This window comes from Podarcis melisellensis (genome assembly GCF_964234715.1).
Source record: "Podarcis melisellensis genome assembly, chromosome: W".
In the NCBI taxonomy this organism is placed as follows: domain Eukaryota; kingdom Metazoa; phylum Chordata; class Lepidosauria; order Squamata; family Lacertidae; genus Podarcis; species Podarcis melisellensis.
In genome coordinates this window covers 2,546,536-2,618,624 of record NC_138535.1, presented here as the reverse complement: position 1 = coordinate 2,618,624, position 72,089 = coordinate 2,546,536, and the positions used below count along the sequence as shown (strand labels likewise).

Sequence of the window (72,089 nt, the reverse complement as noted above, 5' to 3'; positions counted from 1 at the left end):
AGAGGTAGAAGAGATGCTATTGGATATTGATAAAATTTTCAGGATCAAATCAGAAAGATCGGACACTTATAAAGGGCCAGGAGATTGCTTAATTTTTTTCAACTCAAGACTTTTAAAGGACAAAATATTATATCAAAAAGGACAAGTGAAGTTAGTAATAGACGATAGGCCTATCAAAATATTCAAGGAAATTCCAAAAAGAATTCTGAAGAAAAGGCAGAACTATAAGACGGTAACAGAAGCACTCAGGAAGAATTCGATTAGATTCCGGTGGGAATTTCCTGAGGGTATCACTTTCACATATAAGGACAGAAGAAAAACTCTTAGATCAGTAGATGAGCTGGGAAAATTCTGGAGGAAGTACAAAAAAGAATTAACTGGAGAGCCAACATTGGAGCGAGAGGAAACAACGCAGACATCACAAGAAGCATAGAGAGATAAGCGCGTATTAAGGAGGGGGGGGGGAGAGATTGGTGAAGCAGATTATCAAAATCCTAAAATTTCTGAGTTTTTCTCTTTTTTTTCCTTTTTTTTTTACCTACTCAACGAAATTACTGTAGATAACAAATAAAAATTAATGAATTTAAAAATTATATCTTGGAATGTTAACGGTCTAAATGATAAAAGGAAGAGAAACAAAATAGAACATGTATTGAGGAAAGAACAATGGGATATTATATGCTTGCAGGAGACCCATGTGACTAGAAACCATAGAAGGGTTTTAGAAAATAAGAGATTGGGTCAAGAATTTATATCCTCAGATGTAAAAAAGAAAAGGGGATTTGTGATCTATGTGAACCCTAAACTAGACGCAAAAAAAATCTTTAAGGATGATGAGGGTAGAATACTAGGGGTAAAAATAACAAAAGGTAAAGAGCATTTAATTATAGTAGGAGTTTACGCACCGAATGGTAACAAAACAGAATTTTTCAGAAAAGTAGAAGCTAATTTACTGGAATTTATAGAAGAGGAAATTATTTTGATGGGAGACCTAAATGGTGTCACATCAATAGAATTAGACAGGACAGAGAGAGAAAGAAAATCTAAAAAAGGCAGACTCCCAGACACCTTCTTTCAGATGGTAGAAAACTTAAATTTGATTGATACATGGAGATATAAAAATCCAGGAGAAAGACAGTATACACATTTTTCGGAAGTTAAAAAATCAGCGGGCAGAATTGACAGCATATGGGTATCAAACAATTTAACAACTAAAATTAAAAAAGCAGAAATACAGATCAAAATTATTACAGATCATAACCCAGTCACATTAGAATTAAAGGAATACAAGAAAACTAATAAAAGATGGAGACTTAATGAAAGATTATTAAATGACGAAAAGATTGTAAAAAAAGCGCAAGAACTATTGAAAGAATTTTTCGAATTAAATAAAGAACAGGATACAGACCTCAGGATAATATGGGATGCAAGTAAAGCTTTCATAAGAGGCTTTTACATACAACAAAGCGCAATAAGGAAAAGAAACAGAGAGCAAAAACTGGAACAAATAAGGAAGGAAATAGGAATAAACGAAAAATTATTAGCAAAACAACCAAAAAATGAATCAATAAACCAAAAATTAAAAATATTACAAACTCAGGCTTCAGCAATATTAAATAGTGAAATTGAGGATAACATTAAATGGATGAAACAAAGGTCGTTCGAATTTGCAAATAAACCCGGAAAGATGCTAGCCTGGCAACTGAAGAAGAGACAAAAGGAAAAACTGATTGACAAAATAGTGGAAGAGGGGAGAACTTTAGACAACCCTGAGGAAATTAAAAAGTGTTTTACAAAATATTATAATAAGTTATATAAAGCAGGAAACGAGACAGAGGGTGAAATAAAAGACTATTTATGTGGAAAGGATATACCTAAAATTAAGAAAGAAAAGATTCAAGAGCTAAACTCCCCAATAACCACGACAGAGTTATCAAGCGATAATTAAGATGAAACTGGGAAAATCCCCAGGACCAGACGGTCTTACCGCAATACACTACAAAAAATTAGAGGAACCATTATTATCACCTATGAAGACACTCTTAAACAGAATATTAGAAGACGGGAAGATTCCCAACACCTGGAAACAGGCGCACATAGTAGTAATCCCAAAACAAGGACGAAACAAAGAGTTTGTAACCAATTATAGACCAATATCATTACTAAACAATGATTACAAGATCTATGCACAAATATTGGCAACAAGATTAAAGACAGTTTTGCAGGATTGTATAAATAAAGAGCAGGCAGGGTTCTTGCCGGGCAGGAAAATGAGTGACAATGTAAGAACAGTGATTGATATGATCGAGTATTTAGACATGAAACCAAGTAAGAAGGTAGCCTTTGTCTTTGTGGACGCGGAAAAGGCGTTTGACAAAGTATCATGGAAATTTCTAAAAATATTACTAGACCAGATGGACATGGGAGACCAAATCACAAGAGGGTTAAAAGCAATTTATGAACAACAAGAAGCAAATATAATAATAAATAACGACACAACTGATTATTTTAAAATACAGAAGGGCACCAGGCAAGGGTGCCCACTTTCACCTTTGCTATTCATTTTGGTTTTGGAAATATTAAATCAAGAAATCAGATTGGATCAAGAAATAAATGGAATATCCCTAGGAGAGAAAATATATAAAATAAGGGCATTTGCGGATGATTTAGTTTTAATGGTGGAAAATCCAAAGGAAAGCATAGCAAAGGCTCTAGAAAAAATGGAAAACTTTGGATGGGTATCAGGTTTTGCTTTGAATAAAGAAAAAACGAAACTAATGGTAAAAAATATGGGAGATCAAGAGAAAAAGGAACTGGTAGAAAAATTTGGATTACAAATTGTAAAAAAAGTGAAATATTTAGGCATACAAATAACAATGAAAAATATAAATTTGTTTGAAGATAATTATAAAAAAATTGGGAAGAAACAAAAAGAGAAATGGAAACTTGGACAAGACTGAAATTAACACTCTGGGGTAGAATTTCGGCTATTAAAATGAATATCTTACCAAAACTTTTGTTCCTTTTTCAAATGATTCCCATAATAGGTAAAGATGATTGTTTTAAGAAATGGAAAATGGACCTAACAAAGTTTATATGGCAAGGCAAAAAGCCACGGATCAAATATAAATTACTAACTGACATAAAAGAGCGGGGAGGTTTTGGACTCCCAGACCTGAGACTATATTACGATGCAGCATGCTTTACTTGGATCAAATTGGATAACAGTGACATTCTGGTTTTGGAGGGATGGAACAACAGATATGGTTGGCATGCCTATCTAATTTATAACAAGGTGGCAGTCCATAAAGAATTTCTAAGCCATGTAATTAGAAATGCACTATACAAGGTCTGGATGAGACATAGAAGGTTGTTAGAACCAAAAACCCCATGGTGGGTCTCACCGCTAGAAGTAATATCAGTTAAAAAGAAAAATACTATAGGAAGAATGGCAACTTACCAGCAGCTCCTAAAGGAAGAACAGGGCCAATTAAAACTAAGACCATATGACGAGGTGACCCAATACTGTACCACATGGTTTCAATATCATCAAATTGCACAAATATTCAACCAGGATAAAGTAATAGGATTTGAAAAAGAAGAATCAAAACTACAAAAAGTATTATTACAAAACTCAAAAAAATATATATCCAGACTGTATAATTTATTATTAGAATGGGAATTAAAGGATGAAGAAATAACAGAAGTTATGATCAAATGGGCATGTGATATAGGATATGTAATTCGGCTGGATCAATGGGAGAAATTATGGAAATATGACATCAAATTCACGGCATGTTATACAATAAGAGAAAATTTTATGAAAATGGTGTACCAATGGTACTTAACTCCAGTAAAATTGGCTAAAATTTACAAATTAAAGTCGAATACCTGTTGGAGATGTAAAAAAGAAATAGGAACAATGTTCCACATGTGGTGGGAATGCCGACCTATTAAACAATTCTGGAATGAAATCTATGAAGAACTCAAAAAGATGTTTAAAATATCTTTTAGTAAAAAACCGGAGGCATTCCTTTTAGGTTTAATTACAAACGATATCCCCGAAAATCAAAGGAAAATATTCCTTTATGCAACAACAGCTGCCAGGATGCTTATAGCTAAAAACTGGAAAGGCAGAAAAATTCCATCAGTGAAGGATTGGCAAATTAAATTTTGTGAATACATAAATCTGGCAAGACTTACAGCTTACATAAGGGGACAATCGGACCAGAAACTATTAAAAGAATGGGGTTGTGCTAAAGAGTATATGAAAAAACATTGTTCTGGAGTCAGTATATTGGTATGTAATGAATGATGCTTTACAGGGTTAAAGAACAAGAAAAATGATGTAAAAAAGCATAAAGATGGAAGTAATCTAATTAGACACAACAATACAGTAAGAGTAATTATTTTTGGAGGTCTTAGAACAAAGGAAGGAAGTCAATTTGTGTTTATGTATGTTATGATATGGTTTTGCTTTGTAGATGTGTGTTTTTTCGTTTTTGTTTAGTTTTGTTTCCTTTGCCCCCCTTTTTTTCCTTTTTCTGTTTTTTTTTGTTTTTTGTTGCTGTTTTTTGTTTTGTTTTGTTTTTTTTTTTTATGTGCCGGGGATTTTTGTCTGTATAGCACTATCTTGGATTCAATGTTTGTAATTTTTGTTATGCTTTTGCATTGAAAATAAAAGCTTAATTAAAAAAAAAAAAAGAAGTGTTTCCTCTGCCAGCAGCCGGGACATTTTGCCAGAGTCTGCCCTCAGAAAAAGGCGTGGCAAGGAATGGTGGGGGCAGTTGGGAGTGAGGAGGAAAGAGATAAGGAGCAGGGAAACGGCAATGCTTGGCTGCAGGAAAGCGGGCACAGCAGCCAGGCGAGCAACCAGTAGAAGTGCCCAAACGAGACCCTCCCCGAGCAGCCATAGCCATAGAGGTGGTGCTAGAACTCCCCAACGGACACCCAATCAAGGTGAAGGCGCTGCTGGATTCAGGCAGCTCTTGCAACTTCTTTAGCAAGGACTTTGCGCTGGAACACCAGCTCCATGTGGTGCCTCTAGAACATCCCTTGCAAGTAACAACTATTGATGGGAGAGAACTCTTGGGGGGGGGGAAGTTACCCACCAGACCCCGCCCATGAAAATGACGGTCTCCAGACACACAGAGACAATTGCCTTTCACGTAGCCACATTAGCAGGACCACCTATCATACTGGGAATGAGTTGGTTAGCACTGCACGACCCAGTAGTAGGGTGGCACCAGCGGACAGTCACCTTTGGGTCGGCCCACTGCGTAGAGCACTGCCACGGGGGGGGAAACCTGAGGATGGCAGTAGCCAGGGTGGCAGGGATGGCGGTAGGGGAAAAGGGGAAGGTACCACCTCAGTATGCCGACTTGGAAGAAGTCTTTAGCGAGAAGGAGGCGGATAGGCTACCCCCTCACAGGCCCTTTGACTGTCAGATCAACCTACTCCCAGAGGCTCAGCTGCCAGTGGGTAAGCTGTACACCATGTCAGATAGGGAGATGCAGGAATTGCGGAAGTTTATTGACAAGAACCTGAAGAGAGATTTCATACGGGAATCTAGGGCGGTGGGGGGTAGCCCAGTGTTCTTTGTGGACAAGAGAGACTCCAAGGAGCCCAGGCTCGTAGTAGATTACCGGGCCTTGAGCCGGGTGTCGGAACCAGTGACCTTCCCAATGCCCAGAATTGATGACATTTTGACCAGGGTAAGGAAGGGGAAGATTTTTACCAAACTGGACCTTCAGGGGGCGTACAACCTGATAAGGATGAGGGAGGGGGATGAATGGAAAACCACCATGTTCACTCCTCTGGGGGCCTTTGAGTACTTAGTTATGCCCTTCGGATTACAATCCGGCTCAAGCACGTTTCAAGCTTTCATGCACCACGTGCTAGGGTCCCTGCTGTACAAGAATTGCGTGGCTTTCTTGGACGACGTGCTAATCTACTCGGAGAACGAAGAGCAGCATGTAAAAGACGTCAGGGAAGTGCTGAAAAGACTGCAGGAGCACCAGCCGTGGGTCAAACTGGAGAAGTGCCAATTCCACGCTCGAGAGGTGGAGTTCCTGGGTTACAGGTTGTCGGACAAAGGCTTAGCCATGGACCCAGGCAAGGTGCAGGCAGTGCTAGAATGGAAGCCTCCCAAGAACCGGAAAGACGTACAGAGGTTCCTGGGGTTTGGAAACTTCTATAGGAAGTTCATCAAGAACTTCGCCCATTTAACGGCACCCATAACTGATTGTCTCAGCAGTAAGAAGAAGTTTGAATGGACGGAAGAGGCCCAGCGGTCCTTTGAAAAGCTAAAGAGGGCGTTCGCATCGGAAGAGCAACTCCTACACGTGGATCTGCAGAAGCCGATGAGGCTGGAGACGGACGCGTCAGACAAAGCGGTGTGGGCCATATTGCTCCAGCCGGGAGATCGGGGAGTGTGGAAGCCGTGCGCCTTTTTCTCAAGGAAGCTGAACAAGTCAGAACAAAACTACACGGTGTATGATCGGGAGCTGCTGGCAATTCACGAGGCTTTTTGACGCTGGAGACATTTTCTAATAGGGGCACAGCACAAGATCCATGTGTGTACGGACCATAAGAACCTGGAATATTGGAGAACTGCGCGAGTCCTGAACCAAAGACAGGTGCGGTGGGCACAGGAGTTTTCCAAGTTTTATTTTGAGATTAGGTACGTGCCTGGGAAGGAAAACGTCAGAGCAGATGCTCTCTCCCACAAACCCGAGTACTTGGAAGGGGAGGGAGTGCCGGAAGTACGTCATGTCATACCCGAGGACCGATGGGTGTGTGGGGGAGTGTTGGTAGGGAGACAAGAACTAGCCGGGTTGACGAGGGAGGACCAGTACGCCCAAACCAAGATCAGGGAGATCCGAAATGCAGAAGGAAATCAGGGGGGTTTTGAGGTAAAGGAGGGGGCTTTGTACTATAAGGGTGCGTTGTACATACCCGAGGGGGACTTGAGGAGAAGAATACTGAAACAACTTCATGACAACCCCACAGCGGGACATTTTGGCCAACACAAAACAATGCTACTTGTCACCAGGCAGTTCTGGTGGCCAAGGGTGAGGGATGATGTGAAGGAATACGTACGGGGGTGCGAGCGCTGCCAGCGAGCTAAGGGGGAGAGGGCAGCACCCGCGGGGTTACTGGAGCCTTTACCCACACCAGAGAAACCATGGGAGGTGGTATCAATTGATTTTATGACCGATTTACCCAAGGCCAGGGGGAAAACGGCAGTAATGGTGGTAGCTGACTTGATGACCAAAATGTGCCATTTTATTGCTTGCTCGCATGCTGTGATAGCAGAAGAAACAGCTAAGCTGTTTGTAGAGCATGTTTTCAGGTTGCATGGCGCCCCCTTGAGGGTTTTATCCGACAGAGGCAGGCAATTTACTTCCAGATTCTGGAGAAAGCTGATGAGCCTGCTGGATGTCGAGGTGAGCTTCTCGACGGCCAGACACCCAGAGACCAACAGACAAGCAGAAAGAGCTAATAGCATACTTCAACAGTACCTACGCTGCTACGTCAACGAGAGGGAGAACGATTGGGTGGACAAATTAGTGCTGGCTGAGTTTGCATACAATAACGCGGAACATGTGTCCATGGGGATGAGTCCATTCATGGCCAATTACGGGTGTCATCCCAGGGCCTTCCCCGGGGAGGGGGAGGGAAGGTGGAGTGTGCCGGCGGCCAAACAATTTGTGGAAGAAATGGAGGCTTTACACCAACAGCTTAAGATTAACCTGGAAAGGGCAAAGGAAGAGTACAAAAGGCAGGCTGACAAGCACCGCAGAGAAGGGGAAACTATAAGAGTGGGGGACCAGGTGTGGTTGTCTACCCAAGGGTTACCGTTCAAAGGGGGGTGTAAGAAATTACGGCCAAGGCGATTGGGACCTTTCGAGGTAACACAACAGGTGAATCCTGTGACCTTTAGGCTCAAATTGCCCTCCAACATGAAACTGCACCCGGTGTTCCACAGGTCCTTACTCTCACCGTTCAGGGAGGGGAGGGAATTTCTGGGTCAACAAAGAGAAACACCCCTGCATCCACAGATGGAGGAAAGGGAACTCAGTGGTCATGCAGCTGAAATTCTCGATTCAAGGTGGAGGGGGAGGCGAGTGGAATATTTGGTGGCTTGTGAGGGGGAGTCAGAATCGGAAAACACATGGGTCCCAGCAGAAGAGATTAGGGATGAGTATCTGCAGGAGGAGTTTCATCGCAGGTTCCCTAGGAAGCCCAAACCACTAGAGAGGTTCTGGGGGGAGCAATTTGGTACCACGGATGATGAAGAAGAGTTTGTGGGATTTCCCGCCTCCGAAGAGGAGGAAGGGGAGTTATCCGAAGGAGAGGAATCCGACTGGGGAGATTGGGGAGCGGGAAGAGACAGCAGCAGGTGGAGAGCGGTGTTTGAATCATCAGAGGGAGGGGATAGCTCCTTCCAGGGGTTCCCTGTGTCACCATCCAAGGAACGGACGGGGGAGGGGGAGGGCCCTGGGAGGGAGGTGGATGTCAGGGAACTGACATCGGAGCCAAGTGGAGAGGTAAAGCTCCCTAATGATGCCGGAGAGGGAACCAGCAAGGAGAGAGAGAGAGAGAGCTTCCGCTGGGGAAGGAAACCAAGGTGACACCAGGAAGAAAGGAGAGGCTGAGAGTACTTCGGAGGGGAGGATCCGAGACTCTTCAAGTGAGGTCAGTGAGGAGAGTGCAGGACCACCGCTTGGCACACCCACTCTGTGCAGAAGGCTTCCGCGCAGAGAAGCGAGGAGGAGGTTGGCTGTTAAGGAATTCTTATGTTGGAGGAAGTTTAGGAAACGCCCACTGACGGATTCTGCCAGTGACTGAGACAGTCGCGTTTTTAGGGCTGTCAAACCGGGAAAAGGTCCAGCTATACAACCAGCTCGGAGCAGTTTGGAATTTACGCACAAGCAACCCCAGTTCCCATTACAGTAAATATGAAATTCACGGCGTGTACGGCACTAAGGGAGAACCTCTGGAAGATGATTTATAGGTGGTATCTCACACCAGTGAAATTGGCTAAGATTTATAAACTGAAGATTAAGAAATGCTGGAAATGTGGAGAGGGGAATGGTGAGTTCTATCATATGTGGTGGACATGCAGTTAAAGGCTTTTGGGAACTGATTTACAACAAACTTAAAAAAAAAAAAAATAATAAAGTATACTTTCCCCCAAAAGCCTGAAGCTTTCCTGCTAGGAATAGTTGGCAAGGAAATCAAAAAAGAGGATAAAAATCTGTTTCTGTATGCCACAACGGCCGCTAGAACTATGTTAGCCCAAAGCTGGAAAATGGAATTAATACCTAATATAAATGACTGGCAGATCAAGATGATAAATTATGCTGAACTAGCTAGAATAACCACGGGACGCAGGTGGCGCTGTGGGTTAAAGCCTCAGCGCCTAGGACTTGCCGATCGAAAGGTCGGCGGTTCGAATCCCTGCGGCGGGGTGCGCTCCCGCTGCTCGGTCCCAGCGCCTGCCAACCTAGCAGTTCGAAAGCACCTCTGGGTGCAAGTAGATAAATAGGTACCGCTTTATAGTGGGAAGGTAAACGGCGTTTCCGTGTGCTGCGCTGGTGCTGGCTCGCCAGATGCAGCTTTGTCACGCTGGCCATGTGACCCGGAAGTGTCTCCGGACAGCGCTGGCCCCTGGCCTCTTAAGTGAGATGGGCGCACAACCCCAGAGTCTGTCAAGACTGGCCCGTACGGGCAGGGGTACCTTTACCTTTACCTTTAGCTAGAATAACAGGAAGACTAAGAGACCAGGATGACCAGAAGTTTCATGAAAATTGGAACAAATATCTGATGTATATAAGAGATGAGTATAGAACTTCGATGACTCTGGCAGGGTTGGAACAACTCTAACAGTGTTTGGCAAATATGTAAAGGAGATAAAACACATAACTTTAGAAATTATCTGATACTTACCGATGAAGTGAATGGAAGTCCGAGGCTCGGCGGAGCCCAAAATAACTGTGTACTATATATATGATCCTTGTAACAGCTATGTTATATGCAACTTATGTAATCTAGACAGTATATATGTACAACAACAACAACAACAATCTTTATTACGGTCCAGAGACCAACAAAACATTACAAATCAATACAGAGTTCATACAGCCTACCTTCAGGTTAATCAAGCACTTTGTTTGGAATATAGGGCTCATTTGTTCTTGCAACCACCGATAAAAACCTTGCCACTGCCAAAGTTCTAGCTTTTGTCCGGTCTTCCAGTAGGAACCTGACATAGTGAGCCTCTGACTTTCCCGGGAAAGGCACCAGCAAGGGTAGTATCAATTCAGCCCTGGCCTGCTCATACTTTGCACAATGTAACAAAATATGATTTATGGAATCGATGTCTTGAGCACACGAGCAAAGTCTGTCCTGGTAGGGAACTCCTCTCAACCTACCATCCAGCACTGCAGAGGGGAAGACATTCAGTCTGGCCTTGGTAAAAAGCCTTCGATAGTTAGGTACTGTCAGGTTTTTGATGTAAGATGTTAACTCGAAGACATACCCATATTGAACTCCTGCTGCCAGTGGACTACAGACTGCATGTGATCGAGATCGCAAGTCACTGTGTGCATTGTCCCATAATCTTTGCTTTAAAGCCTTTTGGGCGCCTTCATAGCCCAGGTAATACAGTTGGGGGGGAGACAGACCAATAGAGGTGGCTTTTTTAGCCATGGTTTTCTGCCATTTGCTGACAAATTCCTCATTGGTCAAATGTTGGTACAGACCCTTCCCTAGATTAAACACTGAAATCCTGAGCCAATGTCTTAGGGCAGCCCACCACGCTCTAGCTGAAATTGGGCATTCACCAGCTTCCAACAAAAGTGCGGAGTTGGGGACGCAGTTAGGTACCTGCAGCAGAGATCGTATAAATTTTGCCTGAAAGCCATCTAGCTTTGGCAGGTCCCCATTATGCCAGTCATTTGCTGCATACAGGAGTTGGGAAACGGGCTTTGCGTTGAAAACCCTTAAGGCTGCTGGAACATATTTGCCGCCCTTTGTGAAGAAGAATCTATGTATGGCTAGCTTTGTAATCTCCGCCTTTTGAAGGGAGGTTTGCCAATGGTGCTTCCAAGATCTTGTATGATGGAATGTGAGCCCTAGGTAACTGAAGTATTTTACCTGTTCAAGGTTATGGCCATCCAGCACCCATTTAGACTGGGAGAATCTTCTTTCGAAGACTAAGATTTTAGATTTTTCATAATTAATGGATAAACCATTTCCAGAACAGTAATCAGAAAATTTCCTCAACAGATAATTCAAGCCCGGCCTGGAACGCGAGATGATGGCTGCATCATCAGCATACAACAACAAAGGGGTCCTTCTCATTCCTATTTTTGGAATGTGTCCATCTGGGTCCATTAAGTTCTCTTCTAGGTCATTTAAGAATAGACAAAACAATGAGGAACATTCTTTCACCTCTGGTGGACCTGCCCTAAAGTGAAGGCCTTCTGGGAAATGATATATAATGAGTTGAAAAAGGTATTTAAGTATACCTTCACCAAGAAACCAGAGGCCTTTCTTCTGGGCATTGTCGACCAGAAGGTGCTAAAGAAGGATAGAACATTTTTCATGTATGCAACAACAGCAGCAAGGATACTACTCGCTAAGAACTGGAAAACTCAAGAATTCAAAACTTTATTAGCAAAGCCAACAGGCCACAGCTATACAAGAGTTAAAAGTGAAAATAGGGATAAAAGGAAGAAAAGAACAAGCAAAAGGAGGTCCGTCAGATGAACAAGTCTGTCACTCAGATGGTGGCCCTCAATTTCGCAGCTCTCTCGATGTACCTCGCGACCTTCTCTGTTATCTGACTATCCGTATCAGATAATAGAAAATACAGTGTAATGTCTGGTGAACGGCCGGGGTTGGAGAGAATGAGTGGAGTAATAATCTCGTTCCTTAGGTCTTTGTAAAGGGGGCAAGATAGAAGGACGTGGGACACTGTTTCCGTGTTACCATCTCCACATGGGCAAAGTCGTTTTTCAAATGGAGTCTTTTGGTAACGACCTTCGAGTACAGCAGAGGGAAGAACATCCCATCTAGCCAATGTAAAGGCACGTCTGTATTTTGGGATGGTTAGTTTAAACAAATATGAAGCTGGAGAGTCAAAATGAGAAGGGGGAAAGTAGGTATACCATGGGCACAGTTTCTTTAAGATAATCAGGTTGTTTTGTCGTTCAATGTCTTTCAGGCGCTGGCCTATTAGACTCTTTGCTTTAATGAGGCCCATTGATAGTAGGGACTGTGAATGCAGACCGCATGTAAGGAGTTTTTGATGCACAGTTTTGAACCACTTGCTTTTGTGAGGGTCTTGCATTACTAGAGGCAGTAGACCAGGTGGGTTTAGATTAAGACGAAGCCAATAGTTGAATGTTCTCTGCCAGGTCTGAGTTTCTACAGATGGAAGGCAGGCCTCGAGTCGTAATGCTGCGTTTGGAACACAGGAGGGGACGCCGAATATCTGCCTTAGAAATTTAGACTGAACAGTTTCAAGACTGGAGCAGTGGTTCCCCGTCCAGATTTGTGCCCCATACAGTAACTGCGCCAGAGGTTTTGCTTGAAAAACTTCAAGGGCTGCTGGGATGTATCTGCCCCCTTCGTGTAAAAGAAGCGGGACAACATCTTGATACTTTGAGCTGCTTTTTCTTTGGCACATTTTTGATGGACATCCCAGGACCCGGTCGACTGGAAAACGATACCCAGATATTTGAAGGCTTTAACCTGTTCAATTGTCTGGTTATCCATCCTCCAGCTGTACTGTCTGTGTTTCCTTGCAAAAACCATAATTTTGGTTTTCTGATAGTTTATTGCAAGTTGCTCTCTCCTACAGTATGCTGAAAATTCACCTATGAGCCTATTTAAGCCTATTCTTGTTCGAGATAGGAGTATCGCATCATCAGCATACAAAAGCACTGATATTGATTTGTCAGCCAGTTTGGGGGCGTGGAAGTCCGGAGATGACAAACAGTTAACCATATCATTGATGTAGATGTTGAATAGAACTGGGGCCAGGATGCAACCTTGCTTGACCCCCTTACTGACAGGAACTGGTCCTATAAGATGGCCATTTAACGAAGTTCTTACATGCAGCACCGTGTCTTTATATAAACAGCTGATCAGAAATAATAGTCTTTTGTCAATACTTGATGTGCTCAATTTATCCCAGAGTCTTACACGTGGAATTGAATCGAAAGCAGCCTTTAGATCGATAAAGGCTGCATATAACACCCCACGGGATTTTTTGGCATATTTGTCAATTAAATAGGCTAGGGTGAAGCAATGGTCTATGGTGGATCTGCCTTGCCTGAAACCCGCTTGCTCTTCCGCTAGAATAGCTTCAGTTTCCAGCCAGCTAGTTAGCTTGATATAAAGATGTTTGGCATATAGTTTGCTGGGTATAGGCAGAAGGCTGATTGGTCTATAACTCGCCGGGTCTGTCATGGGTCCTTTTTTATAGATTGGGATAATTATTGCCTCAGTCCAACCATCTGGGAGTAAACCCGTTGAGTCGATCCAAGAAAATAAAGACGCCAGCAGGGGGGCCCACCAGCCAATGTTGGACTTCAGAAGTTCGGCAGGGATGTAATCATTCCCTGGGGCCTTGTTGTTCTTTAATTGTGCGATTAAATTCTCAACTTCCTTTGCGGTTACTGGTGGCCAATGAGGTAGGTCCTCCAATTGAATGCATAGTTTGTAATGTTGGGCTTCCTGGTCATAGAACAAAGATTGAAAATGGCGCAACCACTCCATTGGTTCCACTGTACAGATGGAATTAGTACGCTCCTGGTCCAGTAGACCAGATATGGTTCGCCAAAAGCAAGTAGTATCTTTCTCGTGCGATGCCTTAACCAAACTGTGCCATGCGGCTCTTTCAGCTTCCAGTTTCTTTCTCCTTAGTAATTGTTTGTAAGACCGTCTCAGATAAATATAAGCATTAAGTAGGAGGGCAGTCCCTGATTTCCTGTATCTCTGGTAGGCTGTTCTCGTTTGTCTCCTTGTTTGCCTGCACTCCAGGTCAAACCAGCTAGCTCCGTCCTTTGCCCTCTTTGTAGCGGAGCTATGTATCACTGTTGTTAAATGGGGTTTCAATCTTTCCAAAAGTAATTTAAAGCGTTCCATAATCGCATCTACTGAATTGCCTGATACAATAGCGGAGCGAATAAGCTTTAACTCCACTGACTGAAGAAGGAGGGTTAGATTTTCATTCAGTATTGGGGACCATTTGAGTCTTTTGGGGGCAGGTATATCCAAATTTACAGAAGGTATATATTGTGGCTCGGCAATAGAATAGTCAAAAGGCCGACCTGCAAGCTCTAAAATTAGAGGTAGGTGATCACTCAGAGTATTGTGGCCCACTTGGAACTTCCTTACAAAGCTGTGAGCAAATCTTGAGATTAAGATATAATCTATAACGCTTCCCCCAGCCTTGGAGAAATGAGTATATTCCCCGGGGCGGTCCCCCTCTATATTGCCGTTTAATATCAGCAGTTCCCTCCGTCTGGCAGCCTGCACTAAGCAGAGACCTGGGAAATTACTTCTACTATCTTTGGACAGTCGTGTCGCACCAATATCCGTCTGTTCTTCAGGGTCCATAAATAGGTTGAAATGAGTGTATAGACTGTTGTCATCTGTTCCTATACGAGCGTTGAAGTCTCCACACACAATAGTCAGGGCAGACGGGTAAGTAGATTCGAGAGGCTCTAAAAACGCCTCTAGCTCAGCCCATGTAGCCTTGACAACGGGGTTTTTTTGGCCTGGGGGAATATAGACATTGACCAGCAAGAGAGTAGTTCTCTTGAAGCTAAGTAGAGCGGCTGTTGCTAAAGAATTGCAGCTGGGTAGGGCTGTTAGAGAATGCGCCAGCTCCGTAGAAATGAAGCAAGCTAGGCCACCACTAGATCTGCCGCCCCTTAGAGATGGAGAGGCAGGCAGGTAGTGGCAGTTATACCCATTAAGAAATATAGGGTCATTCTGCCATGTCTCCTGAAAGAAGATGATGTCAAATTGCTTAAGGTAGCACAAAAATTGTTGATTATTTTTCTTGGCGTGCCAACCCGCGATATTCCAAGACAGCACTTTTAGGCCCCGGGCCCTTCGGGGAGCTGGATCTATGTCACCACCACGTCCAGCGATTCTTTGGTGTCTAAAAAAACACACCCGTTGGCTCTTTTCGAGGATGACTGCTTGGAGAGAGTGTAGTGATCCTCTTTTCTTGGTGATTTGGGGCTAGATTTTGGAGTTGGGGGGGAAGCTAATTCATTCGGAGACAATTTAAGATAGCTGTGCCAGGAGCTTTGAGGTTTCACACCTTGATTTGGTCTTACTTTATTGTACATCACAGGGGGCTCAGATTGTAATTCCACGTCTACACATTTAAAAGTGCCTCCCACTGTCTTCTTATCCACCAGACATTTGGGAGATATGGGCTGCACATAAGGGTCCTTCATTGTCTCACCTTGATCATCCTTTTTTTCTAGTCTGCTTCGAAGTAAATCAAGTCTTTTCAGGATCTCAGTTTGAGCTGGAGAATGCAGTGACCAGAATCGCTTTATCAGCGAGAGTTCTTCCTCCAAAGCGGAGTCCTCACTATCACACGTGAGAGGCCAGACGCCAGTTGGATGTGGGGCTTCCTTTTTTTCATTTGGTACTGTTTGATGGAGATGATCCTGCTGGAACTTATGCTTTCTATTTCGATGGTTTTGGTGGTTGGTTTTTTCCCTTTTGTGAACTTCCATTCCTATGCCCTTGGGCCCCATCAGAGAGGTTGCAGGTGCTCTATTTTCAGATATTCTTAATAGGACTATTCTTTCTTTTTTGAATAGGTTTTTAGCTCTAAGAATGAAACTGGCCAGATTATGATCTAAAAAAGTAATCAATGCTCGTACCGAGCAATCATCTTGATGTAGATACTCAATAGCGGCTATGTCAGTTGCTTTTACTACCCCCGGTAAAATGCCACTTATAATGGACAAAAAGTGGTCTATACGGTCCAACCCTGCATAAAATCTAGGCGGTTTAGGGTAATTAGCAAAGACAAGCTTTTGTGGGATTAGGACTAAACTCCATTCTCTTTTGGGACACAACATCTGTCGAGCTTGGGAGGAGTGGTTCCCCTCAATAGTTTGGGTCGCCTGCTCACCTCTGTCTACAGATTCTGCGCTGGCCATAAGAGGACTCTGGGGCGGTATGACTGTAGATGGATTAGTTCCTTTGTCCCAGCTCGGTGTTGATTCTTCAAAACTTGATTTAGATTCTTTTATGGGTGTATCTACTTTACGTGTCTCTTTGATGGCACTCGAGTTGGATTTGTTTGTTCCACTTGTAGAAGGGGATGGAAGAAGGTTAAAGAGCTTCTGCCAATATTTTTTACAGGTACGGTGAGTTGTCTTAAGCCGCCTTAGGTTTTTCATATTTTTGCTTTTCTTCATCTTAGGCTCAGCTTTTTTCCTCCGGGGTTTGCTGGGGAGTGGTGGATCCGGGCTGGCTAGGGGATTTGTATTCTGGTCTGAAGCGCTCACATGTTGTTTGAAATTATCCACTAGGGTCAGGAGCAGCCCGTTTGTTATCGCTAAAAAAATTTTAACGTTAAGGAGATCCTTAGAAATCTGGTATATCTGCTCCTGAAGATAATCACCCCACATTTCTGTTCCGCTGTCATTGGCTTTCAACCAATGGGTTGAAAGATTACCTCCAAGTTCCAGCGGTGACAAATGAGGATTGGCATCAGGTGTGTTGGCTGTATTAGCCTTTGTAGCATTCTCTGCTATGGCAAGTTCTTGGGCCAAATTTGTTGGATGGTTTGTCCTCTTGTTGTTTGTTTGCAAGTCCTTTAGCTGTGTTGACCAATCCAACACTGTGAGTGGCAAAGGCATAGCTACATCTAGGATACTCTCATTCTGAGTTCTCTTGCTCGAGTCTTTTTGAGGAAAGTAGCTGGTAATTTTACTTTGTCTCCTTCGGCGCTCCATCGGGCTCTGTGGTGAATTAGGCAAAATTCCTTGGTCCTTGTATTTTTTCCTGGTGAGGACCATAGTGGGTATATGGGTATATATGGATATATGGTAGGGGGTGCTTGCTTAACGGCGGCTTATCTTTTGTTCTAAGCTGGAGTAAACAATAGCAGAAATGCCGATTTGTGGAAGTTGCCTCCTAAACCTCTCCAACCTCTCCAACTTGTTAGTTTCTCCAGCAATTTACATCGGGGCTTGTGAGGTATCAGTCATTTAAAATGTTAGAAAATATTACTGGTCTTGAGCTTTCATACTATGCCTTGTTTCGTTTAAAATTCAACTAGGTCTTTCTCCCTCATTCAACAGCCTCACGACGTAACCAGTAAAGTAGCTAGGCAGTATAACAAAGCAGAAAAAAAAAAGTCCCTTGGAATAATTATCGGGTTGAACTTGCCTTGTGTTTCTTGGGGTTATAGCTGCTTCAATTCCTTCCTTTTTTTTATAGATAAAAAGCTCGGCGTCCTTCCAAAGGAGTAGCTGGCCTCCCCGTCTGCTAATTACCAGCTTCGTGAAGATAGGGCGGCTTGCTGAGCCTCTTTTGGATAAAAATAGGCCTTTGGCAGTTAATAAAAAAAGAGTGATAGTTTAAAACTGCTAAGCTCGGTTAAAAAAAGAAAAAGGAAAAAAAAAGCTTTAAAAGTGCTGATAAATACTGATAAATCTATATTATCAACGCGGAGCACAAAATAGAGCTACCACTAACGACGCCATCTTGCCGGGGAAAACTCAAGATCTACCCACACTGGAAGAATGGCAGATGCAACTGATGGACTATATGCAACTGGCGGAGATGACTGGCAGAATCCGAGACCTGGGAGAAGAAAGGATCGAAGAAGATTGGAAGAAATTCAAGATTTATCTACAGAAACATTGTGATTTAGTGGAATGTTAAGAAGGATGCTTGGTTATAAATAATTGGCCATCACTAAAATGGATCAGAATTTGATGATAAGAGAGATTAAGAGAAACAAAATTTGTAGGAGAATTATTTTATTGTATTTAAATAAGTGGTTATAAAATTGAAAATAAGATGATAATTTGCTTGACAAAAACTTATTAATGATGTAAGTGGGAGCGGGGGATGTGAGGAAGTCTAAAGATGTTATGAAATTTTGCAAAAACAAAGTAACGCTGTTTATTATTTTTGTATTTCTTTTATTAAAAACTCCAATAAATATTTATTAAAAAAAAAGAATAGACAAAACAATGTGGGGGCCAAAATACAACCCTGTCTCACCCCCCTAGTCATCTCGATGCTGTTCGATAGCTGTCCCTGTCGACCGCATCGGACCTGCAGTTTGGTTCCATTGTACAGGGCTTTTATAAGAAAGAGAAGTCGTTTGTCCTGCAGGATCAGACTCAATTTGGACCATAGCTGGGATCTGGGGATGGAGTCAAATGCTGATTTCAGGTCCATAAAGGCCACGAAGAGTTTACCCTGTAGGTGTCTGGTATACTTCTCAGCTAGGAAGGACAGCATTAGACAATGGTCTGTTGTTGAATGATTCTCACGGAAAGCTGCCTGGGCTTCAGATAGTATATTATGTTCATTTAGAAAAGTTGTCAATTTGCTACTGAGGAAATGGGCATACAGTTTCCCAATTATTGAGAGCAGGCTAATAGGCCTATAATTGGAAGGTACATTTGGGTGGCCTCTCTTAAAGATTGGAACTACTATAGCATGTTTCCAGCTATATGGTACCTTACCAGAGTTATTTACTACCGTAAAGAGTGCTGCCAGAAGCGGAGCCCACCAGTGCTGGTTTGATGTAATCAACTCAGCTGGGATAAAGTCTTTCCCCGGAGCCTTTCCACTCTTCAGATTCCCAATTAATGTATGGACTTCCTCCACAGTAACCGGCCTCCAATTAGGGAGCAGTGACAATTGTGCCCTGTCATCCTCCTGTAAACTGGAAGGGAGGTTTGGATTTTCCATAAATATATTTCTGAAGTGGTTCTCCCAAACCTGAGCTGGAATGACACAGCTGGGGGCTGAGGAGCTATTTCTCATTGAGTCGGAGACCAGTTGCCAAAAGAGTTTAGTTTCATTGTTTAGTGAGGCATTCAATAGTAGGGACCAGGAATTTTGTTCGGACTGCCTTTTTTTTGAGGCCAAAAGGGCTTTGTACTCTTTTTTGATTTTGAAATAAGATTGAGGTAAGTAGCTTAATCCAGCGTTTCTATAGGCCAAATAGGCGTTCCTTAAGGCTTCCTTCTTTGTGTGGCACTCTTGGTCAAACCAACTGCGCCCTTTAGCAGTGCGTGGCTTGCCGGCTGAGTTTATATTAACCGAGACCACATCCTGCAAGGACTCAATGAGATTTTCATAAGCTGTCAGGGAGGAGTCTATTGATAAATTGTTTATTATAATTGATCTTAACTCAATTGCAGTTTGTGAATTCAATCTATTCTCAACTGCAATTGCTATCTCAGGTGTCCATTTTTTCCTACGCAATGCTGGATCATTTGCTTTGACTATATCCTCATGTTCTATGTGAGAGTGCTGAATTGAATTTTGGCCAGTAGTGGAGATGATAAGAGGTAAATGGTCACTTTCAGTCCTATTATCTATTGTGAATTTTTTAATTGATTCGAAGGCCTGTCTGTTAGTGAGACAGTAGTCTACTGTGCTGGCCCCATTTGAATTTATGAATGTGTACTCGCCTTCTCTGTCCCCGGGGAATGCCCCATTAGCAATGATCAAATCAAGACTTATTTGTAAAAAAGCCAGACAGAATCCAGCATAGTTGATTTGGCAATCTTTCGAATGTCTACGTGGGGGTGGGTTTAGCAAGAGGGCGCTATTTTCCTTTAGATCTCTTAATATTGGGAATTTTATTTCCAGGCTATCATCATTTGAGCCTATTCTGGCGTTCATATCTCCCATTAGGTAAAATGGCGAGCCAGGGTACCTAATTTGTAGGGAATGAAGGAAACTATGGATTTTACGCCACGTGCTCTCTATCTGTGTTTGCACTGTATGTGGTGGAATATACACTGAAACAAGAATAATACTCTTGGATTCCATATGCAAGGTGATCCCCAGTGCCAGCTGCTCGAAAACTGAGCACTCAATGACTTGTGACGCCAGTTGAGTGGAAACCAGAGTTACTAGGCCCCCCCTCGGTCGTCCCCTTCCAAGCAGTTTAGAGGCCTTGATTTCATAGACATCGTAACCGTCGAGAGCTATGTTATCAGTTGCCCAAGTTTCCTGCAGCATTATTATGTCAAAACCCGTTATATATTCACGAAATGGCTTGTCCCCAAGTTTGTTAGCCCAACCCGCTATGTTCCATGAGATAATGTTAAAGCTGCTCGTTCCATAACTGGCTTGGCTTCATTGTGGTGGGGAAATTGTTATCAGCTCTCCCACTGGTTCGGTAATGATGCAACCGTTCTTAGGATATGCACGGTGTTGTTGTTCTCGGGGTTGATTTGCAGCATTTTCCCGATTTTCCGGCATCGACGGTGTTATTTGGATTGCTGGTGCCATCGGGGGGTCTTCGTCAAAGATAATTAAATCTGTCTCTGGCTTTCTATATGTCCCATTTCCCTTGGGAGGGTCGTCACTTGGCATTGGTTGATCAGATTCCAGTTGGGGTAAAGGGTGGTGAAATTCTGGATCTGCCAAAGGCGTAATAGAGAGTCCTATCTTTGAATTATCTAGATTGGGCTGGCGTTCTTTGTGTGTTTGACCTTTTTGGTCTGATGTTTTCCTCTCCAAGTGAGTGTTGCAGCTGGGTTCACCGCACATAATTATCTTTGACGGCCCTTCCGAATGAATCATGGCCCTGTGGCGAAAGCCCTTCGGCAGAGAGGGTGCTGATTGCTTGGGGTTGGTCCGGCTATATGACAAGTTTGGCAGTAGTTGTTTTCGTTCTGTGTCTTTAAAAACACGCCTCAAAACAATATTATAGTCCTGTAAAATGGCCCTATATTTCAGTAGCATTTTAGGGGTAGCTGAGTCAGAAAATGTCAGCGTGAGTCTAGTGTGCTGGGGGTCCGTGCAAAGCAAGTTTATCGCGATCAGAGTGTTGCAATGGATATTTAGTAAAAGCCTAAAGTTTCTCTTCACACTGTCGATTGATTTCCAGTAAGGCAGCATACCATTAAAAGGATATATATCCAGAGCTACTTGAGTACTTTGTAGGATCAGGTCCCTACTTTCGCTTTTGTTGTTTTTAATATTTGTAGTCTCTCGGTTATCAAGTCCAGGCCAGTTGCACCCCTGTACATGATGGTCTAGAGGGAGGCCAATGCTATGGTCGGTCTCTTTAGTACTGAGTTGGCTATTTTTGGCTGTCAGGAGCACCAACTCCGTCAGGAGAGACGTTACCTTTTCTAATTTGATATTAATTTCCTCCACTGTTCTTGCAGTCAGCAGACAGTGGTCCGCGAGTATTTCTGCATAGAGCGGTGCCCCCTCAGATGGTAGTTCATGGGATAATTCATGAGCGCTCATCTCAGCATTCTCCCCTGGGTGATCTCCGCCCATTAAAGCATTCCCACCTACCTGGGAATGAGTTCTGTTTGGTGTGGTAGGTTCTGAGTTCTGTGCTTTTACAAAATCGTCCATTTTGCTCTGCTTGCTCTTCTGTGGGCTCCCTTCTGGAGATGAGGCCGGTCGTTTCTTTTTCCTAGGCATTTTCCAGGGATAGAGCCGCTGTAAATCAAAGCAGCTTCTGCTGTAAATCAGGAAGCTCGGCGTCTACCCACGATAGGACGTCTAATCTCCACTCCTGCTGAGCTGGAGCTAATTAGGGCCTTCTCCGGAGCTTTCCAGACTTTCTGTAACTCAGGCCCTTGACCTAAGCTTTGTAAATTAATAGCTGCCAACTAACAAAAATAAAGTACTGAGGCTGATAAAAGCTAATAAAAACTGATAAAAAGCTAGTAGAAACTGATAAAAATAATAAAAACAGCATCAACTGATGCTTAGTTCAAGTCGACGCTACTACTAACAACGACGCCATCTTGAAAATATATGTATAATCAATGGAAAACCAATAAAAATTTGTATGGAAAAAAAAGTAATATGTTGAACATGTGAACAAGTCCAAGTTGGCCTGCCTGTTTCCAAACAGCGAACTGCTTTCTTACTGCAATTCACAATCTGAGCACAAGAGGTGTCTGGCGGTGCTGCAACTCTAGGTGTGTATATTGCATCCAGAGGTAACATTTTTGTCACCTTTTCCCAATCATGAAGATTGGTATAACCAATGATACCTTCAGAAATCCATTTAGCAAACCACTTTCCCATGTGTGTGGCATGTGCCATATGAAAGGGTTGTGTACAAACAGGGAGTATCATATGTTTCACTCAGACAAAAATGAGAGATGTTAGCCACTTTAGCTAAATGCATCCACAAATTATAGCTATGACTAGAAGAAGTGTCAGGGGAAAAATAGATACATTGCGTACTAGGTATCAAGAAAACAAATAATATATATGTTAAAATCAGCATAGAGTTCATATTTAGCTGAGTAATTAGCTACTAAAAAAGTCTCTGGTTCCGCTGGAACATCAAGATGCTGAAGTTGTGTCCTGGCATCAAAGGTCAAGGTCTTCAACATTCCCCATGTCACCTTCGGGCATCCCTCAGCCTTTCGAGGATGAGGACGGGTGCGATGGACTTTTGCATGGGGCTGCTGAGCCTGTAGAGGCGGAGTCAGGGTCATGGTCCTTGCGAAGTCTGGAATGGGATTCTGCAGGCCTTGGTGCCAGCACATGTCTTGGCCTATAGGGATGGATACAGCGACTTGGAATCCACAAAGGACCTGAGGAAGTAAGAACAGTAGGGCACCCTGCCCCAGGTAATCAAAGGAACAGGGCCCTCTCACTGTGGGTTGGGGAGCTGCTGGTACATCACTAGAGGGCGTTCTAGAGGTACCTCTTCCCTACAATGGTGTTCCATAGGAGAAAATTTATTAGGAAAGGAAACAGTTAATTGATTTAAGGTAAAGTTAACAGGAGTTAAAGCGCAGGAAGAACATCCACCAACGATATCCTTAGCTTATGTCAGAGGAATGGAATAATTGTTTTATGCAGCTGCTTAGTTCCCTGGTGAAAAATGCATGGCTGTCAATTGCATTAGAAAATAATTGACAGAAAGATTTCAGAACAGAATCAGCATGTTGATTTCCTTCTGAAATTATATCTTGAATCCTATATGGGAGCAAATTGTGAGCAGCATAGAAAGGCGCAATTCTATTTGTCAAGAGATATTTCAGTGTCAAGAACAAAGAGAGTAGTTTAAAATCTAGCATAGGAGAAAGATGGGAATTAGCAAAATGCGATAAAAAGATATCCCACTTGACACAAAAATCACAAAATGCAGTGGAAGTGTAGGCTGGTCTCTGTCAGTTTTCTGCTTAGCTGCAAAGAAATATGGCAGTTATTTTCAGAGTCCTTATACGTTAAAACACTCTAGAGGTGTTGAATAGGAACCTGTTTTTGGACAGAAACCAATTTTCAGGGTACCTGTTGTTAACAGAGAAATCTGAGGGCTCCCTTGGACAAAAAAAAAAATAAGGACACCAGCCAGGAATACCATAGCAAAACAGCAGCCAGTAGGCTTGGTCTTTATTGAAGACTGTTGTGACAGGACTCCCACCTGCCACAAGGTGGAACAAGATGGAAGCCCCAAACAAAAGAAGACCACAACTTTTATTAGCTACTAATCCCCCATGCTACACCCCTAAGATTACATCATGACTACATCATTGACACATCACAAAGACGAGGGGTTGAGGGAGGAGTTGTGGTGGTAACCTGAGTGTCTGGTCACCTGGCTGGTTCCTCCTTTCCCCCTCCCCATAAGTACTTGCCAGAGGACAAAGGGGAGTTCGCAGTTTCCTGCACCCAGAGGGAAGGGCTGATCACTGTCCTTTGTTTCAGTTCGTACTGAATCCACTTCCATATGCAGGTCCTTTGTGAGTGTAATGATCTTCTGTCCAGGACCATCAAGGTTGGCATGCTAACTGGGTAGGTGTGATGGCCTGGGAATCCGACTCAGAGGCTGAACCGGAGGAATCCCAGCCTGCACAGGAGTCCCCGCCTCCAGGGACGGCTGAACTGGGGCAGGGCCTTGGATCTGAAGAGCCTGCACCTGTGCCGGAGCCTCAGGAGCAGGCACCAGGTGATTCCACTCTAGCTCCAGAGGTGATTAAGGACACAGTGCCTACAGGTGCGCCTCTCCCGGCCCTGCCAGAGGAAGGAGAGTCTCCCCCTGGGTCCAGTAACTCCCCAACCTCTCCTGAACTGCAGAGAGGCGGAGGGAACTGGTTTCTCCCAGGAGGAGTGCTCGCCTTAAGGCCAAGAGAGGCGGGTCTCCTGGGGGCCGGGACCGCCCCTGGCCTCAGAGAAGATAAAGGCCAGTCAGCCCGGTCCCAGGTTGTGGGAGCAATGTCGCTGAGTACCTGCTCCCGCCCGGACCCAGACCTGACCCTCCAATGTTCCTGTCCCCGCCTGGCTCCCTGCTTCGGACCTCACCCCGCTCCTTGTGAACTGTTTCCAGGCTAGTGACCCAGGACCGGACTTTGACTACGCCAACGGTAACCTTCCCCCTGGGACCAGCACAGTAGGGCTCGCTGCGGGCTTGGGGAATTATGGCTGCCTTCTGTCAAGTCTCCCCCCTTTGATAGCATTTTTTCAGTTGATTTAGGACGAATCTGATGCGCTGAATCCAAAAATCACATTGGTTTTGCTCAATCACGTCAAGTTTTTGAGCTATGGCCACATGTCATTTTTTTACGTTTTTGCTCACATGTACGCTTGTGTGGAGCATTTTAGAAGAAGTTGGTGGGGGTAAAATGCCATGTCGAATAATTGTTTTGATTGGAAATGATTATTTTAATGACAAGAAGTATTCAGGACCGATAGTTCTGGGTGATTATGTCGAAAAGGGTGAGGAGATTTCACCCCTCCCATATCCAATAATCTGCTGATGTTCTCTGCTGATTCTCCAGAGAGGAGGGGCGGTTTCTGTTCTTTACTTATTCCGCTCCAGCCTCACATCAGAGAGAGAGAGAGAGAGAGAGACTGAGTGTTAGAGAGAGAGATCATGTGTATAGATAAGGTTGCTGCTAAGAGCAGCTGCAGACACTCAATGCAGTTCAGCATTTTCGTTTAGACCTCATTTAGCTCTGTACATAGTTGTGTATTATAGTTGTAGATAGAATAAAGAAGTTATTCTACAGAGCTGCTCTCCAAGTCGTTTATACTCTGCTAGACTCTGCTATACTCTGCTGTGCGACGACTGTCTTCTTGTTGGAGTGAATCCGGTGCTCACAACACTAAGCTGTGAGTCCACAGCACTTTGACCTGTTCCTGTGCAGAAGGTGGTCTCTGGAAGTGCTACCCAGCTCGCCTAGCCCAGTCGGGGCTGAGGTGTATGAGTCCAGTTGGTGGCACTGGCTCAAGGGCGATGCTGACAAACGATCAGTTTGAAGTCATAAAACCTCGAAATCTTCCATAAATTGGTGCGGCAAAGCATAAAGTTATTTTGGTATTAAACTTAGTGACCAGGATAAAGCTTGGGCACCACACATGGTGTGCAAAGCATGCACCGAGACTCTACGTGGGTGGACCAATGGCAAGAGGAGTCTGAACGTTGGAATTCCCATGGTTTGGAGAGAGCCGACAAACCATGTCACTGACTGCTACTTCTGCGCTGTTGATGTGACTGGGATCAACAGAAAGAACCGTAGCAGCCTCAAGTATCCTGATCTTCAATCAGCATGTCGTCCTGTAGCTCATTGTGATGAAATTCCAGTGCCTATCTTTGGAGAACTTCCTGACATTAGTGACGAAGATGCCTCCAGTGTTGAAGGACATGAAGAAGAAGTGGTTCTTGAAGATGATGCTCCACATCCATTTTGCAAAAGGGAGTTGAATGTTCTAGTTCGCGACCTCAGCTTGTCAAAGGACTCTGCCGAACTGTTGGCATCCAGATTGAAGGAAAAAACCTCCTCTCTGAAAGTGCTCGCATCAGCTTCTTCCGCAACAGGCATCAAGAGTACCTCAGTTTTTTTCTCAGAAGAGAAGGACTTGGTGTACTGTGCAGATATTGCACAGCTTCTGCTCAAGCTTGGAGTGCCACAGTACGAACCCAACGATTGGAGACTGTTCATTGACAGCAGCAAACGATCACTGAAATGTGTTCTGCTACAGAACAGCAACCAGTTTGCCTCTATACCCCTGGCTCACTCGAGTACACTGAAGGAGAACTATGAAGCGGTGAAGTATGTGCTGGAGAAAATTGGTTATGATCAGCATAAGTGGTTTATTTGTGTTGACCTGAAGATGGTGAACTTTTTGTTGGGACAACAGTCTGGCTTCACCAAGTACCTATGTTTTCTGTGCATATGGGATAGTAGGGACCGTGCTCAGCATTACACGAAGAAGGACTGGTCTGTGTGGGAGGAATTGGTGCCTTGCAAAGAAAGGAACGTCATCAACGACCCTCTGGTGGACAGAGACAGAATACTCTTCCCACCGCTGCACATCAAGCTCGGCTTAATCAAGCAATTCACCAAGGCTCTGGACAAGGATGGTGACTGCTTCACTTACTTGTGCCAGGCTTTTCCTTTTTTTATAATAATTTTTATTAAGGATTTTACATTACAAAAAATAAAAAAACAGAAAAAAAGAAAAAATATCCAACAAAAATTGTTAAAAACAATCCTTCTTTCCATCTCCTTAATTTTCATTTACTTGTTTCTCGGACCACCTCATACCCTCCTTTTTTGTATTCCAAATCAAATTAATAATTCAACAATTCCTTTCCCTCTTTTTGTTACCCAAATCTTATTCTTAAATTATTACAATTTTAGATTTTTACTTATATAAACCCATTTATTTCATATTCTTTTAACCCATCACAGCTAGAAACCACTTAGTTCCAATCCAACATTATTCTAAAATTCCTTAATTTTACAATATTTCTGTAAATAGTCTTTAAATTTCTTCCAATCTTCCTCCACTGACTCTTCTCCCTGGTCTCGAATCCTGCCGGTCATTTCCGCCAATTCCATATAGTCCATCACTTTCATCTGCCATTCTTCCAAAGTGGGTAGATCTTGTGTCTTCCAATATTCTGTGATAAGTATTCTTGCTGCTGTTGTGGCATACATAAAGAAAGTTCTATCCTTCTTTAACACCGATTGGTCAACTATGCCCAGGAGAAAGGCCTCTGGTTTCTTCAAAAGGGTATATTTAAATACCTTCTTCAGTTCATTATATATCATCTCCCAGAAAGCCTTGATCCTTGGGCACGTCCACCAAAGGTGAAAGAATGTGCCTTCATTTTCCTTACATTTCCAACATTTATTATCAGACACATGGTAGATTTTTGCTAGCTTGACTGGTGTCATGTACCACCTGTAAATCATTTTCATAATATTCTCTCTTAGGGCATTACATGCCGTAAATTTCATACCGGTGTTCCACAACTGTTCCCAGTCTGCGAACATAATATTTTTTAAAAAAAAATATTTATTAAGATTTTCCAATGAAAAAGAAAGATAGAAAGAAAAGATAGATATAATTTACGTTTAGCTTCAATAACATCTTTCCCGAGCTTCCCCCCCTCCCCTTGTTGTATCCCACTTCCCTTAATTAATTCCACAAATTCTTCCCCAACTTTAAAAACCTTATTTGTAATTTTAAATAACACATTTGTTCCAAATTAGTTTGTCTTGTTATCCTTAGTTAACCATTTCTCCTTATATTTTGAATAATTCCCTAAGATCGACCCCATATCCCTTGTACGAATTCCCTTATTTTCAAACAGCAAACAGTAAAAAGAAGAAAAAGAGAAAAAAAGAAATATAAAATTTTACAGCCTTTGGTTTCCAAATCTCTCCCCCCCCCCTTCCCCGGTTCCAATCTCCAAAGTTAATCCAGTTGTCTCCAGCCAGCCTGGTGTATCCATGTCTATATCTCTGCTCCACTTTGCCGTCTTTAATTGTTTTTAGCTTCAAAAAGTCCAATCTCAAAGAAACTCTCCCAAATGCTCCACCTTCAAATTTAATCCGACTCTCATTCCTCAGGTTGCTTTTTTTTTCTGTTCTGCTGCAGAAAACTTCTAATTCAGAAACTTCTTGTTCTCCACAGAGGCTTTTGTTATTCAGGAACATAACTTACGTCAAGTCCCTTCCTTTCTTCAATAGATAAAATCCATTGTCTCCTTTAGTATAGAAACCTCTGTAGACAAAATAATGCTTCGTTTTCGCAGCTTTCCCAGAAGATAACAAATCCTGTTCAAATTCATAGTATTTTTCCACTTGCAGCTACTGTTGCAATGTCCCATCCTCCCTCTAGAGGGAATTTAGTAACTTAGTTTCTTTCAAAGTCAGACCCAAAAATCAAATAACTTGTTGCCTTTTATTTCCAATAGTTTATGTCCAAATTGTAACCATCCAGCAAAGCCATCGTAACAAAGTTTTCTTATATTTCCCTGCTTTGACAGCTACCTTGACAGCTGTCAAAGTTTCTGTGTCTCTTCGCCAGCCTCTCATATCGGTTCGTTCCCGGTTCCAGGGGGGTTGCCATTTAGTTCCACCATTCAATCTTCTCCTCCAGCACAAAATTGTTGTTTCCCTTCGTAAGGTTAAAATTTTTTCCGAATAAGCAAGTTCATATCTCGATCTTAGTTGTCACATCCTTGCGTTAATCCATCTACAACAAGGAGGGGGGCGGACTTCCTTTTTGCACCCCCCGCTCGCTCCAAATTCATAAGTCAAATTTGTCTTTTTAAGTCTGATAATTTTTAAATTGCCTTTTTAAATCCAATAAATTTACTCACAAGTACTTTTGAGTCCAAATCCGAAATTTCCAAGGAAGAAGTCGTTGCTCTCCACCGAATGGCATGCGGCTTCGCTGGGCAGGGGAAGCAGTGGACTCATAGCACCACACCCCGCCCCCAACGCCCGTTCCGGAGCCTTTAAAAAGGCTCCTTCACGGGTCGGGGGGGTGCTAACGGTACCCGCCGAGTCACCAAGTCCATGGGCATCTCCGCCCATGGTTTTTGAGGGTCCCCGCGTCGCCGGCGCGGCAAGACCCGACCCCTACCCAGCAGACTCCCTCCGGAGCTCGGAGAGAGTCCGCCATTCGACGATGGCGCCGACTCGGAAGTCCTGCGAACATAATATTATGTCCAACGTCTTGTGCCCATTTTATCATAGCAGATTTAACCGTTTCATCCTGAGTGTTCCATTTCAACAGCAAGTTATACATTCTTGACAAATTCTTTGTTTTGGGCTCTAACAATTCTGTTTCTAATTTTGATTTTTCCACCTGGAAGCCAATTTTCTTGTCCAAATTATATGCCTCCATTATCTGATAGTAATGGAGCCAATCTCGCACTTTATTCTTCAATTTTTCAAAACTCTGCAATTTAAGTCTATCTATCTTCATCTTGTTCTAGAATTTCCCAATATTTCGGCCATTTAGCCTCCATATTGAGCTTTTTCTGAGCTTTCGCTTCCATCGGTGACAGCCACCTTGGGGTTTTATTTTCCAGTAAGTCCTTGTATCTTATCCAAACATCAAACAATGCTTTCCTAACAATATGGTTTTTAAATGCTTTGTGCGCTTTGATCTTATCATACCACAAGTATGCATGCCATCCAAATACATTGTTAAAGCCTTCCAAATCCAAAATGTCTGTGTTTTCAAGAAGTAGCCAGTCCTTTAGCCAGCAGAAAGCTGCTGATTCATAATAAAGTTTAAAGTCTGGCAAGGCAAACCCACCTCTTTCCTTTGCATCTGTTAATATTTTAAATTTTATTCTAGGCTTCTTGCCCTGCCAGACAAATCTTGAAATATCTCTCTGCCACTTCTTGAAACAATCCATCTTGTCCACAATTTGCAATGTCTGGAATAAAAACAACATTCTAGGCAATACATTCATCTTTATAGCATCAATACGACCCAACAAAGAAAGTTTCAAATTTGACCATATTTCTAGATCTTTTTTCACTTCCGTCCAACATTTTTCATAATTATCTTTAAATAAGTTCCCATTTTTTGTTGTCATATTGATCCCCAAGTATTTAACTTTCTTAACCACTGTTAAACCTGTCATATTCTGAAACCTCTCTCTCTCAGTTTGTGTTAAGTTTTTCTCTAAAACCTTGGTTTTGGATTTGTTCAGTTTAAACCCAGCAACCTGACCAAATTCTTGAATCAGTTCTAAAACACTTTTTGTACTAGATTCTGGCTCCTGTAACGTCAAAACTAAATCGTCTGCAAATGCTCTCAATTTGTACTGTCTAGCTCTGACCTGTATGCCTTTAACCAACCGGTCCCTTCTGATCATATTCAGCAAGACCTCCAGAACCGATATAAAAAGCAATGGGGAAATTGGACAACCTTGTCGTGGCCCTTTTTCTATTTTAAATTCTTCCGTCACCACATTATTCACAATTAATTTTGCCTTTTGTTCTGAATATATTGCACTTATACCATTTTCAAAACCTTCGCCTACCCCCATACCCTGTGTCAGGGGTTCAGGAGCAGAGGCACAGGGGAAGGAGGAAGTGGAGAGCGAAGGGGAACAATCCGAAGGCAGTGTAGGTGAGGATGACAGTGGGACAAGAGATTCCATGAGTCTGTCCAGTGATTCGGAAGATTCCCAGAAGGGGGCACCTATAGCCAGAGCAAGGGGGGTCCCGTGGGGGGGGGACGCACCAGAAGCAAGGGACCAGCGGTGACTCCCAAAGCAGCAGCTGGAGATCGGGACCAGCTTCCCCACCGGAGCGTAGCGGGGGGGAAGGTTCCCACGTGTCATGGCCGGCTTCCCTTTCAGGGGAAAGAGAAGATGAGTCAGGACTGACCACGCCCCTATCGCTGAGTGAGGGAACAGAGGGGAAGTCAGAGCCAGCTAGCCCCCCCGAAGGGGGAAGCAGTGAAAGGAGCAGCGTAACGGTCAGGAGGAAGGTTACCGGCTGGGCGCGCGCGCCAAGTTCAAATGCACAGGGGCGCGGGACAGCTGGGAGTGCAGACTGGGAGCCAGGTCCTAAAGCACGCCGGAGGGAGGGGGAAGAATCCGCGGACTCAGCATCAGAAGAGTCCAGAAAGGGCAGCACCCCAGCGGGCAGAAGGACCCAGAGGAGAAAGGAGCAAAGGAGGAGGTGGAGCAAGGCTAGGGTCTTGAACTGGTGTCTGGGGGGAGGAGATTCAGACGGAGCTTCAGCGGTCTAGCGTTGAGACGTAGAGCTGCGCGCCGCGGCTTTGGAATCGAAACTGAACCTTAATAAAGACTTTTGTATATAACAAGAACTGGCGTTGGTCCTCTGTGAGCTGGGACCTTGGGCAGCTCTGACAGTAAGCTCCGTCTCCTTAAAAACCTTCGCAGCGTGAGTTGGCGCCGCGAGGGGCAAAACTTGACGTTTTGCGAGCTCACGAAGATCGGCAAGGATGGCTACAGCGGAGATTGTGGCAGCACTGCAAGAAGCAGTCACGAACCTCTCCGTGGAGGTAGCAGCATCCAAAAAGAGAGAGGAAGAAACAGCAGCGCGTTGCCAGGATCTGCAAATCAGGTGGGAAAGGTTGGTGAAAGAGGGGATGCCCGGGCCCCGGCCGGAGGGAGTTGGCCTCGGGAAGAGGGGGGGCAGCATCGTAGCTCACTTCAATGGGAACCTGGAGCAGTACCCTAACTTCAGAGCAGACATAGTTTTCGCGCTCAATTTGCTTCGGAAAGACTTTAGAGATGAGGCGGAGAAAGTAGGCTTCATAATAACGCATCTCCACGGGGAAGCTAAAGCGTGGATGCGCAATTTATGGCGCGAAAATGATCCCGCCCTCCAAGATGCAGACGCCTTTATCAAGGCTATGGACAATTGTTTTCAATCAACAGTAGATGTAGATGTGGCCAGGAGGCAAATGCATGGCCTGAGGCAGGGCAAAGCCACTGTGAGACAATATCACTCCCGCTTTTTTGCGTTAGTAAATGTGCTGGGCTGGGAGAAGGACTCCGCTGCCGTCAGATCTGTTCTGGGAGGGGCTGAATGGAGCCGTGAAAGATGAGCTGGCGAGGGGGGAGAGGCCCAAAAGCACTGCAGAGGTTGTCCAAAAAGCGCTGCAGATAGGGGTGCGCCTGGAAGAACGCCCCTGGAACAGGGATGAGGGACGTATGGGGCGCACAACAGCCAGAACACCCCCTTTCCTGTCCAGAGAGCCAGCGCGAGCCCAGTCCACGCCTCCACTGGGAGGGGGAGAAGAGCCGATGGAGATAGGCGGTGCCAGGGCTCAGACAGCAACCAGAGCCCAAACACCAGGAGCAGTCAAGGCGCAGCCTCCTAGAGGAACCAGGAAGTGCTACATCTGCGACAGTGCACAGCACATGGCCAAAGAGTGTCCCCAGAGGCTCCAAAAGCACACTGCAGCCTCAGCAACAGTGAAAGGAGCAGTGCAGCCAGAGGAAAAGCTACAGGGAAATGACGAAGCCTGGTTGGAGGCAGTGTGATATATGCTTCCTTCCACGACTCTGGTGCCACTTTCCCCTGCATTATCTTGTTACAAACTTCTTTCAAAGGTTGCACTAGCCATTCCTTCAAAGATCTGTAGTATCTGGAAGTCAATCCATCCGGTCCTGGAGATTTACCCAATTGCATATTCTGGATGGCACCTTCTATCTCCTGTTCAGTTATTTTGTCACTCAACATTAATTTGTTTTCTTGAGAGATTTTTTGTAGTCCATTTTTCTTCAAAAATTGGTCTAAATCATTTTCTCTCTGTGGCCCTTGTGTATATAGTTGTTTAAAATACCTCTGGAAACAATTTCTGATCTCAGCTGGGTTCTATATATTCCTTCCTTCCACTTCTAAGTTTGTGATTGTATTTTGTTTTTGTCTTTTTTTCATTTGCCAAGCCAAGAGTTTCCCACACTTGTTAGCTGACTCAAATGTCTTTTGTCTCATTTGTTTGATTTTCCATTCAATCTCTTGATTCATCATTTTCATGAGTTCCACTTGGTATAACTATATTTCTCTCACAATCTCCTGCGACTTGGGTTTTGCTCTCATTTTTTTTCACCTTCCTTTATTTTCTCCAAATTTTTTTCCCCTCTTCTCATTCTGGATTCTCTTTTTTAATGCATTGTGTTGTATGAAGAACCCTCTCATAACCGCCTTACTAGCATCCCAGATTACTCTTTTTTCCACATCAGTATTCATATTTATCTCAAAATAGTCTCTCAAGGTTTTTTGGGCCTTCTTTAAAACTTCTTCATCTCTAAACAAGGTGTCATTCATCCTCCATCTGAAGGAGCCAGTTGATATTAATTTCATCTCCATCTTGACAGCATTATGGTCGGAACAGGTTTTAGGGCAGATTTCCACTGTCCTAGTCTTTGGTGCCATTCCTCTAGTTACCCATATTTGGTCAATTCTAGTCCATGTCATTTTGTCTTCAGAAAAGAAGGTTCCCTCTTTAGCCAAGGGGTTCTTTATTCTCCAAATGTCCACTAAATCCAAGTTGTCTGTCATCTCAAAAAAAGTTTTCGGTAGTCTACCATCCTTGGTGACTACCTGTTTTTGTGCCTTATCCATATGTGTAGATACCACTCCATTCATGTCTCCCAGCAAAACTACATTGCAATCCATATAGTCCATCAGGGTCTCATGCAACTTTTTAAAAAATTCAAACTTCCCCTCATTTGGAGCATAAACACCTACTATCAAGAATTTCTCTCCCTGTATTTGAACTTCCACTGCCACAATTCTTCCTTGGTCATCTTTGAATATAAATTTCAGATGCAATCTTTTTTTTGCATAAATAACAACTCCTCTTTTCACTTTATCCGATGAAATAAACTCCTGACCAAGTCTTTTGTTAACCAATAATTTCCTGTGTAATCTTGTTATATGAGTTTCTTGTAGACAAATCAAGTCCAATTGCTCCTTTTTTAATAAATGAAACACAGATCTCCTCTTCTTCGGGGAGTTCAGACCATTACAATTCCAACTTAATAGTTACAGAGCCATGATGTAGATGCTATGCTTCTCTTCCAACTGCACCCAGTGCCTGTTCCTGTTCTGTTGGTGGTATCACCTTCTTCAAACGCTCTTTTAATCCAGGAGGGAGATCTGGTATGTCCAAGGTTTCACTTACAAGTGTTCTTAACTCTCCTTCAGCTTTCTTCGGCAGGTCTTCTCCGTGGTCTCTCCAAAATTTGGTTTTGTCGTCCTCTGATTTTATTCTTATCTTCTTGCCTTTATAACTGAAAGACAGGCCTTGAGGTAATTCCCACCTAAAGAGAATTCCGTTACTTCTCAGCAGTGCGGTCAAATCTTTATAATTGGACCTAAGGTCCAAAAGATGTTTCGGAATGTCCTTGAATATCTCGACTCTTGACTGATGTATTACCAGGGTTTTCTGAAAGTGTAGACTCAAAATTTTATCTCTCTCCTCTTTCGTTCGAAGGGTGATCAGACCGTCTCTTACTTTGTTCTTTCTCCCTCCTTTCCCAAGTCTGAAAGCACTCACTATCTTGAAACTGTCCTTTTCTAATTCTGGATTCCAAAAGTCTGCAAATTCCTTTGTAAGGAATTCAATCAAATTATCTTTCTCCAATTCAGGGACCGCCCTGATCCTCAGATTTGTCTGTTTCTCTCTCAGTTCAATCATAGAAAGAGTTGATTTGTGATCCTGTAGTTTTCTACATATTGATAGTATCTTCTCTTCTACCACAGTGGCTGTATAGGTTGCAATTTCTTTTGCCTCATCAGCTGTCTTTCGTATTGAAGATGATTCCGGAACTAATCTCTGGATAGTCTCAGTATTAGTGTTTACTTTCTGACCCAAACTATTGATGCTTGTGGTGTTTTGATTAATACTTATGGTGTTCTGGTCGATTTTATTTGATGCCTCGGCAAGTTGCCTACTTATTTTGTCCAAAGACTCATTTATTTTACTCAGAGCCTGAGCCAAGGCATCAGCAGCAGCCATACCTTTAGGCTTAGGTTGTGCTAATGGGGATGTTATTGGCAAGCCAGAAGAGCTGGGTACCGAGCCTCTCCTTTGCAGCCCAATATCTGTACGTAATACTTTCCCAGATCTGGTAGCTTGTTGAGACTCTAATTTGTCTTTCCCATCAGCCATAACCTCCCCCCCAAAAAACAACAACAACAACAACCAAGGTCAGTCACACATCCAAAGTCAGAGTCAGAGTCTGAGTCTGTCAAGGTCAGTCACACTCTCAGAGACTAAACTTGTTTTGAAATGGAAAATTCCCTTAATCCAGCTGCAGTTGCAGCAAATTCAAAGTTCCTCTAGGGGGACACAATGTTAACAACAGTCAATAATGTTTTTAAAGTCACTTACTTTCCATTTCATCCCCCAGTCTCTAAAGGACAACGTTTTTTGTTTCAATTTGTTTGTTAAATGATACTTTAAAATCAGGAGAAACCAGTCAGTTAACTGTTGCAGAGTTAACTGTTGCAAGGAAGAAGTTAACCAGAGTTAACTGTTGCAAGGAAGAAGTACTTTCAGCGACAACACACGTCCCAAAGCAATATTATTTACAGTTCACAGCAACCGGTCTCAGGGGTTTGAGCAGTGGATTTAGCTGCTTTCTCTCTCTCTTTTTACAGGGAAAAACTGTTCAAATCTTTCCCCCCTCCTCCCCCTGCATCAGAGGGGCGCTGATGCTTGTTTGATGTTCGGATTGTAAACTTAAAGACGTCCTTTAAAATTCCTGCTTACAGATTCATTGCTTTACTTCTTTACAAAAACGGGAGGCAGACTTCCTTTTTATAGCTCTCCGCCTTCGGTGCCAAATTCTTCAAATCAGTTCCTTTAATTGCCAAATTAACCTACTCACGGATCGTTGATCTTGGTGTCAATTTTCAAGGAAGAAGGCAGCGTTCTCCGGCAACGGCTTAGTGGCTTCGCTCCACGGAACGAGCAGACGACTCACAGCACAGCGCCACTTCCCCGCTCAGCTCCGGGACCCAAAACTGGGCTCCTTTGCCGATTGGGGGGGGCGCAAAAAGGTGCCCGCCGAGTCCCACGGCCACAGGCTTCACCCGCCTGTGGTTTTTAAGGGTCCCTGCTGCGCCGTAGCGGTAAGAACCCCAGTTTCTGCGGAGCCAGTCCCCTCCGTTTAAGGGGAATCAGCCATTTTCCAATGGCGCCACCCCGGAAGTTGTGCCAGGCTTTTCCAGGATTGACCATGGAGAAGTTGAAGGCTGGCATCTTTGACGGTCCTCAGATCCATCAGCTCATCAGAGATCCAGAGTTCGGAAGCTCAATGAACGAAGTGGAACTGGAAGCGTGGAAGGCATTTGTTCTGGTAGTGAAGAACTTTCTTGGCAACAATAAGGCCAGAAACTACGCAGAACTTGTCAACAACATGCTGACTGCTTTCAGAAACCTGGGCTGCAACATGAGCGTCAAGATGCACTACCTATTTTCACATATGGACCAGTTTCCTGAGAACCTGGGTTCAATGAGTGACGAGCAGGGGGAGAGATTCCATCAGGACATGAAAGAGATGGAGACCAGGTATCAGGGTCACTGGGATGCAGTCATGATGGCTGACTACTGTTGGACTCTGAAGAGAGACCTCCCTGCTGCTGAGCATTCCAGGAGTTCCAAGAAACGGAAGTTCAAGCCCTGAAGTCTGAAAAATGGTGAAGCAACATGCAATTTACGTGTACTTACCTTTATCAATGCCCACCATTCAGTTTACAGTAAACTTGACCTGATGGAGAGAAACGGATGCCATTTCCTGATTCAGCAGTGCAAAAATACCCTAAATCAATTGTAGAAATCTAGACAACATTCAAAAAGTAAAAAATTATTGCCCAGTGAATTCCTGTCCACCCTCCGGCCCAGGTCGTTTTATTCACAAAAGAACTTTTTACACAGTGTTCATAAGAACCAATCAGATTTCCTCTGAGCATTTCAAAAAAAAACTTTAACAAAGTTAAAGTTAAAACTACAAAGAGCTAATTTCCTACTTGAGCATGCATATGCAATTCAGAGTAAATAAAAGAGGAAGGGAAGAGAAAAGCTTTTAGGAAGGTCATAAACAGGAGTAAACAGGAGAGGACGGAAGGGAAGAGTATTTTCCATCTTCTTGTGAACTCTCTTCCTGGCCCCTAAGATCTATCTAAAGATTAAACTACATCAAAGTGTAGCAGGAACCCCCCCATCCAGTTCTGCACAAGCACACACACCCCGTCTTCCCCACTCCCGACCCCCGGGATGTCCCTTTTAGAGAGGCATCCCCCAAAAGCCTTCCGTAAGTAAGGAAGCGCTTGAATTGACAACTCGCTTCTATAAAACCCCTTTTCCTATACTTTGACTGGGTTGACCGGTTCCCTGAACTTAGGTGAATGGGCTAAAGCTTCAGCCAATTAGCATTATTGAATAGCGCCCCTTGTGGCAGTTATGCAGGGACTGCAGGGACTGCACCTATTTCTCAATGGTTTTGACAGCTGTTAATACAATATTTCTGGATTTAATTGACCGTGACTAATCCAATCAAAATGTATCAAGGTGCTTCCGACAAGTGAAAGTGCTTTAAACTTCTGAAGGGTTTCTGTTATAAAATCATAGTAAATCAACCGTACATTAGATTTGCACCGGACCACTTTTATTCTGCTCCATGAGGGAAGGACTATCAAAGGGGGGTGGTTTGATACAGGATGGCAATAATCCCTTAAGTATACCAACACATACTCGGGAGTCCTACCCAGTTGGCATGACAACCTTGATGGTCTCAGACAGAAGACCATCAGGACCACAAAGGACTTGCATATGGGAGTGGATTCAACACGGACTGGAGAATATATTCTCTTGTGGAGAATAATAATAATGGAAAATGGGAAGGTCCATAGCCCAGTGACAGAATATTTGCTTTCATGGCAGAAGACCCCCTTGGCAACTCCCAAGCAGAGCTAACAGAGACACCTGTCTCAAATTATTTAGAGCCACTGCCAGTCTTTGTAGTCAATTCTGAGGTATAAATGGACCAATGATGAATTTTCTTCCCCTAGAGTACTGTGGAGAATCTCAAAAGGCAGCTCTCCATTCTACCACCAAGTTACTGGGAATCACAAGTGGGAAGAGTGCTGTTGTACTCAAATCCTACTTTTAGGGCTTCCCAGAGACATCCTGTTGGTCAGGATGCTGGACTAGATGAGCCTTTGGCCCAATCCAGCAAGCCTCTTCTTATGTTCTTATGATGTTTTCTCACTTCAGGAACCTCTCACACGAGAAGCTAATGCAGCTATTTGGAGTCTGCACGAAGGAGAGGCCAATACTGATTGTCACCGAGTACCTCTCCAAAGGTTGCCTCTTGACTTACCTGCGGGACACTCGGCGGTCCCTCCAGGGCACGGAGCTTCTAGAGATGTGCAAGGATGTCTGCAAGGCCATGGGGTATTTGGAATCCAAGCAGTTCCTGCACAGAGACCTGGTAGGTGATTGCTTTTCAACTGCTCCATATACCCCTGCCATGTGAAGTAAATTGGGGGGGGGGGGCTAATAGGGAGACGACCTCCTTGTTAGTAGCACCTTGGCTATGGAATAGCTTCCCCAGAGAAGAGTGCCTTGTTTGTTGCTTGAGCTCTTTTCCTCACATTTTGAACAGAATGTTGTTGTTTTTTTTAAAAAAAAATCTGGCCTCTCAGTGCTGTGAACCAAGTCTTATTTTATCATCTCTGGTGCTGATTGGAAAAGTGGAACACAGGAAACTTCATTTTACCCACTCAGACCACTGGTCCATGCAGCTCTACACTGATTGGCAGCAGCTCTCCAGTGTTTCAGGTGGGGAACATGCCCTGCTCTACCTGGAGGTGCTGGGGACTGATCCTGAGTCCTTCTGCATACAAAGCAGGTGCTCTACCACTGAGCAATGGCCCTGGGTTTTGTGCTTTTTCTCTGCTAGAAAGGAGGTCTTCCTGCTGCATTTTGTTTTCTTATTGCATTTGTAAGAACTGTATTTTATAAGTTACTGTTGTTGTATTTTATTCCTGCTCTGGTAGCTACCCAGCTAAAGTATGTTGAGACCATATTCCTTATATCTCTGCCACAGACTGCTCGCAACTGTTTGATCAGTGAATGAGGTGTTGTCAAAGTCTCTCCAGGTTAGTTTGTGTGCATACGCTTGTGTAGGGAGCTGAGGTTGCTTAGCTTTTTCTTTGTTTAACTTTGTATATGCCTTTTTTCTTATTTCCTTTGCTGTCTTTCTCATTATGACTGCCATTCTATTGTTCCTCCTCAGCCTCTTTGTTTGCATCCTTCACTGCAGCTACCATTTCGGACTACCTCTTTTTATTCTAGGTTTGTTACCTGATTAAACAACTCTCAGTCGGTTATTATTATTTAAGACATAAAGTGCTTAATGTTTCCTAAGCATGGCACATACATTAAAATAGAAGACAGCCCTGCCCAGAAGCCCCCAATCTGACACGATACAAAGGAAAAATAAATGAGGAGGGAAGAGGGAAGCTAGCATTGGAGCTGCTGCTCCTTCTCTGGACAATGGTGGGAGGGAGGGCAGGCTGGTCTCTCGCCAGCCATGAAGAAGGCTTACTGAGAAGCAGGAGGTGCCCACCTACCTCATAGGAGCCTTAGTTGTTTAAGTGCACAAACTTGCATATGAGAAAACACAACAGTTCTAATGGTTTTGACAGAAAGCACGGATATGTCTTTTCAAGGAAGCATTTGGAATGGTTTGCAGTGCAATCCCATTAACTCAGAAGCTGCATTTGAGTTTAGTAGCGCTTACTCCTAGGCAAGTGTATAGCAGGGAAGGGCAATCCTTTTCTTTTTTTTATAGAATATTTATTAAGATTTTTTTATAGTAATACAATAAAAATGAAAAAAGTAACAAAAATACAAGATAAAAATAATTAAAAACACACAGATTTTCCATTGCTTATTTTCCTTTAGGTTGTTTCCTGGACCTCCTCATACCTCCCTTTTTTGTATTCCACTTCAGATTGTTGGTTCAGCAAATCCTTACCATTAAATTTTTACCTGTTTCTAACCCTTTTTTTCGTATTCTCTTAAAGCATTACAGCTGGAAACCACTTAATTTCTATCCAACATCATTCTAAGATTCATTAATTTTACAATATTTCTGTAGGTAGTCTTTAAATTTCTTCCAATCTTCTTCCACCGACTCTTCTCCCTGGTCTCGGATTCTGCCAGTCATTTCTGCCAATCCCATATAGTCCATCACCTTCGTCTGCCATTCTTCCAAAGTGGGTAGATCTTGTGTCTTCCAATACTTTGCAATAAGTATTCTTGCTGCTGTTGTAGCGTACATAAAAAAAGTTCTATCCTTCTTTGACACCAATTGGCCGACAATGCCCAGAAGGAAGGCCTCTGGTTTCTTCAGAAAGGTATATTTAAATACCTTTTTCATTTCATTATAGATCATTTCCCAGAAAGCCTTGATCCTTGGGCACGTCCACAAAAGGTGAAAGAATGTACCTTCAGTTTCTTTACATTTCCAACATTTATTATCGGGCAAATGATAATTTTTTGCAAGCTTGACTGGGGTCATGTACCACCTGTATATCATTTTCATAATATTCTCTCTTAAGGCATTACATGCCGTAAATTTCATACCTGTGGTCCACAACTGTTCCCAGTCAGCAAACATAATATTTTTGTCCAACATCTTGTGCCCATTTTATCATAGCAGATTTAACCGTTTCATCCTGAGTGTTCCATTTCAACAGCAAGTTATACATCTTTGACAAAATCTCAGTTTTGGGTTCTAACAATTCTGTTTCTAATTTTGATTTTTCCACCTGGAAGCCAATTTTCTTGTCCAAATTATATGCCTCCATTATCTGATAATAATAAAGCCAATCTCACACTTCGTTTTTTAGTTTCTCAAAACTCTGCAGTTTCAGTCTATCTCCCTCTTGTTCCAAAATTTCCCAATATTTCGGCCATTTGGCCTCCATATTGAGCTTTTTCTGGGCTTTTGCTTCCATTGGTGACAGCCACCTTGGGGTTTTATTTTCCAATAAGTCCTTATATCTTATCCAAACATTGAACAATGCTTTCCTGACAATATGGTTTTTAAATGCTTTATGTGCTTTAACCTTGTCGTACCACAAATATGCATGCCACCCAAAAACATTGTTAAAACCTTCTAAATCCAAAATGTCTGTGTTCTCAAGGAGCAGCCAGTCTTTCAACCAGCAGAATGCTGCTGATTCATAGTAGAGTTTAAAGTCTGGCAGGGCAAATCCACCCCTTTCCTTTGCATCAGTTAATATCTTGAATTTTATTCTGGGCTTCTTGCCCTGCCAGACAAATCTAGAAATATCTTTCTGCCACTTCTTGAAACAGTCCATCTTGTCCACAATTTGCAATGTTTGAAACAAAAACAACATTCTAGGCAATACATTCATCTTTATAGCTGCAATTCGACCCAAGAAGGAAAGCTTCAAATTTGACCAAATTTCTAAATCTTTTTTCACTTCCGTCCAGCATTTTTCATAATTATCTTTAAATAAGTTCCCATTTTTAGCTGTCATGTTAATCCCCAGGTATTTCACTTTCTTAACCACAGTCAGACCTGTCTCATTCTGAAACCTCTCTCTTTCAATCGATGTTAAATTTTTCTCTAAAACCTTAGTTTTTAACTTGTTCAGTTTAAATCCTGCCACTTGACCAAATTCTTGAATTAGTTCTAAAACCCTTTTAGTACTAGATTCTGGCTCCTGTAACGTCAATACTAAGTCATCTGCAAATGCTCTCAGTTTGTACTGTTTGGCTCCGACCTGTATACCTTTGACCAACCGGTCTCTTCTGATCATGTTCAGCAGAACCTCCAGGACCGATATAAAAAGCAATGGGGAAATTGGGCACCCCTGTCGTGTCCCTTTTTCTATCTTAAATTCTTCCGTCACCACATTATTTACAATTAATTTAGCCTTTTGTTCAGAGTATATTGCACCTATACCATTTTCAAAACCTTGGCCTACCCCCACCCCCTGTAGGTTCTTTTTCATAAAACTCCAAGAGATATTGTCAAAAGCTTTCTCCGCGTCCACAAATATCAGAACTGCTTTAGTGTTTATATTCACTTCTAATTTTTCCAAGATATCAATTATGTTCCTCAAATTATCAGACAAATGTCTTCCCGGGAGAAAGCCCGCTTGGTCTTTATTAATCTCTTCCATCAATACTTTTTTCAATCTCTTGGCCAAAATGTCAGCAAAATTTTGTAATCCACATTTAGTAACAATATAGGGCGGTAGTTCTTAAGCTGAGTCATTTCAGTCTCTGTTTTCGGTATAAGTGTGATATACGCCTCTTTCCACGACTCTGGTGCCCTTTTCCCTTCCAGAATTTCATTGCAGACTTCCTTCAAAGGTTGTAATAACCACTCTTTCAAAGATCTATAGTATCTAGAAGTCAGCCCTGGAGATTGGGCAATCCTTTTCAACCCAAAGGTCACATTTCCTACTGGCCAGCCTTCTTGGAGTCTCCTAGCCACAGAAGTCAGTTTATTTTTTCAAAGTGGATGTGTTGTACCAGAGTGACAGAGCACTTCTGTTATACAAACTTAAATTTCCTCTATGTGAGTGAATGTGTCCAACAACATACTGATAATCTGAAGGCAACCTTTTCTGCTTAAGAGTCTTGGGGGAAGGCACTTAAAAGGATAGGATAATGTTTGACTGATGGGAATATACATATAATTTCCATGCAAACAAATCAGGATGAATGCACGTTCTTGTATAACCTTCCTGCAAACAAGTAAGAATGGATGTGCATTGCTCAGTAAAGAGCAAACATTGTTTAATCTCCACAGAAGCTTTGTGCACACAAATTGGAATGAATGTTCATCTTGAGGAGCTCTTAGGCTTTTAGGAAGCACAAGATCCTGTAAGGCAACATATAAACTAGCAAAACCAAAATCTGTCTACACAGGTACATCTTGGATGATGACTACATTAGCTCCATGGGATCCAAATTTCCAGTCTGGTGGTCCCCTCCAGAGGTTCTTTTGTACAGCAAATTCAGCAGCAAATCAGACATTTGGGCTTTTGGTGAGCTGAAAGTGTGTGCCACTGATGTAGAACCTGGAATAGCCAGAGGATGAACTTTCTATGGCAGTAGATTTAAGGAAAGTTTGTTATTGGTATGAGCATTCGTGTGCATGCACACTTCTTCAGAAACTTCAGGTATCTGAAGAAGTGTGCATGCACACGAAAGCTTATACCCAGAACAAACTTAGTTGGTCTCTAAGGTGCTACTAGGGACGCGGGTGGCACTGTGGGTTAAACCAAAAAGCCTAGGACTTGCTGATCAGAAGGTCAGTGGTTCGAATCCCCGTGATGGAGTGAGCTTCTGTTGCCCAGTCCCTGCTCCTGCCAACCTAGCAGTTCGAAAGCACGTCAAAGTGCAAGTAGATCAATAGGTACCGCTCCGGTGGGAAGGTAAACGGCGTTTCTGTGCGCTGCTCTGGTTCTCCAGAAGCAGCTTAGTCATGCTGGCCACATGACCCGGAAGCTGTATGCCGGCTCCCTCGGCCAATAAAGTGAGATGAGCGCCGCAACCCCAGAGTTGGCCACGACTGGACCTAATGGTCAGGGGTCCCTTTACCTTTTAAGGTGCTACTGGACATTTAAAAAATATATATATATTTTGACTGCGTCAGACCAACACGGCTACCTACCTGAATTTAGGACATTAGTGAGGGGAGGTGAGTGGCTCTCCAGATGTTCTAATTAAATTATTAATGCTAATTGCAACAACTCTATACACATTTTCCTGGGAGCTGCATCATGTCGCTTCCTTCTGAGTAGGCGCGCGTGAAGCCGAGCTGCAGAACCGACTGGGTTCTTGCCTGATGGCAACTCTACCCTCCCCACCCACGCCGTAATTCTATGGCCTCGTGCCAGCACACCTCCGCCCTCTGCTTAAGGACGAAGCGTTAAGCGTGCGGTGCACTCTAGAAGCGAAAGCTTACTGCACATGTGTGGAGGGAGCGGCCGGGGGTGGGGGGGGGGTAGAAGCTGGTGAAGGTTGCCTGCCAGACCGCCGTCCTTCCTTCGATCGGTCGCTGTCAGCTCACAGATCGGGACCAACATGGACCCTTCGTCTGCCGCGGGAAACCTGGGGGCGACCGTCAACGACCCGCAGCTGCAACACTTCATTGAGGTGGAGACGCAGAAGCAGCGCTTCCAGCAGCTCGTGCACCAGATGACGGAGCTCTGCTGGGTAGGAAGGAGCTGATAGCCCGGGGCGTAGGCGAAGGCCTCCTTCATGCTGCTCACGGCTGACCTTCGGAACTCTCTGCCACAAGATGCGCTGCACCAGGCTTAGAGGATTGGGCAGAGTGTCCGAAAGAGGCGGCGGTGGTGGCTCAGATGGAAATCATGATGGATGAGGAAGAGGGCCCAGGGCTACGGGACAAAAGCCCACCCTCACTCTTTCATGCTACGTGCAATTAACTTGCGGAACGTGCTGCTGTAAGATGGGGAGCAGATCCGCACCGTACATTTAAAACACATGATTTCCACCCCCCCAAGAATCATGGGAAATAAAGTTTCCCCTTCAGAGGCACAGTTCTCGGACCCTTTAAACAACGGAGCCCAGTTTCTTTGGGGGAAGCCATGTTGTTTAAATGTGTGTTGAATGTGGATTTGCCTGTGGTGAGACCAGAAATGTGCTTTAGAAGGTGGTCTAGCAACATCTAGGAGGAGGACTTGTGCCTCTGGGGTGAAGTTTGGTTGTGATGTGGTTGCTCAATTTAAATTAATTTTCCCCCACTTCAAGGTGATCCTCAGGGCCCCTGCCAACTCTATGATTCTGTCTCTGTGGCGATGGACAGAGGCTTTAAAAGTAGGTCATGCAAAGGACTGGTGCCCCTATAGGGGTTACTGTATTTTTCACTCTATAGGGTGCACCGGGCCATAGGGCACACCTAGTTTTTTGGGGGGGAAATAAAGGGGGAATTTTTTTTTTCCCAGCCCCAAAGAGCAAAGAAGCCAAGACAGCCAGTGGGATCCATCCCACTGGCTGTCTTGGCTTCCTCTTTAGCCACGCACAACCTCTCCAACCGGGATGGATTACTGCTGCAAGCTGTGATGATGGTTCTTGTCTTGGGTGGCTTTAACAGGAGATCAAACGAAGTTACAGAGAGCAAGGAGGACTGAAGGCCCTGGGAGCAAAGTCTTTCAGCCTACGCATACTTAACTGCTTTAAGGGTGTCCCCCCCCCCAAGCAGTGCATAAATTTTCTGAAATAATACAGAAATCGTGGATACTGATGTCGGAAAACAAGCCTTTCTCGGGAGAACCTGGCAACTCTCCCAGACTCCTGGCTTGGTCTCCGGTGACCTCCCTGGCTGCAATCCCCGCAGGATCCAGGCTAGGTCTCGATCTCGATAGGCGATACTTCCCAGCGTGGGAAGTACACACCCACTCCCTCCTGCTTCCCTAGCAGGGAAAGGAGATAGACAGAAACGTCTATTTACATGCTTTTATTTTGACTTTTCAGCAGCTGCGAACAAAGCTTGATCCAGAGAAGAAAACAAACAGTTGTTATACATATAACAATCCCCTGTTGTTTTAGTTCCACCCTTGGAACTACCCGCCACTGGTTTTCCCAATGTAACTCTCTGGTTGTCTGTTTTCCAAGGAATGAGTGCATTTGCATTACCTTGGCAAGGGAATGTAGTGTTACGCTTAGCAACTCCCAGTTGTGTCTCTGTCTCTGACTTAGACACAGCTTTAACTTGTCTAGAGTTGTCAACAATAGTAACACATGCAACAGCTGAGTTAGCAAACTCTTGGGAATACCTCTTGGGTGGTACGCCCTTTGTGATTCTCTCAGATCTGCGTATAAGGTGCTGATCTTCTTTGCTGACTGGCTCATCCTTTGGACTCTTTGGTGAACCAGTTCCAATAGTAAACAGTGGTTCATCCTTAACCTGTGAAGGTCTAGCTGTAGCACGTGAAGGTATAGCAGGTACCCACTTAGCGTTAATAAGGATCAGGCAGACACAGCAATGGAGAAAAAGAAAGTGAAGTTTATTGCCAAGCAATAAGGACCCAGTTGGAATCTCTTCCAAAGAACTGGGACCCCGATTGACAGAAATCCAGAGGTCTTTATACCTGAGCAGATCACAGCAAATCACAGATCATGAGACAACAATGAGGCAGTCACAAATCGCCAGCAAAATTTAACAAATTAGCGAGCTTCTTGCCATGCTTCCAGCTCCTGGTCAAGCACAGAGTTCTACTTCTGCTTTCCGTTGCCTGCAGTGACGCTCTGTCTAACCTCTCCCCTAGTTATGACAGGACAGGGAGTTTGGAGTTTTTGTGGTTTGCTCTTCCTGTTCTGTGGATTAATTTAGCCTGTATCTGAGGGGATTTTGTACCAGTATCTCTGATTCACGTCTTCCCCTTGTTCAGGGTACACGGATGTTTCTAGGGGAAAGGTCGGCTTCTAATTTGCTGTTCCAAGCAGTTTGCAGTTAGCTAAGGCACAGCTTCCTTTGATTCAAAATGGATTATAAAAATACTGTAAGCCCTGATTATGTGTGAGCATATATTAATATATTGATTACTGATAACTGATTATATGAATAGCATAAGGGTAGCCCTTCTTTCTTTGCGTCATAGCAACTGTGTGTGACCCTCTTTCAATGACTGTGTCAACAGAGCTCTCTGAGCTTTCTGTGTCACTTTCAGTACCACTATAATCTGCAAAATTAGACTCATCATAATCATCTTCTGAATTGTCCTCAGTGGGAAATGTGTGAAAAACTACTCTCTCCTGTCCAGGAGCACGCTCTAGAAATTTTGTGAGAACCACCTGACCAGATTCAGACAAAATTACTCTGTAGAGACCTTTTTCATAACCCACAAAAATGCCTTTGTGTCTTTACGTGAGATCCAAAAACCTTAAAATGTGCTACAGAAGGTTTTCTGTGGAATAACCTTTCAAAAGGAGAACATTCCATACCTTTTGAAACCTTTCTCAACCAAGTGTAACAATAACAAGATAAAGATTCAGCCCAAAACTCATGTGGCAAATGTGAACTCAGCAATTGTGCCTTCATGCCATTCTGCAATTCCTTGTTCACTTTTACACAAATACTTTTGTTCCATGCAGCTTGAGAAACAGCAACTTTGTGCTTTATCCCTTGTTTCTCCAGGAAATCCTGAAAATCCTGTAAGAGAAAAACTGGCTTTTCATCTATGAAAAGACAATCAATGTTAGCATCATGAACATCCTTAATCTTGTTACAAAACTCTTTAAAGCTTGTTAAGGCTTCTTTGGGACTCTGCAAAATGTATATCCATACATAATGAGAAAAATTATCAACACATATAAGATAGTATTTACAACTGCCTCTAGATGGTGCTAGAGGACCAATCACATCAGCATACACTCGCTGAAAGACACTGGTAATCTTCTTTGTCTTCTTATCCTCGACGTTTTTCGACACACCTGCAAGAGAAATCATGTTAGAATCATTTGCATTACAATTATTGTAATCAGATTCCTCAAATGTCAACAGATACAGTCCATCTTTCTCTCTGGCAGAAAGATACAGCTCTCCATCTTTGAAGATTTTGCAGCTTTCCTTATCATAGGACAACACCAGTCCTTTTTTTGTGATCTGCGAAACACTCAGCAGATTAAACTTTAAATCAGGAACAAAATACACATTGTTAATTGTTAAGTTCAGGCTTTTCAGGTAAACAGTTCCGAACACTTATTATGAAAATGGTTTACAGGTGGTACATGACCCCAGTCAAGCTTGCAAAAAATTATCATTTGCCCGATAATAAATGTTGGAAATGTAAAGAAAATGAAGGTACATTTTTTCACCTTTGGTGGACGTGCCCAAGGATTAAGGCTTTCTGGGAAATGATTTATAATGAAATGAAAAAGGTATTTAAATATACCTTCTTGAAGAAACCAGAGGCCTTTCTTCTTGGCATGGTCGGCCAATTGGTGCCAAAGAAGGATAGAACTTTCTTTATGTATGCTACAACAGCAGCAAGAATACTCATCGCAAAGTATTGGAAGACACAAGATCTACCAACCCTGGAAGAATGGCAGGTGAAGGTGATGGACTATATGGGATTGGCAGAAATGACTGGCAGAATCCGAGAGCAGGGAGAAGAGTCGGCGGAAGAAGAATGGAAGAAATTTAAAGACTATCTACAGAAATATTGTAAAATTAATGAATGTTAGAATGATGTTGAATAGAAATTAAGTGGTTTCCAGCTGTAATGCTTTAAGGGAATATGAGAAACAGGCTCAGAAACAGGTTAAAACTTAATGGCAAGGATTTGCTGAACTAACAATTTGAATTGGAATAAAAAAAAGGGAGGTATGAGGAGGTCCGGGAAACATGTTAAAGGAAAATGAGAAATGGAAAATTTGCATGTTTCTTTTTTTTAATTATTTTTACTTTTGTATTTTTGTTACTATTTTTTATTTTTTATTTTCTTTTTACCTTGATTGTATTATTATTAAAAACCTTAATAAAAATTCTATAAAAAAAAAATAAACAGTTCCGAACACTGTCGCTTCGATCTCCTGGCCATTGGCCTATTTCACAGTGAAGCGTTGCTCCTTAAATGTAGAAAACAGTTCCCGGCGTGATGCCATGTGCTGCGTGCAGCCTGTGTCCAAAAGAAACGCGTTTTCCACGGAAAATGTGGTCTTTGTCGACAGCAAAGCTTTAGCTGGTTTCACCTGGGTCTTAGTACGACCTTTGCTTGAAGCCTCAGGCTTTCCAGAGCTCCCTCTAGCTCCTTTCTATTGACGTGGCTTCTTACAGTCCCTCTGAACATGCCCAGGCTTGCCATAATTGTAACAACAAACAGTGTTCAGAGTTTCAGTTTGCTCTTTCCTTGCAATAGCAGTGGGGGCGCTATAACTCCGAGCATCACTCCCCCTGTCACCAACATCCATTGCAGCAAAAACAGCAACAGCAACAGTTCCTTCACTCCCCCTTCGGGGCTCAAAGCTCCTCCCAGCTTTAGATAAGCTCTCAAGAATCTGGCCAACGCCATCTTGGCTCTCCCCTTCTGGGGTAGTCAACTTGCGGCTCTTGCTTCTCACTCCAGCTTTACAAGCTTTTCGGAGCTTCTGAGAGAACAAAGCCATCTCAATCTCTTTTTTTAAAAAAAATAATTTTTATTAACAGGCCAATCACATCACATTATCCAAATCACATTAGTTCCAAATTATACAGCCAAATTTTAAATTTTGTTGGGGGTACCCATACATCAAGCTCCGCACGAGTCCAAAACTCCGAACGAGTCCAAACATCACTTATATTACTGCTTTAATTAGACAGTTCTATCCAGTTCAATCCAGATAGTCCTTTATTACTTTCTTTCTCTTCTTGTTGTTATTGTATATTCCTTTCTTTGTGATCTCTGATAATTTTCACAAGCAGATTGAAAACAGGCATCCTCTGTGTGGGTTTTGTACTCTCCAAAGATCATATTGCTCAGGGACAGCCTCTGTACAAGGCTTCCATAAAAAAAAATAATCTTCGGTCTGTCCTTTACTTTTCTCAGGCTTGCCAAATAAACCAAATGAATCAGGAGGCTCTGTCAGGTCAAGCTTGCGTTCCAACATTCCTTCTCTTTCGAACGATCCTGATTCTCCTCCCCCTGTCCTTCTTTCTCCGGCAAGCCTGTCTTGGCGAGATGCCATTTTTTAACTGCGTCATAAAAATTTTCCTCTTTCTCACCGTTCACCAATCCTCTTTCCTGTTATAATCCATCCCACACAGTTCTTGAATTCCTGCTTGTGATGAATAAAAACAAAATGATCTTATTTCTATCTGGGGTGAAGGGTTATTAATATCACATTGTGCAAAGAAGAAAAAAGTTTTTTCCTCCACCCCCCCTTCATTCCAAACGTACAGTCTCCTAGTGGTAATTCATCAGAAGATTTACTTATCCATCCGTCTCTCCCGGTCACAGAGATCCATTAATCAGCAGTCTTATCTCTTGAACGTTACTTGATGTATGTGCTTCAGCTTCATTCCAATCATATGTTTCCAATTATAATTCCGAGCTGAAGCTAACCAGCACACGCTAATTGGAATCGGCGTCAGGAAGATCTGACTTCACCAAGGGCTCATGCCAAGTGTTCTGCACCTCCATCTCTCGGATCAGGGGGTGCATTGTGAACACTGCTGACAAGGCAGCCCCCCGTCTCCTGGGGGGGTAGGAAGACTGCATACTTCCCATAGCAGCCCCTTAATTACCTCGTATGGGTCAGAGAGATGTTATTCCAACGCGCCACCTGGTGGCCCCCCAAAGCCATCTCAATCTCAAGCTTCAGCTTTCAGCAGTGAGCTGAAAACTCCAAAGGTTTATTGGGCTGTTTACAAGCTGCGTGCACCTGGCAGTCAGCCCAGCTTGGAAAGTCCCTTTTCTAAGAGTCTGTAAACAACAAGCCTTCGCTGTTATTCCAACATCTCTTTGCTGCTTGGAAAGTCCCTTCTTTCCCAGTCTGTGAGATAGCAAGCAAACGCTGAAATCCCAACAGAAATTGCAGCCTTTCAGCTTAGCTTTCGCTTCGGCTTGCTTTTGTCTCACTCTTCGGAAGCTTTCTAGCTCACAAATAAGCTCAAAAAGTACTCACGTCTTGTCACTAGGCAACGGAACTTGGCAGACGACGGCAGACCTTATCAGTTTTCCCTGGAATGCGAAGTATGTGGTTCTCTCCGTGTTGTTTCAATCCAAAAAACAGCTACTGTGAACCAGAGAAGAATCAATCTGCGTTCACTTTTTAGCCATAAATCTTCATACCTTTCAGGGATCCGTCCGTGGAACGTAGCTTATCAGCCATACATCTCCACCGGTGCTCAGCCGTCCTTTGTAGCTTCCATCCGCTCGCTACCACTCCCTTTTCAGAGGATGTTTTTACAATCCATCGACCTCCGATCTGCTACCAGATGTCGGAAAACAGGCCTTCTTCGGGAGAAGCTGGCAACTCTCCCAGACTCCCGGCTTGGTCTCCGGCGACCTCCCTGGCTGCAATCCCCGCAGGATCCAGGCTAGGTCTCGATAGGCAATACTTCCCAGCGTGGGAAGTAAACACCCACTCCCTTCTGCTTCCCTAGCAGGGAAAGGAGATAGACAGAAACGTCTATTTACATGCTTTTATTTTGACTTTTCAGCACTACAGAAAAGATGTCTGTTTACTTCAAACTCCTTCCAGCAAGTGGCAAAGACTTCCTGTACAGACGCAAGAGGAAGGTCTCAAATTACACTCTGAGCAAATTCCGGTGCATCGCCCTGTGAACTGACTGTAACATTCTTTCCCACAGTCAGTCCCATCATTCCCATCATGTGATGTTTTCAAGCTACGAGTTTGCAGCTATGTTGCTTCTATATCGTAACAACTGATGGCCCCTGGTTTAGGTGGCTTTAAAAGATAATTGCATGAAGTCCTGGAGGAGGAGAGGTCTATTGATTGGCTAAATAAAACCTCTAGATTCTGAGGCTTTTCAATTCCGTGTTGCTGGAAACTGTTGGTTTCTGCTTCCTTCACTGTGCAGCGAAGTGCTTGTCACGGGACAATGTTTTGCATTCCACAGTCAGTGCACTGTTGGGTTTCCCACGGGAATGGGAGACTGGATGTGACGTACACTGGTTTCCTGTTTTTCACTGTTCTCTCGGTGTTCTTTGTTTCCGAGGAGAAGGAGTTGCTTCTCTGCTCTCGCAGAGGCAAGATGCATGCTTGTAATCTCTCAGCATTGAAGTGTAAATAAAGTAAAGTTAAGCATGTGGCATGTACTGCTCATCCTTCTGCTGTGTACAGGAGTCTGCAATTACAACATTTTTGGTTCCGGGCCCAGAAAAACACAATCAAACTGAAGGATGGACTCCAGAAGTCGGGTCGGAATGCCGGCAGAGGAACAGAGAAACAGAGTCTTATCTACTCTGCGTGTCAAGTTGATTGATGAGAGGTATGTGCTCATGCTCCGGGCAGCCTGCCAGCTCCTAATTAATGGCTGTAAGGCTGGACTTTGAACTTTGAAAGCCGTTTGCCGTGACACAAGCGCAGAGGCTTGGGAGGCTGGAAAACCGAAAGTACCTTTTAAAAGTGCTTTTGGAATGAAGCAGCTGCAGAACACAGACGCAGCTTGATTTAAAGCAGCAGAGATGGCTAGCTGCAGAAGGCTGGCTGATGCTTGTGGCACTCGGATTGCTGTTCAGCCAACTGCTCAGCTCACAGTAGACTATGTTACTGCCGTGATTCTGAATGAAGCAGACCGCCAGGGTGCTAGCTACATGGGTAAGGGGGAGTCTTCACAGACGTCATCCCAGAGTGCAGTGGAACCACCAGATGGCGCCAAAGCTTTGAAGGCAGTGAAATGCTACTTGTGTGGACGTCTAGGCCATATGAAGAGGGAATGCAGATATCCCAGGGCCAAGACAGAGCAGCGCAGCGAAAGCTCATTGCGTGGAAAAGGCCAAAGCAAAGGCAAAGGTCCAGTGTCCAGGACAACGCAGCACAAGGCAATGGTCTCCAAAGGTTGCAAAGGTCCAGAAAACGTCTAGATCTTTCTTCGTTGTTGATTCAGCAGCGACCCACCACATGTGCAACGATAAGCGACTGTTCGTGTCTTTTACACCGCAGGAAGGTGCGATTCACCAGGCGGATGACCACACGATCCCCAGTCAAGGCTACGGAACTGTTGTTCTTCACAGTTTGGACTTATCGATACAAGATGTACTTTACGTACCAGATGCCAAACACAATCCACTCAGTGCTGCGCAGCTGAATGAACGGAAAATTGACGTTTCCTTCAAGAACAAGAAATGCACCATCACAAAGAAAAACGATTATGTATTGCATGCTGAATATGTTGATCGTTTGTTTGTTTTGTATTATGATGATGTTGTGCAGGATGAAACTTGTTGCATTGCAGGTTCTAACAAAAGTTTGCATGCAGGATGTATTCACGATTTTCACAGGAAATTTGGTCATTTGCATTTTGTGGCAGTATCTAAAATGCCTGTCTTAGTTGAAGGTATGACTATTAAACCCTGCAGGTACCACATGAAGTGCAAAGCATGCGCAGCAAACAAGGTGAAAATGGCTGCGAAAGGTAAGGTGTCTAGTAGGCAAGCTACAGAACCATACCAGGTTGTTCATGCTGATTTGGTTGGTCCACTATCGCCCTCTTTGGGTGGAAATAGGTACTTCATGGTTCTCATTGATGCATTTTCCAGGTATATTTATGTGTACAATCTCAACCAGAAATCAGAGGCTTTTCCAAGGTTCAAGGAATTCTGTGCTTGGTTGGAAAATGTGCATGGTAAGAAGATAAAGACTCTTTTCACTGATCGCGGGGGGGAATTCACTTCTCAGCAGTTTGAAGCTTTTCTGACTGAGAAAGGAATTCAACACGATTTGTCTAGTCCTCGCTCGCCATGGCAGAATGGACTTTGCGAGAGGGCAAATCAAACATTGCTTCAAGGGTTAAAAACCTTGCTGCATGATGTCAATCTTCCAGAGAGTTATTGGGCCGAAGCTCTCTCGTGTTTTCTTTACAGTTATAATCACAGGTTATCTTCAGCGATTGGTTGTACCCCCTATGAGAAGATGTTTGGCAAGAAGCCATATATCAAACACATGAGAATTTTTGGTTCTGACATGTGGGTTCACACACCACAAAGCTCCAAGTTAGACAAGCGTGGATTGCATGGTATCTTTCTAGGTTATCAGAAAGGTTCTTACAGAATAATGATGACTGACTCTAAGACAATTAAGCTCACAAGAAGTGTTGAGTACAATGCAAAGTGGGGGGAGAATGTGGGAATTTTCCAATGTTATCCTGATGACAGTGATGAGACTGATGATAAGCAAAAGCAGCCGCAACAACCCACACCCACTGATGAAGGTTCTGATTCTGAGTCTGAAACTGAATCGGATGATTCAGAGGATTTCAAGAGTGCGAAAGCCTCTATGCGACCCTCTGAAAGCTCTGATCAAGAATTGGAAGAACCATTGTTCACAATAGGTCACTTTTCTCCTAAGAAGGAAGAGGAAAGTGTTGAGGACTTAAGGCTAATTCGCAGGTCACAAAGAGCCACAAAAGGCAGACCTCCAAAAGAGATTTGCTGATGAATTTGCTAAGACAGCAGTAGCAGCTGTTAAAAGCTCCAAGAAGGTATTTGAACCTTCAAGTTTCCAAGAAATCCAGGATTTGGATTCAAAGGAAGCTGAGCCATGGTTAAATGCCATGAAGGCTGAGCTTGATTCCTTAGAAAGGAACAAAACTTGGGAGCTAGTTCCAGTAGTTCCAGGAATGAAACTGCTTGGAAGCAAATGGGTCTTCAAAGCGAAGACAGATCAAAATGGCAAGATAGTCAGACACAAAGCCAGATTGGTAGCCAGAGGTTTTGCACAGGTACCAGGTGAAGACTATCACGAGACCTACTCACCCACAGTGAGGTATGAGAGCATTAGGCTTATGTTCAAGCTAGCTGCAGAGGAAAATCTACACGTTAGTCACCACGATGTGAATACAGCGTTTTTGTACGGATCTCTAGGTGAATCACTTTATATGCTTCCACCTGATGGCGTACAGGTAAAACAGGGATTTGTTTGTGCTCTAAAGAAGTCCCTTTATGGTCTCAAACAAAGTGCACGGTGTTGGCACACAAAACTCACTGAAGTATTGTTTTCTCTAGGTTTTCAGCAAGGGAAAGCAGATCCATGTGTATTTGTCAAAGAGGAAGGGCAAAAGAAGCTGTATTGTTTGTTTTATGTTGATGATATTTTATTCTTTTGGAAAGATGTCACAATGTACAATAACGCCCTAGCTCAACTGAAAGAGCACTTTGACATGAAAGATCTTGGTGAGGTAAACAACTACCTATCTCTGGAAATAGAGAGAGATCAAAATGGTAACATTCTAGTACACCAGTCAAGGAAAATTGCTGATGTGTTAAGTAAACTAAACCTGATGGATGCTAACCCTGTAGACACACCAATGACAACAGGTTATCAGGTAGAAGACACTGAAGAAGCATTTTCTGACACTACATTGTACAGAAGTGTGCTAGGCAAGCTAAACTTCATTGCCAGATGTTCAAGACCTGACATTGCTGTTAGCTGTAATTTGCTAAGCAGACAAGTCAACAATCCTAGTGTTAAGGATTGGAAAGCTCTGAAATGCATAGCGTGCTATTTGAAAGGCACTATGCATTACAGACTGAGATTTAACAATCAGAAGTCTGGTGGTCTTGAGATATTTGCAGATGCAAGTTTTGGAAGTGACACTACAGACAGGAAAAGTACATCTGGAGTTTGCTACATGTACAATCAGGGTCTATTTGATTGGTCATGCAAGAAGCAAACAACAATTAGCTTAAGTACTTGTGAAGCTGAACTGAATGCACTGTCTTATTCACTTAAGGATTGTGAATGGTTGTTACAATTGTGCAAAGACATGAAAATTCCTGTCAAATGTCCAATCCAGTGTAGGTGGATCTAAGGTCCAAAAGTTGTTTAGGGATGTCTTTATAGATCTCTGCTCTTCTATCCGAAATTTCAAGTGACTTTCCGTAATGTAGGCCTAATATTTTGTCTCTTTCCTCCTTAGATCTCAAGGTAATCAAACAGTCTCTGGGCCTGTCTTTCCTTGTCAGTTTTCCAAGTCTAAACGCAGTCACAATTTTAAAGTCCTTTTCTACCTCCAAAGGCCAAAACTTGGAAAATTCCTTTGTCAGAAACTCAATTAAATTCCCTTGTTCTAGTTTTGGTATAGACCTCAATCTCAGATTATTTTCCCGAGCCCGTAGTTCAATCATAGACAGATAGGCCTGTTGTTCCCCAACCTGCTTATGCAGAGGTTTTACCTCCTGCTTCAGTTCTTCCGCTTTTTGATTAGCTTCCTCTGCCAATTTCCGATTTTCTGCGGTGGCTTCAAATAATTTGCCAATAGATTGTGCATTCAAAGTAACTTGTTCAGTTAATTTATTGACACTGGCTGTATTTTGATCAATCTTTGCTGTTTGCTCATCCGCTTTTTTATCTAAAGCTTCCAATTTTTCAAATATTTTATCTAATACTGAAGCAGATCCTCCTGCTGCCATATCTTCCAGCAAAGGTTGCTCAATTCCTTCTTCCAGTTCCAAAACAGCAGGGACAGATGATCTACGCGGCTGTGAAATGAAAGTCAGAGTTGTTTGTTTTGCTTTCGCTTTAGCCGCTCTTGTTGGTGCCACTCATTCCAATTCTGTCTACTAGTCAAGGTCAGACTGAGTATGTTCCCATGGGACACCACCAGCCCAGAGGGTAAACAGCCAAATAGGAGGAAAGGAAAAAAAGAGAAGCAAAGTCACATGCAGTTATAAATCCAAGATCCTCTAGAGGGAGCCCAATTATATTTTGAGGGAGGAAATTAATTTATTAAAGTCAATTGTTTAAAGCTCCAAATTTTTCCAAATTCCAATGGTTCTAAAACAATGTCCATACAGCCTTTAATTTCCAAAGAACCTTCAGTTTTCCTGTAGTTAGCAGAGTTGGTCTTAAAAACGTAACAATATCTCCAGCAAGTGCCAGAGAAGATGATTCAATATAACAGTTCCAATAGCACTCAGCTTGTAACAGCCCAAAGCAACAAAGTGTCAAAAATTGCAATCTGACAGTTCTGTAAAACAGGCAGTCCGGCTGCCTGGGTTTCTCTATAAATTTGTAGTTCCAACAGAAGAGGTAAAGCACAGTCCAACTAAAAGATAGGTCACTCAAAGAGTTAACTCCTAAATCTCCACAGTATCAGCTCCATTAGATGTAGAGATTGACTGCTTTTAACGCCTCTTCAAAGGCTCCAAACATCAAAGTCCTTGCTTTGTTGTTAAACAGAGACAGGAGACGGACTTCCCGGCTTCCTCTCCCGCTTTTAGCCAAATTAACAGCAATTTAGCGTCCAATTCTTTCTTTCAGTTCTTACTCACGGGTAGCAGCTTTTCAATTCGAATGTTCCCAGGAAGAGAGGTCACCGCTCATCGACAGCGGCAACGCGGCTTCACTCCACAGAAAGAGCGATTGACTCACAGCACCGCGCCAGCCCATTTTGGGGGGTGCTTCTGGTGCCCGCCGAGTCCCACGGCCACAGGCTCTCGCTGCCTGTGGTTTTCCGATGTGGGTCTCCGCTTCGCCGTAGCGGACGACCCGTTTCTGCGGAGCTCCCTCCTCCACAATTAGAAGAGGGCAGCCATTGTCGTTTCGCGCCGCCTCCGGAAGGCGGATGTTTTTACAATCAATCAGCCTCCGATCTGCTACCAGATGTTGGAAAACAGGCCTTCTTCGGGAGAAGCTGGCAACTCTCCCAGACTCCCGGCTTGGTCTCCGGTGACCTCCCTGGCTGCAATCCCCGCAGGATCCAGGCTAGGTCTCGATAGGCGATACTTCCCAGCGTGGGAAGTACACACCCACTCCCTTCTGCTTCCCTAGCAGGGAAAGGAGATAGACAGAAACGTCTATTTACATGCTTTTATTTTGACTTTTCAGCACTACAGAAAAGATGTCTGTTTACTTCAAACTCCTTCCAGCAAGTGGCAAAGACTTCCTGTACAGACGCAAGAGGAAGGTCTCAAATTACACTCTGAGCAAATTCCGGTGCATCGCCCTGTGAACTGACTGTAACATTCTTTCCCACAGTCAGTCCCATCATTCCCATCATGTGATGTTTTCAAGCTACGAGTTTGCAGCTATGTTGCTTCTATATCGTAACAACTAATGGCCCCTGGTTTAGGTGGCTTTAAAAGATAATTGCATGAAGTCCTGGAGGAGGAGAGGTCTATTGATTGGCTAAATAAAACCTCTAGATTCTGAGGCTTTTCAATTCCGTGTTGCTGGAAACTGTTGGTTTCTGCTTCCTTCACTGTGCAGCGAAGTGCTTGTCACGGGACAATGTTTTGCATTCCACAGTCAGTGCACTGTTGGGTTTCCCACGGGAATGGGAGACTGGATGTGACGTACACTGGTTTCCTGTTTTTCACTGTTCTCTCGGTGTTCTTTGTTTCCGAGGAGAAGGAGTTGCTTCTCTGCTCTCGCAGAGGCAAGATGCATGCTTGTAATCTCTCAGCATTGAAGTGTAAATAAAGTAAAGTTAAGCATGTGGCATGTACTGCTCATCCTTCTGCTGTGTACAGGAGTCTGCAATTACAACATTTTTGGTTCCGGGCCCAGAAAAACACAATCAAACTGAAGGATGCACTCCAGAAGTCGGGTCAGAATGCCGGCAGAGGAACAGAGAAACAGAGTCTTATCTACTCTGCGTGTCAAGTTGATTGATGAGAGGTATGTGCTCATGCTCCGGGCAGCCTGCCAGCTCCTAATTAATGGCTGTAAGGCTGGACTTTGAACTTTGAAAGCCGTTTGCCGTGGCACAAGCGCAGAGGCTTGGGAGGCTGGAAAACCGAAAGTACCTTTTAAAAGTGCTTTTGGAATGAAGCAGCTGCAGAACACAGACACAGCTTGATTTAAAGCAGCAGAGATGGCTAGCTGCAGAAGGCTGACTGATGCTTGTGGCACTCGGATTGCTGTTCAGCCAACTGCTCAGCTCACAGTAGACTATGTTACTGCTGTGATTCTGAATGAAGCAGACCGCCAGGGTGCTAGCTGCATGGGTAAGGGGGAGTCTTCACAGACGTCATCCCAGAGTGCAACTGAAGGAATGGGTTTCCCAAACCCCAAAACTGACTGTGCAGGCAGTTTTTAAACTGCACCAAAATCCCCATTTCTCCTTAGCTAAAATGCATAAACTTCAGCCGTTGAGCAAATGCAAAACAAGAACACAGCTCTCTCCCTTATCAGTTTGACGGCAAGACTGGCCTTGACTCTACCAGTAGAACAGACACAGACATATCTTATGTTCTGAACACAAATGATGCAGAGACCCAAGTCTGGGACTAACGCCAGAGCATGTTCTCGGAAGTAGTGACCTCTTGCTCCAAGATAGGAGTAGGAACAGGAATATCCTTTTATGGTCAGAAGTACAGGAAGGAAGATCCCTTTATGGTTGAGAGTACCAGAGCAGGAACATATGTGATGTCAACCTGTGTACGTACGCCGACGTGGTTGGGCTCCTAGGGGAGGAGTGAGAGGGTGCCTGGAGGATATATAAACTGCATGAAACCTGTCATTTCTTTGTACTTGCTGTGGACTCACCACGCAGGTGCCTTCTGCTATCCGGAGAGCAGAATAAACTCTTTCTTTGAAACAACCTCGGTGTCATTTTGACTTCCTTCCTCCTGTCCCGGAGCAACGCAGACCCAATCGGTGAACTCTAATAAGGCTACATTTCTTGGTGCATTGGCCCGGAACCCGCGTTCTCTGAGGACAAGGACGAAGGACCGGGGCGTCACTGCTCAGCGAACAGCTCGGTCGGCGTTGGTGGCTCCAAGCGCGCACCCTACATTTTCTAGGGGGAGCCCCCCACCCCGTACCTGAGTGGAGACGCAGGAGAGACGGAAGAAAGACAGCAGCTGCACGGGGAAAAGGGTGCCCAAGGGAAGGGAAAGGTAGGCTCCACAGCTTGTTTTGTGAGAGTCAGGGGTTTGATCAGCCCCGCCCAGTAGGAGCAGTAAAGTGCCGCTGGGTTTAGCCAGTAGAGAGCAGTAGTGTGCCGCTGGTTTGCCGGTAGAAGAGCAGTAAAGTGCCACCGGTCTTGGGAAGTTTGTGGGTAAAGGGGATTGGGGAGGTGCATGGGGTTTGTATGTGTATGGGGTTTGTATGTATGTGTATTTATTTGTGTATGGGGACACTCCAGTGAATGTTTTGAGTGGATGAGACGTCGAGGCTCAGAGCCGCTGACGAAGCGAAGTGTGGTCCTTGTAAGGTGCGGTTCTTAGCAACATGAGTCCGTCTAGGCCACTAACAGGACGCGGAGAAAGGTGACTGAGTGGGAAACAACGTTAGGTGGACGGAGTGTCCCAGAGGTTAAGGGAAAGAAAAAGAAAAGAAAAGAAAAAGAAGGAAAAGTAAACCGACCCCCTAGCAGTCTTTGTTCTTTTTGGACAATTGGAAATGTCAAGCTACAGTTGAAAAAAAAAACCCCTTTAAGCTCCTTTCTGTATTCTGGCAGTAACCAGCATAGGTGCGTCCAGTTGGCTTGTATTGTATTGCCAACACGTGGGGTCCGGGGGAAAAAAAGGATATGTGCTCTGCAGAGGCAGGAATAGAACCCTGCATGAAGGGGTTCTCAATTCTGCCACATCTACTGTGCTGCGTCTTAGGGGGTTGGGAAACAGACCTTAAAACACCTAGAATCTTGCAGAGTACAAGTATTTTAATAAAAAGGGTAGGATTATTTGGTCTTTAACATTAAAAGTGACATGAGTTGTTAATGAGGTCAAATTTTATATTTTCATGATAAAGTTGGGAAGGTTTCAATTACTAATATAATCATGTACTGGTTTCAGAATTTGAATGTCATCAGTTCACTGTGCTTTGAGCTACCTGGTATCTTAATGTTTTTGTTAATAAGTTTGTTTCTTATTGACTCTGTTGCATAAGGTACCCTGGGTGATTTAGAAACCACTTGTTAAATATTGATCAAAAGTAAAAGTGTACAAATGTATGGAAAAATGTAGTGTTGTCAAAAGGGATGGGGTTTTAACCTAACCCCATCCCATGTTCAGATAGATGAGAAGAGAAGTAAGAGGGTTACGGGGACAAAGCAGTAAATCATCCCCCTTGCAGTGTCTGTGTTTAACACAGAAACAAAGACGCCATGCAGCCCTTGGTGGAGTCTGGAAACCAGGTTAAAATGGGGACAGAGAACACTAAGGAAAATTACAAATTACCAAATATTGCATAGCAATATTTAAATTCAACCAAAATTGATTTTTGCACTACCTTTATATTTTTGAAATGCGTATAATATTTTTATTTGTAAAAGGGATGAACAATTGTATGAAAGTGAAGTAGTGGTCTGTCGGAGAAGGCTCTTCTTTTGAAGAGAGATGTATGCAGAAGGTGAAGTAGTGGTCTGGGCTGGAGAAGGTAGAGGGAAGTAGAAAAGGTGAGAGGTAGAGGGTAGAGAAGTGAGAATGTTGGAACAGGAGAAAGGTTGGGTAATGGGTTGTAAAGACAATTGAGTGTTTTATGCTGATTAGTATCACTGAAATTAATATATTCATATGCTATTATTGAGAGTAATTAATACAGCTAATTATATGAGCAATAATATGCTATTATTGAGAGAGTAAATTCTTTTTATTCAGAGAGATATAAATATAGTAAAAGCCGAATAGTTAGAGGCTGTGTGACCAGCAACACACCTTAGTCACAGTCCTACATGGATATGTGGAGTGATCCACACTAAGATTCTTGGTTGAGGTTTTCATGAATAAAACCAGCTTTTAAAGAATTCTGAATTAAGAACTAAGAATATAATATATTATGGAACAGCCCTCCTTTTGACTGGCTGGACAGCTAACCATCCATAAATTAACAACAAGAGTAGGGACCTGGAATGTTGTTTGTGCTTTTTTTTAGTATGTCCCTCCCATGAAAGATACTCCTTAGACATCTATTAATTGAAAATTGAGATGGCTCTGAGTGTACATGCCAGGAGAAGTCTTAGGCAAAATAATTTTTATTTCCCTGTTCACATTAGACTGTGGAAAGTGTCCAATGCTTTGAAATTTTCCTGTTCTGAGACACACATATACTCAGGGTAGTTGCCAGAATCAAAAGTTGTCAAATGCATTAGTGACAGCAGAATCAAGATGTTGATAGACAAATACCTCAATGCTTATTGATACAATTACACCCCCCCACTAGAGGACTAGTGGGTAGATCCGACCCAATATTTTTGTGTTAATAATTTCTAAAGCTTCAAAAGCAAACAAAAGTTCTATTAGAGGCCCTTTCCTTCAACTATACTACTTACGAAAGCAGCATATATCTTAGATTGCCTTTGGGATCTGTATTTTTCAACCAAATGCATAAGTATAAGACAGTGGTCTAGTGTAGAGCAACCTTTGGAGAAACCTATTTGTTCTTTCCCTGGTAATTTTAGATTTTTCATCCAGGTAAGGAGTTTAGATAAGAGGTGCTTGGCGTAGATTTTCCCTATCACTGATAATAGGCTTATCGGTCTATAATTCCTTGGTTCTTTTGGGTCGCCATTTTTAAAGATTGGAATAATTATTGATCTTAACCATATCTCAGGTATGATCCCATATTTATCTATGAGAGTGAACAGTTGAGCTAAGGGTTCTGCCCACCAATCTATATAGGTCTTAAATAATTCTATTGGTAGACCGTCTGGCTCAGGAGATTTCCCCGATTTGAAATTTTTAACTATCTCTCTAATTTCCTCTTCCTTTACCCTTGGCCACTCCTGGAGTTTATTAATTTTATTTTTAGTGGTTTCATTTCCTTTAAGTTCACTGTGTAGATTGTTAAATACAGATGTAAAGTATTGGGACCATTTGGATTCTGCAATTAGTGGCAGAGTTAGTTGATTTTCGGCTTTCAATCCTCCGTACACTAAGTTCCAGAACGCTTTGTTGTTTTTACTCTGGATTGAGTCGAATAATTGTAGCCATTTTTGGGTTGCGTATTTCTGTTTCTTTTCGGCCAGAATGTAATGATATTTTCTTTTTTCATCAAGATAAGAGGGCTCTAGTTTAGTGCGATTATTTTTAAATGTTTGGCGCAGTTTTCTTTTTAGCTGGAAACATTCATCATCAAACCAAGGGCTAGCGCTATGTTTAAGTACCCAAACTTTAGGTGGAGTACTAAGCTCTACGAACATTTGGAAGATTTCATTATAAATTTTCGGTATATCACTGTAGAAATTAGTGGTCTTTAATTTGGATAATACTTGTTTTCTCAGGTTGGCTGTAAGTTTTTGCCCCACTGCTGCACTCATTTCCTGGGACCATTTTAATTGGGTCATTTGTTTGTATTGAGAAGGTTCTATGATATTGTGCTTAGTTATTTTAGTTTCGTCCTTTAAGTTTATAGACAACGATAATGGCTGATGGTCGCTTTCAGTGCGCGTTCCAATTTTGAGGTCCATGATCGAATTTATGATATTATAAGGGACAAGAATATAGTCGATGACACTGCATCCTCGGGGGGAGAAGTATGTAAACTCCCCACTTCTATCGCCTTTTGTTGAACCATTCACAATCTGCAAATTAAAGTTGTTACATAATTCAAGTAGGCGTAAGCCTTCGTTGTTTACAACCCTGTCTCTGGAGAATCGTCCTATTTTCAGGGCGTGTGCGATATCATTATCAGTATTCCAATTTAGTTTGCTACATAGTTGTTCATTGTTGGTTCCCACTCTGGCATTAAAATCACCTGCTATTATCAGTGAGGCATTTGGGTATTTATCGGTCAAATTTTCTATATAAAAGGTTAGTTGTGACCAATTTTCACTGCTGCTGTTGTTTTTGGTTGGGGGGATATAGACATTTACAAGTAGCAAAGTATCATTTTTTTGGGTTAAAAGTAGAGCTTGTGCAAGTGGTAAGGATTTTTCTAGTTGCTTGATTTCAAACCCTAAGTTGTCTTTGATCATACAACAGAACCCTGCTTTCGGCCGACCCTTTGCGTTTGTTTTCAATGCGGGTTTCGTATAGGAGGTGAATCCATTGATTTTAATATCTCTAGTTGACCATGTTTCTTGTAGAAGTATTAATTCAAAGTCTTTAAAGAAGTTCATTAGGTCTGGGTCTCCGTCTTTGTTTCCCCACCCTGCGATATTCCAGGACAGCAAGCGTAGGATCCGTTTTTGAGTTGGTGGCTGGTTGACAGCATTTAGTCATTCTAGTTCTGTCATTGAGTCCAGCGAGGGATTTTGTCTTGTGCAGATACAGCCATTTGTCGCTGCTTTCGGTGGGGAGCATAATGATGGATCTTTTAGATTCTTCTTTAAAGTGCGGGGAACTACAAGATGGCGCCGAGGTAAGACGCTCTTATCGGAGCTCAAAGAGATCTTTTAACTAAATGTTGCTGGCTCTCCTCCTTCCTTTGGATTTTATTTCCTTTCACTATTTCGCTGTGCTTTTGAACATCTTATCTTATCCTCCTCGGTGCCGGGACTTAATGAAGTTAATGAAGTTTTAACGAAGGCTCTCAGACATTCCCTCCCGGGCATTAAGGCACTCCCTCCTAGTTTCTCGTTGACTCCAAAGGAGTGCTATAATTGGACCCAGTTTTAAACTCCTCGCAGCAGCCCAGCCAGGACTGAAAGAGAATCAAACGAGATTGCGACCTGAGAACTTTAGCGCTTTATCACTCTATTTAGAAGTCTGATCTCATTGATTTAAGAAGAATCTAGCAATGAGAAGAGCCAAAAGACTCAGGTGTCTCGATACAGAAACTGACACAGAGCCCTCTGGTTTCAAACAGAGTAATCTAGATAATTACCTGCTACCTCAAAAACAGCACGTATCTCCTCCTAAAACCTTCCTCAACTCTTTACATGGAAAGACAACTGAAGAGATATCCCTAGGAATAAATGAGGACAAGGCTACTACTCCCATAACCGAGGCACAAGCACTAATTGATAGAAAGGTGGAGCTGCTGGAGGAATGCTGCCTATTGACTGCTCAAACAGTTCAACTATACAATCTTGCAGGAAGTGCAGAGAAAGTGGAACTTGGGTTTTCAAACCAAAATGCTAAGTAAAACAGGATGATGTGAACACTGGCCCAACTGAATGCATGAATGTGTGGATCCATTAAGGAAGAGTGTTGGGGTGAAATAGCAAACGTGTGTATTGAGAAACTGGGACTTAATTCATAAAGCAAATAACACCAAGCAAGAGGCCCCACTGCCTGTATTCGTTTGTTTGTGGTTTGTGACTTTCTTTGTGGTTTCAAATATGGAAGTTATCAGGCACTTCTTATCAGGGCTGCTTGTATGCTGTCATAGCCTTCTATGTGGTGTTCTCTAAAATGTTCCTAGTGCTCTAGGTCAGATATTCAGTTTCACATTATGAAAAGGAACAAGCAGGAACCTTTCCCCTAAACAGTGTCTTGGTACCTGCTCTCTCACCCCCCCCCCCATCTGCTCTACATGGGATTGAATTAAATAGATATGCCAAAAAAAAAAGGTGGTGTTAAAGAGTTGAGCTGCACTCTGTCTCCTTCTGTGTGTAATATACAGATGCAGAAATGAGTTTATATTTAGTCAGCATGAGTTGCTTATTCCTCCTGTTTAATAGGAATACCCTTTCTGACTGTCATCAGATGTTTTCTTATAAGAAAATTCAGCCATACAGCAGGTAGCACTTAACTTTTTCTAACTGAACCATAATTCTAACTGAACCACTGTCCCAAGCCAATTAAGTACGTGAATATGTATATCAAGGATTAAATTATTTGCAGATAAATAATAAATAATAAGAGGGGGAAACTAGGAAGGACTGTCCTACAGTTTATTTAAAAGGTCAATCAACTTCCAAATGCAGCCCAACAGAACACCCTTTCGCTGTGAATATTCTGCAGAAAGAATTTAAAACAGAAGCATATCTTAAAAGGAAAAGGTAGGATAATCATGGTAATAGGCTACCTTCCGAGAGGATCTCATTCTTTTGTGGTTTAATTTCTTCTTTTAATTTGTGTGTGTGTGTGCTACAATCATATTTAGCTCTGGAAGAGAGCCAGCATCTGGTACATTTTTTTAATGTGTTTTTAAGCTTTCTGTTTGTGTGAATGATTTCAGATGCCAGATCATCACCTGTGTTACCTTGTTAACGTACTTCATCTTTGTGTAAAAAGAGAGAGAGAGAGAGAGAGAGAGAGAGAGAGAGAGAGAGGATGAGAAGGGAAAATAATAATGATGATGATGATGTTGGGATTGAATAATTTAGAAAGGACTTAAGAAAAGGAGGTGAAGTAGACAAAAGGACAGTACAAAAGGGTGTTTCAGTATATAAGATCATATAGCGATAAAGTGGGCGTAGCGCCTTTGGTCCTGAGGGCAGCAGAGTACAGGGATGGGAATTGGCCGAAGAAACAGAAGGCATTAATGAGGTAATGGGGCCCTTTGGATGTCCAGCAGTCCTTTGTTGGGCTCAAATTGTCGTTTTTGTGTGTGTGTTGAATATATGCTATATGGTGATTTGTGGACCTAGTAGGTATCTAAAGCCATTTGCACATGGCAAAATATGTTTTTATCAAGGTAATTTTATCAAGGTAATTGTTAGACCCTGTTGATGACCAACCCATAGCCTATTTGTCTGAAAAATTAACCACTACGGAACAAGGTTTGCCTCCCTGCATGTGAGCAGTAGTGGCGGCTGCCACTGACTAAAAGAGAACTGACAGGTTCACCTTTGGACAAGAAACTACGTGCGTCACTCCTCATGCTGTGCCAGCATTGGTGGACATGAAAGGAACTTATTTTTCTATCCCAAGCAGAGATGATGAAGCGCCTAGCAGCTGACTTATATTGCCCATGCACCCACGGTTGCAGCTGCGAATTACTGAGACTCTTAACCTGGTTACCTATGGGAGAGGATGGGCCTCCAACACCTGACTGCATATATTACAGCAGGCCTGATTTGAAGAATGAAGCAAACCCCAGACAGTATCAGATTGGACTGCTACGATTGATCTACACCAACCCCTTCGACTCACCATCTCTTAGTGCCCTACAGACACCGCCTCACGCTTCTCACCGCATCGGCTCAGCCCCACCCACCAGACAACCACCCTGCTGGAAGCTGGCATCTCTACACACGGCAAGAGAAGAATCCAGCGTGAACTAAAAGAGGACATTTTCTTTTCTTTCCCTTTGAATATGTAGCTTTGTGGGAGGTACCCTCCTTATTAGAAGAAGAAGGTATTAGGAAATAGATATATCCCTGTGCCCAAGTGATGCAAGTAGGGCTGTGGGGGGACATAGTTTTAGCCGGGATGGTAGTCTTCTGATTTCTGGCCATTGCCGCACCCACACCACTTAAGGTAACCCAGAGGCTAATGAGAGAATGGGGTGCCCGCAACACGCAGAAATGGAAGCCTATTCTGCAAAACCAAACCAATTGCATGGTCTGCACCCGGGACCTCTCGCACTCTGTGACCTACAGATGCTTTGGGAGGAGTACCCCTCCTCCCTGTGCCTTGGAATGAGTCCTCAGTTACGGCCCCGATTTTGGGTTCCGCCGGATTTGGGGCTGTGTTAAATTTGACAGAAGGAGCCTGTGGCTTTAACACTTCTGACCATGGTGTAGCTATTTGACACCTGGCAACAGAAAGAGAGAAAGTAGCCCATGTTCCTGTCCCAACCTGGAAAGGATGGGACATGTCTTGGTTGACTAAGTGGCTTCCAAACCTTGGGTGGCTTAGAGGACTTGTAATGATGTTAATAGACTAATATTGCTTCTTTTCTGCTCCTGTATACCCTGCTTAACACAATGCCTGCAAAATATGATGCATAAAATGATGTTACGAATGATTCGGCCCCAGATTACAGCACTGACATGAGAATACCAGCCAGTACCTTGGGACGAGCCGAAAGGCTGTCCAAAAGAAGAGTAGGGAATGAAGGAATGGGTTTCCCAAACCCCAAAACTGACTGTGCAGGCAGTTTTTAAACTGCACCAAAATCCCCATTTCTCCTTAGCTAAAATGCATAAACTTCAGCCATTGAGCAAATGCAAAACAAGAACACAGCTTATCAGTTTGACGGCAAGACTGGCCTTGACTCTAGCAGTAGAACAGACACAGACATATCTTATGTTCTGAACACAAATGATGCAGAGACCCAAGTCTGGGACTAACGCCAGAGCATGTTCTCGGAAGTAGTGACCTCTTGCTCCAAGATAGGAGTAGGAGTAGGTGTCATTTTGACTTCCTTCCTCCTGTCCCGGAGCAACGCAGACCCAATCGGTGAACTCTAATAAGGCTGCACAACATGCTAGGGAATGTATTCAGAAGGGACTCGTAACGGTGTCCTATATGCCAGGTAATGAAATTCCTGCTGATGTATTGTCCAAGATTGTATCAAGGGATCAACACTGTACCTATGTACGGAAGTTGGGTTTGTACTGATATTGTACGAACACGCTGCCCAGTGATGTTCACAGAAAGGGGGAGGTTGTTGGTTTCTGCTTCCTTCACTGTGCAGCGAAGTGCTTGTCACGGGACAATGTTTTGCATTCCACAGTCAGTGCACTGTTGGGTTTCCCACGGGAATGGGAGACTGGATGTGACGTACACTGGTTTCCTGTTTTTCACTGTTCTCTCGGTGTTCTTTGTTTCCGTGGAGAAGGAGTTGCTTCTCTGCTCTCGCAGAGGCAAGATGCATGCTTGTAATCTCTCAGCATTGAAGTGTAAATAAAGTTAAGCATGTGGCATGTACTGCTCATCCTTCCGCTGTGTACAGGAGTCTGCAATCACAACAGAAACAACCAGTGGCTGTGCATGTGGCTACTGGGAATTCAGTTCCTGGAAAGAAGCCACTGTGAGAAACTTGATGGTGGACTGTGGATCTGATCCAGCCATGGCTCTCTTTATTTTTGTATTGGTGGCCTGTGGTGAGTGGGTGCAAATTCACTGCTGCTTACACTCACCAACATAGCAGAGCTCCAACATCTTTAATAGCTGTAATGTAGGAAGTGTAGTAAGTGGTGTTGGCATGGGGATATACTGGTGAGGACATATACACCTATTGAAATTGCTGGTACTGCTGCTGATAATGCATGCAAGCAAAGAATGACAGATGGTGAGGGATGACTGGAATAATAGTCCCAACAACACTGGGCATGGGGAGGGCATAGATTCCTCAGTCCTGTTTTACCTAGGCATGCAAAGAGATTGAATGTGAACCCTTCTTCATGAAAGAGTGTGCTGTACAACTAAGATATAGCTCCCAGGTGGAGACAGGCCATGAATCAGGAAACTGCAGGGGATATTGCAGTTTATTTTTTGATGTTAGCCTTCTCATAGTTGAAACAGCTGTGGTGGTGGCACAGTGGAAGGCAGTGAGGATGGAGAGGCCACCTGAGTGTTTTGTGTTCTGAGCCAGCTGTTCTGTTTAGAGTTACAGGACAGGAACTCCAGGCATGTCCCTCTTGTATATTGCAAAAAGGGTGTGTGTGTGTTTTGGGACTGGTTCTGTGGTTCAAAATTCTGAACTGCTGGTGTCTCTTGAATGCTCCTAAGCCCTATATACTAGAAAGAGAAGGGGTATAACTCAGTTGTATAACTTGTGTGTGCAAAAGGCACTAACTTCAATTCCTAGCATCTCCAGGTAGGGCTGGGAATGTTCCTCGTTGGAAATCACTGTCAGTCAGAGCAGATAGTACCAAGCTACATGGACCAGTAGTCAGAGTCAGTATAAGGCAGCTTCCGGTCTTCCTAAACAATGCTTACTCTTCCATATCTTGAATAGGAGAAATGCATGGACAAGCCCGGCCCCAAATTGGACAGCCGCACGGACACATGCTTTGTGAACTGTGTGGAGCGCTTCATTGAAACCAGTCAGTTCATTCTCTTTTTTTAAAAAAAATAATATTTATTACTTTTAAACACTACAAAAAAGGGAAAAAAACAAAAAAACCCAATACAATACAATATAAAAACATTACACAACACTAACACAATAAACTAAACAAAACAAGACAAAGACAGTTTAAGACATCATACACACATCATACAATTTCAATATCTTGTCTTTCATTCACTTGTTTCAACTACCTCCTCACACCTCCCTTTTTGTATTCCACTTCTATTAATTGTTTCAGCAATTCCTTTCCATCTTCCTCTGTTTTCTGTCATATAATTATCTTAACATATTTTAACCTTATTTTCCCTTTAATACTCTAATAATCTATTTGTACTTAATTCCTTATAACATTTCTACTAAAGCCATATAACTTCATTCCAACATTTTTCTAACACTCATTAATTTTACAATATTTCTATAAATAGTCTTTAAACTTTTTCCAGTCTTCTTCCACCATCTCTTCTCCCTGGTCTCGGATTCTGCCAGTCATTTCCGCCAGTTACATATAGGCCATCAACCTGGTGATCTTCTGTCCGATGCTCTTAGCTCTTTTCCAAGTCCCTTCTGCAAGTCTTCTTCATATTTATACAAAAACTTCACTTTGTCTTCTACTGATCTTATTTTTATTTTCCTTCCTTTGAGGCTGAAGAGTAGACCTTGGGGAAGCTTCCACCTAAAAATGTTTTTATTCCTTCTCGACAGGGCAACCAAATCTCTGTAGTTAGACCTAGGATCCAAAAGGTATTTCGGGACGTCTTTAAGAATTTCCACTCTTGACTGTTCTAGGTTCTTCTGGTAGTGCCAACAGTCTCTTATTCTGTTCTTCTCTTTTTTCCCTCCTCTTCCAAGTCTGAAGGCCCTCACAATTTTAATCTCTTCTTGACCCAAGTCCAAGTCCCAAAAATCAGCAAATTCCTGTGTGAGGAAATCTATCAAACTTTCCTTCTCCAGTTCAGGTAGGGCTCTGATCCTCAAATTCATCTGTTTTTCTTTAAATTCAATCATAGCAGACATCAACTTATGGTCATCAAGTCTCTCTCCAATTGTGTTACTTTACGTTCAGCAGCAACGGCTTTCTCCCTAGCTTCCTCCGCAGTCTGCCATGTCAAAGTAGATTCCTGTATCAATTTCTGGATGGTTTCTGTATTGATGTTCACCCTTTGTCCCAAATTATTTATACTTTCTGTATTTAAATCGATTTTAGTAGTTGCCACATCCACCTTCTTGTTAAGCTGTTCCAGTGAATCATTTATCTTACTTAATGCAACCACTAAGGCTTCTTCTGTCAACATTCCTCTTGATTTTGAATATGCTGGTACTTTTGCCATAACACTTAACCGATTCAAGGTCAGTCCCAGAATCTCACAGCTTTTTATCTTGCAGCTGGAAATTCCCCCAGCCCAGCTCTTGTAACAGTTTCAAAGGCTTCCTCTAGAGAGAAACGGTTTCTATTTGTATTAGTAAGTAATGCCCTCTTTTAAACACAGCTCAAACAATGAAGTTAGTTTCAATTTTCGGTTGCTTTTGCTCCTTTTTGAAAGCAGACGGAGACAGTAGAAACAATGTATTTCTCTTATTAACTAGCTGTCAACGAACGTTCTAATCGCTGTCAGTGAACATTCCAAAAAACGTCAGTCCTGCTAGCAGCCCGTTCCCAGGGTCTGAGCGGCGGTATTTTAACTCTCTTCGCTCTCTCCCGCAGGCATATTCAGTTCACAATTTCCCCCCTTCTCCTGCCTCCAAGGGGGGGTTTAATGTTCTTTACTGATGGAAATTTGGTCCTTTACAATAGACTTTTCAAGACTTCAGCTTGCAACCTCATTGCTTCAGTCTATTTACAAAAGGGGAAGGCGGACTTCCTGTATTGAACCTCCCCGTTACGATGCCAAATTAAACGTTTAAAGATCCAATTCTCCCGCTTCAGCTCTACTCACGGGTAGTTACTTTAGAGTCAAATTGTCCACAGGAAAAAGTCAGTGCTCTCCGGCAACAGCTATGCGGCTTCGCTCCGTGGAAAAAGCAGACGATTCGAAGCACCGTGCCGCTCACCCCACGTCGCTCCGGATCCCCGAAATCGGGTTTCCCCGTGAGTAGGGAAGGCGCAAAAGGTGCCCACCGAATCCCACGTTCACAGGCTTCACCAGCCTGTGATTTTTAACGGGTCTCCGCCTTCGCTGTGGCGGCCAGACCCAAATTCCCACGGGGCAAATTCCTCCCGATCAGAGGAATTCCACCATTACCAGAGGCGCCAACCCGGAAGTCCCCCGTCAGTTCATTCTCAACCGACTGGAGCATACACACAAATCCAAGTCGCCCTTCTCCGAAAACCTCTCTGACTGATTTGGGTGCTGCAGTGCCTCAGTTTCCTTCCTTAATGAGAAACCAACCTACTGAATGAGAGAAGAGGAGGAGGTGGAGAACAAGGAGAACAAGCAGAAGAAAGGATCAAAAGTTGTGAAGGCCGTTGGCCTCCACATTCAGGACAGACTTCTGGGTTTTCTGGCCAACGTGAGCAGTTCTGGTTTAAAATTCCCATCTTGTGGACTTCTGGGTTA

At 43.3% G+C, this 72,089-nt stretch overlaps 1 pseudogene across 1 annotated transcript; it reads left to right on the top strand.

Moving 5' to 3' along the window:
• Positions 1-44,108: 44,108 nt before the first annotated feature.
• Positions 44,109-69,531, top strand: LOC309361254 (mitochondrial import inner membrane translocase subunit Tim8 A pseudogene; annotated as a pseudogene). Its single transcript, XR_014173425.1, has 2 exons — positions 44,109-44,265; positions 69,421-69,531. The product of XR_014173425.1 is annotated as a mitochondrial import inner membrane translocase subunit Tim8 A pseudogene (transcript).
• The last annotated feature ends 2,558 nt before the right edge of the window (positions 69,532-72,089 follow it).